The 72,089-nt window shown below is 47.7% G+C and overlaps 2 protein-coding genes across 2 annotated transcripts in view; both read left to right on the top strand.

The window, feature by feature from the left end:
- The window catches only part of LOC309554238 (C-reactive protein-like), a 15,554-nt gene extending 3,229 nt beyond the window's left edge, over window positions 1-12,325 (top strand). The window contains exons 2-3 of the mRNA XM_082255875.1: window positions 423-484; window positions 11,670-12,325. Coding sequence (XP_082112001.1) covers window positions 427-484; window positions 11,670-12,301 — 690 coding nt within the window. The 5' untranslated portion in view covers window positions 423-426 and the 3' untranslated portion in view covers window positions 12,302-12,325. The remainder of the gene's footprint in view (window positions 1-422; window positions 485-11,669) is intronic.
- A 17,476-nt stretch (window positions 12,326-29,801) lies between these two features.
- Window positions 29,802-61,825, top strand: LOC309554237 (C-reactive protein-like). The gene is made up of 3 exons (XM_082255874.1): window positions 29,802-29,893; window positions 45,042-45,103; window positions 61,166-61,825. The coding sequence occupies exons 2-3, from the start codon at window positions 45,046-45,048 to the stop codon at window positions 61,801-61,803; spliced, it is 696 nt and encodes a 231-aa protein (XP_082112000.1). The 5' UTR covers window positions 29,802-29,893; window positions 45,042-45,045; the 3' UTR covers window positions 61,804-61,825.
- The last annotated feature ends 10,264 nt before the right edge of the window (window positions 61,826-72,089 follow it).

Below are 72,089 nucleotides of genomic sequence, written 5' to 3'. Positions count from 1 at the left end.
GAACTTCAATGCAGGGAAGGTAGAAACGCCCTAATAATGGGCAAAGCAGTAGCCCTATATAAATATATATATATATTTTTAATTTAAAGGGTGTGATTGTTTTTCTGGAGAGTATATTTAGGGTAATTTTGGCCCAAGATCAGGTTCAGGAAAGATGAAAGAGGTATATGTAACCCTCAGGAGACATTTAAAGACAATTTTACCCTTAAAAATAAACAGTCTTCATTTCACCTTTCCAATTGGTTTCAATGCAATTTGCCGAAATGGAGACATTTCTTGGAAATAAAGACTCTCAGCTTCGCTGATCCTTTCCCTGGGCCAATGTATTGTACATGACGTTTTTTTTTTGCATCCTGTGTGTAGTGTGAAGATTGGTTTAGTAGAGAAATGATTCCAGCTAATTGTTGCTCTATGTTATTCAGGGAGATGGAGCTGTGTTGGATGATGTTCCTGCTGGTGATCCCAGCGTCTCTAGCACAGGAAGGTAAGTGCTGGAGCCTGAACACACCTATCCAATCAGTGAGTTACAATTTTCTGTCTTCCTGTATTTTACTTCTCTACAGTATCTCTATATAGATAAGGAAATCGGGGGATGTTGCCACTAGTTGGAGGGTCCTTACTACAATTTTAGTGAGCAGCTAGGCTGTAATGAGCCTAAGCTCGGATCATTTTCAGCATTTGTTGTTTTTCCCTTGAGCCGAGGGCATTGTCTACTTCTGCCTGTCGCTTGGCACCGTTCTCCAGTAGATAGAGCAAAAAGGAGCGATTAGGTCTGCCTGTCAGTTTTTCAGCAGGACTCGGTCGGACCACCAATTGCTTTCTATGGAGCGGCAGATATAAATGGACACGTGTCCACTGACACCCACCGACAACCGATCCGATCTTGTCCACTAAAAACAGACGGATGGGGATCTGTTCCCCATTCGTCTGACAGATCGAATCAGATGACAGTCAAATGTGAGGGGAAACAAGAGGGAGTCTTGCAGCACCATTAATAGGGGGTGCCAGGAAATTACTACCCTGGGAGCTGTGCTGGGGTGACCCAACGGGCCCCAAGGATAAGAAGAGAGTGGACTAGGTATCCATAATAGGTTGAATCTATAATTTGAGTACATAGGTGATGGCACATTGGCCAGTGGTAGCATGTCAGGGCCCATAATGTGAAACCACTCCACTATGTCCACCCGCAGGAGAGGGAGTAAAAATGTTATGTCTTGTTTTTACTCCCTTGATTTTTCCTGCTGGTGGACACGGTGGAGTGGTTTCACATTATGGGCCCTGACATACTACCACTGGCCAATGTGCCATCATCACCCATGTACTCAAATTTTGGATTCACGCTATTATAGATACCTGGTCTACCCTCCACTTATCCTCGGGGCCCGTTGGGTCATACTGCCACAGCCCCTAGAGTAGACATTCCCTAGCACCCCCCACTCATGGTGCTGCAAGACTCCCTCTTGTTTCCCTCCCCTCCCTCCTCCTTTTTTTGAGCTGACCTATTTATTTGTGCATCTACTTCTGAAGAAGTGGACATAAATCCACGAAAACACGTAGGATTACAGGATGCCCATAAATGTTTGAATCATTATGCAACTTATAATCATGTATTTTAACATCATAATCATGTAGCTCCAAAAATATTATGTATACTAACACGTATATATATTTTATAAAATTATAGTGTTTATGACTAGGGTTGAGCGAACACCTAGATGTCCGTGTTCGACGGGTTCGGCCGAACTTTAAAAAAAAGTCCGGGTCCGTGTCCCGGACTTTTACCGAACTTTTCCCGGACACCGAACCCCATTGAAGTCAATGGGGACCCGAACTTTAAGGCACTAAAATGGCTCTAAAACACCAAAGGAAAGGGCTAGAGTGCTGCAAATGGCAGCAAAACGTAATTAAGAGCATGGCAAGTGCTCTGCAAACAAATGTGGATAGGGAAATAACTTAAAACAACAAAAAAAAACAGAAAAATAAAACAATGTTCTTCTTCATCTCTGAAGGACGAGGCCCATATGGAGTAGGAGGGAGGTTGAGGTGGTGGTGGATGTGGCGGTGACATAGGCGTGCGCACAGGGTGTGCTGGGTGTGCCTGGGCACACCCTAATCACCTAGGGCACATAGCATTGCCAGTGAGGAGATGGGAAAGATCTCCCTGGGACCTGCTCTGCTCTATTTCTCCTTGCCTACAGGTACATGGCCCCGATACATTACTCTCCCTGCTGGCAAACACATGCATGTGTATTTCAACTTTGGGGTGCACACCTTAATGCAATAGGCTGCGCACACCTATGGGCGGTGTAGGTGGAAGCGGCGGTGGAGGAGGACCAGGGCCGGATTAACAGCATCATGGGCTTGGTGCTGAGGATTTTGAAGGGCCTTAAGGGCCGTGCCTTGCCATGCACCCAGAGGAGGAAGGGTGCAGCCATGCATGCCTAATTCAACATGGGATGCTGTCTCTGAAGCCCATAAACACATCCATGCATCGCCAACTGTCCCTCCTTGTCCGGCCTTCACGCTGTGTGGGGAGGTTCTGAGGGTGCTGCCTGGGGAAGCGAGCATAGAAGCCAGACTTCTGTGTTTACAAGTGACAGAAGAGCGGTAACAGTGAATATGGCCAACCCGGGGCCTATATAAAAGGTAGGGGCCTGGAGCTGCAGCTCCAATAGCCCCTACATTAATCTGGCCCTGAGGAGGAGGACGAGGTAGCCAACACTGCTTCTTTTCAAAAATTTTAAATGAGGGTACACCCCAAAAGAGTGAGAAAGAGCAAAAATGGAACAATGGGTGGGTAAGGTCGGTATCCATTGCTATTCTGCATAAGGTACGGAAAAGTCCCGTGGGATCCATGCCTGGTTCATTTTAATGAACGTGAGCTTGTCCACATTGTCTCTGGACAGGCGGCTGCGCTTGTCTGTTATAACGCCCCCAGCCGTGCTAAATACCCGTTCAGATAATACACTGGCTGCAGGGCACGCCAGCACCTCCAAGGCGTAAAGGGCAAGCTCAGGCCATGTGCCCAATTTGGAGACCCAGAAGTTGAAGGGGGCAGACCCGTCATTCACTACATGTAGGCGTGTGCACACATACTGCTCCACCATGTTGGTAAAATGCTGCCTCCTGCTAAGACGTTCCATCTGAGCTGCTGGTGCTGCTGTTTGTTGTGGCGTGCTGACAAAGCTTTTCCACATTTCGGCCATGCTAACCCTGCCTTCTGAGGTGCTGGCGGTGCCCTGGTTGCGTTGGCGACCTCCTCCTCCTCCTCCTCTGCCTTGTGCTTCCACTGTGGCCCCGCTGTCAGATGGGAATGCCAGCAGCATGGCGTCTACCAGCGTGCGCTTGTACTCGCGCATCTTGCGATCGCGCTCCAGTGAGTGAATTAAGGACGGTACGTTGTCCTTGTAACGGGGATCCAGCAGCGTGGCCACCCAGTAATCAGCACAAGTTAGAATGTGGGCAACTCGGCGGTCGTTGTGGAGACACTGCAGCATGTAATCGCTCATGTGTGCCAGGCTGCCCAGAGGCGACGAAAGGCTGTCCTCTGTGGGAGGTGTATCGTCCGTGTCCTCTGTATCCCCCCAGCCACGCACCAGTGATGGCCATGAGCTGGCCTGGGTGCCACCCTGCTGTGAACATGGTTCCATCTCCTCCTCCAGCTCCTCCTCCTCCTCATCCTCCTCATCCTCCAGAACTGTGCCCCTGCTGGACAATTGCGTCCCTGGCGTTTGCGTGTGCAGGAACCCACCCTCGGAGCCCCTTGCGAATGACTGCCCTGAAAGCCTTGGAAATGTTACCTCTTCATCCTCCTCCTCCTCCTCATCCTGTGCCACATCCTCTTCCATCATCGCCCGAATTGTTTTTTCAAGGAGGCATAGAAGTGGGATAGTTAAGCTGAGAACGGCGTCATTGCCACTGGCCATGTTGGTGGAGTACTCAAAACAGCGCAACAAGGCACACAGGTCTCGCATGGAGGCCCAGTTATTGGTGGTGAAGTGGTGCTGTTCCGCAGAGCGACTCACGCGTGCGTGCTGCAGCTGAAACTCCACTATGGCCTGCTGCTGCTCGCACAGTCTTTCCAGCATGTGCAAGGTGGAGTTCCACCTTGTGGGCACGTCACATATGAGGCGGTGAGCGGGAAGGCCGAAGTTACGCTGCAGCGCTGCCAGGCGAGCAGCAGCAGGGTGAGAACGCCGAAAGTGCGCACAAACGGCCCGCACTTTCTGCAGCAGCTCTGACATATCGGGGTAGTTTTTAAGGAACCTCTGCACCACCAAATTCAGCACATGCGCCAGGCAAGGGATGTGCGTCAAACCGGCTAGGCCCAGAGCTGCTATGAGATTTCGCCCGTTATCACACACCACCAGGCCGGGCTTGAGGCTCGCTGGCAGCAACCACTCATTTGTCTGCTGTTCCATGCTCCTCCACAACTCCTGCGCGGTGTGTGGTTTGTCCCCCAAACAGGCAAGTTGTAAAACTGCCTGCTGTCGTTTACCCCTGGCCGTGCTGAAGTTGGTGGTGAAGGTGTTACGCTGTCCGGATGAGGAGGCGGTAGAGGATGAGGAAGCGGAGTAGGAGGAGTTACGAACAGGAGGCAAACTGAAGCGCCCTGCAATCCTCGGTGGTGGAAGGACATGCGCCAAATTGCTATCCGCCTCAGGCCCATCCGCCACTGCATTTACCCAGTAGGGAGATATAACGCCCCTGACCGTGCTTACTGGTCCACGTATCCGTAGTTAGGTGGACCTTGGCACAGATGGCGTTGCGCAGTGCACACCTGATATTTTCCCCCACTTGGTTGTGCAGGGAAGGGATGGCTTGCCTGGAAAAGTAGTGGCGGCTGGGCACGACGTACTGTGGGACAGCCACCGACATAAGGTTTTTAAAACTGTGCGTCTCCACCAGACGGAATGACAGCATTTCAAAGGCCAATAATTTTGAAATGCTGGCATTCAGGGCCAGGGATCGCGGGTGGGTAGGGGGGTACTTCCTCTTCCTCTCAAGTGTTTGGGAGATGGAAAGCTGAACGCTTCCACGGGACATTGTGGAGATGGTTGTTGGTGACCCAGGTGGTGGTGTTGCTGACAGATCGTCTGTTTGCGGGGTGGCAGGTGCCGGTATCACTACAGATGTGGCTGGAGCGGCCGAGACTGCAGCAGAAGAGGAAGCAGGATGAGCCAGAGACGTTTCTTGGTTTTGAAGGTGTGTACTCCACTGCAGCTCGTGCTTTGCACTTAGATGCCTGATCATGCAGGTTGTGCTCAGGTTGAGAAGGTTCATGCCTCGCTTCAAGCTCTGATTGCACAGGGTGCAAACCACTCGTGTCCTGTCATCAGCACATTTTCTAAAGAACTTCCACGCTAGAGAACTCCTTTGAGCTGACTTTGGTGCGCTCGTTCCCTTGCTGCGTTGGGCAGTAGCGGGCGTAGTGTCTAGGGCACGGCCGCTCCGCTTCTGCACCCTGCTCCCTCTTCTGCTGTGCTGGTGGCTCTGTGCGACCACCGCCTCTTCCTCCAAACTACTCAGGTCACCTGCATGACGTTCATTCCATGTGGGGTCGAGGACCTCATCGTCCTCCACATCATCTTCCACCCAGTCTTCACCCCTGCCCTCCTTGTCGGTCTCCACAATGCTGAACGCCGCAGCAGTTGGCACCTGCGTTTCGTCATCATCGGAGACGTGCTGCGATGATCCTTGCATGTACTCATCTTGAGAAATAAGTGGTTGGGCATCGCTGCACTCAATCTCTTCCACTTCTGGGGCAGGGCTAGGTGGATGGCCCTGGGAAACCCTGCTGACAGAGTCCTCAAAAAGAATAAGAGACTGCTGTATGGCTTGGGGCTCAGACTGCTGGCCTGATTTGCAAGGGGGTGAGGTGAAAGACGGTTGGACATTGGCTGCAGGTGCCAACTCTGACCTTTCTGCAGTAGACTGGGTGGGAGACAATGTGAAGGAACTGGAGGCACTGTCAGCAGCAAACCAATCTACTATCGCCTCAACTTGTTCTGGCCTCATCACTTCTAGGGGCGTTTGATGCCCTACCAAATACTGATGCAGGTTCTGTCGCCTACTCACACTTGAGGAAGGTGTTTCACTTGTGCGTGTAGCTGGCACAGATCGACCATGTCCTCTCCTTGCAATAGGAGCTCTACCAGCAGCACCACGACCCAGGCCACGGCCCTTATTTGACGGTCTCCTCATATTTCTGTAATTTAAGATCTTGCCCTAGAAAGGTTTTTATTGAATAGCGGAATAGAAAATATGATCCAAAAAAAGTGTATGTATATCACACGTACACAACCACACTAGGCCCCAATTACTATTGTTTGTACCCCTAAAAGGCTAGATGAGGAGTAGGGGGAGTATGGAACAGGCAGCACCCTCAAACCTTCAGAAGTATGAGATGAACCCCAACAACTTGGAAAGGTGGATCTCTCTCACACGTACCGACACAGACTATCCCGCAATTCAATTGATCCTCAAAGGTTTTTATTGAATAGCGGAATAGGAAATATGATCAAAAAAAGTGTATGTATCTCGCACGTACACAACCACACTAGGCCCCAATTACTATTGTTTGTACCCCTAAAAGGCTAGATGAGGAGTAGGGGGAGTATGGAACAGGCAGCACCCTCAAACCTTCAGAAGTATGAGATGAACCCCAACAACTTGGAAAGGTGGATCTCTCTCACACGTACCAACACAGACTATCCCCCAATTTAACTGATCCCCAAAGGTTTTTGATTAAATAGCGGAATAGAAAATATGATCCAAAAAAAGTGTATGTATATCACACGTACACAACCACACTAGGCCCCAATTACTATTGTTTGTACCCCTAAAAGGCTAGATGAGGAGTAGGGGGAGTATGGAACAGGCAGCACCCTCAAACCTTCAGAAGTATGAGATGAACCCCAACAACTTGGAAAGGTGGATCTCTCTCACACGTACCGACACAGACTATCCCGCAATTCAATTGATCCTCAAAGGTTTTTATTGAATAGCGGAATAGGAAATATGATCAAAAAAAGTGTATGTATCTCGCACGTACACAACCACACTAGGCCCCAATTACTATTGTTTGTACCCCTAAAAGGCTAGATGAGGAGTAGGGGGAGTATGGAACAGGCAGCACCCTCAAACCTTCAGAAGTATGAGATGAACCCCAACAACTTGGAAAGGTGGATCTCTCTCACACGTACCAACACAGACTATCCCCCAATTTAACTGATCCCCAAAGGTTTTTGATTAAATAGCGGAATAGAAAATATGATCCCAAAAAAGTGTATGTATATCACACGTACACAACCACACTAGGCCCCAATTACTATTGTTTGTACCCCTAAAAGGCTAGATGAGGAGTAGGGGGAGTATGGAACAGGCAGCACCCTCAAACCTTCAGAAGTATGAGATGAACCCCAACAACTTGGAAAGGTGGATCTCTCTCACACGTACCAACACAGACTATCCCCCAATTTAACTGATCCCCAAAGGTTTTTGATTAAATAGCGGAATAGAAAATATGATCCCAAAAAAGTGTATGTATATCACACGTACACAACCACACTAGGCCCCAATTACTATTGTTTGTACCCCTAAAAGGCTAGGAGTAGGGGGAGTATGGAACAGGCAGCACCCTCAAACCTTCAGAAGTATGAGATGAACCCCAACAACTTGGAAAGGTGGATCTCTCTCACACGTACCAACACAGACTATCCCCCAATTTAACTGATCCCCAAAGGTTTTTGATTAAATAGCGGAATAGAAAATATGATCCCAAAAAAGTGTATGTATATCACACGTACACAACCACACTAGGCCCCAATTACTATTGTTTGTACCCCTAAAAGGCTAGATGAGGAGTAGGGGGAGTATGGAACAGGCAGCACCCTCAAACCTTCAGAAGTATGAGATTGTGTTCACTGTACCCCACAAAGATTGAGTTCACTGCACCCCACAATGATTGTGTTCACTGCACCCCACAAAGATTGTGTTCACTGCACCTCACAAAGATTGTGTTCACTGTACCCCCCAAAGATTGTGTTCACTGCACCCCACAAAGATTCTGTTCACTGTACCCCACAAAGATTGTGTTCACTGCACCCCAAAAAGATTGTGTTCACTGCACCCCAAAAAGGATGTTGTTCACTGCACCCCAAAAAGGATGTTGTTCACTCCACCCCAAAAAGATTGTGTTCACTGCACCCCACAAAGATTGTGTTCACTGCACCCCAAAAAGATTGTGTTCACTGCACCCCAAAAATGATTTTGTTCACTGCACCCCAAAAAGGATTTTGTTCACTGCACCCCAAAAAGGATGTTGTTCACTCCACCCCAAAAAGATTGTGTTCACTGCACCCCAAAAAGATTGTGTTCACTGCACCCCACAAAGGATTTTGTTCACTGCACCCCAAAAAGATTGTGTTCACTGCACCCCAAAAAGGATGTTGTTCACTGCACCCCACAAAGGATTTTGTTCACTGCACCCCACAAAGATTGTGTTCACTGCACACCAAAAAGGATTTTGTTCACTGCACCCCAAAAAGATTGTGTTCACTGCACCCCAAAAAGATTTTGTTCACTGCACCCCAAAAAGATTGTGTTCACTGCAGCCCAAAAAGATTGTGTTCACTGCAGCCCAAAAAGATTGTGTTCACTGCAGCCCAAAAAGATTGTGTTCACTGCAGCTCACACACAGAAAAATGGATGTGGATCACTGACACCTGCCTATCTCCAATCCCACACCACACAGCAATATCGATTGTAGTTTGTAGAACACAGTTTCCCTAAAATTCAGCAGACTCTGTCCCTAACAGGATTGAGAAGAGATCGTAGATCAGGATTGAGTGCAGACCCCACCCCCCACACAGCAATATCGATTGTAGTTTGTAGAAGACACTGACCCTATAATTCAGCAGACTCTATCCCTAAAATGCCTACAACTCGCCCTGCCTAAACACTCCGACCTGTCCCTCAATTCTATCCGGACACAAATGGTTTTTTCCTGCCTATCTTTCCCTAATCAGCAGCCAGCACATTGATGTGTGCTCTGTCCCTGAATCTAAGCAGCATAATGACGCCGCTGCGGCTGCCTCGAACTTATAAAGACTTGGTCACATGCTTCAGACGGCCAATCACAGCTACTGAGACATTTGCAGGCATGGCTGGGATGGCTTAAGGCACACCAGTTAAACGATTGTTGATTGGCTGTTGAAAGCCCGCCATGAAAAGAGCGCCAAAGCATGCAAAACCCGGAAATAAAACGACCGAACACGGATTTTTACCCGAACATACAGTAAAGTGTCCGTGTCCGTGTTCGGGTACAAAAAATCCAATTATTCGGTACGAACACGAATAATACAGTCCGTGTTCGCTCAACACTATTTATGACAATTACCCATTATGGATCAGCTCAATGAAATTACTTTTTAATGTGTATTTCATCATGTTTGTAAAATTGTTACTATGAATTTTGCTACTATGCAATAGATTTATAATCATGTGTATTATTAATTTTTGAAGTGATTGGCCTCATTTAAAGTCCCGTTGACTCATGTTTCTCCCTCTTTGTTTACGATATTGGGATAGAGGCTTTTCACTCATGGTGCCATAGACCACATCTATTTCTCTGCATCAGCGGAGTGGACATGGACTTGTCATCCGCCTGCTCAGTGGGGATCAGCAGAGAAATCCCTTGTTGAAAAGGTGGATCTGCTGGCGTACTCTGCCAGTGCGAAAGGGACCTAGGTTCTTTTGGGTTATGAATATTTATTTCACTCTGGCCAATCACTAGGAGGTATTTTGGCAATGATGTTCGCTGGGGAAGGAGCCTTTACAGATAGATCCTTCACCCTGGGCTTTGCCTGGAGAGGATGCCAATGTGAATGATCTGGCCATAGTCTCCCAGGCCTGCTTCTTGGGTTGAAACAAGTCCAGAGGATTGAGAAAGGGGTCTATGTTTGGGCCTAGAAGACAGGAAGGTGGCTGTAAAAAGGAAGGAGCATGTCTAGAGGTGTTGCCGCTTTGTCGAGGATATGTTTCCTTCCCAAAATGATGTCCACCTAGGGCATGCACAATGGTGCTCGGCCCCATCAGACCTGAAATAAATGAGAATTTTAACCAGGTATGGACACCTGCAGCCATTTTTATTTAGGCCTTGCTTTGGCAATACAGTTATTATTCATTTCAATGAATGTGATAAATGATGGAATGCAATAAGGTTTGAGAGATTTGAGGAGTGAGTTAGGGTTTAGGAGGAGAGCAGAGGGGGTTATGAAGGACATTTTGTATACTTTGGGGCTAGAGCTCTGACGGTAGGGGTTTAGGAGAACAGAAGAGGGATATAGAAGACAGTTTGTATACTGTGAGGCTGGTGGTCTGGGAGTTGTGTATTTAGGAAGGAAATGGAGGGGTATGGAGTGGGGATTTAGGAGGACAATGGAGGAAGGTATTGGGGGGCAGTTTGTATACTGCAAGGCTGGTGCTCTGGGAGTGGCAGGGGGAATAGCAGAGCTACATTTGTAGGCAGGCACAGTCTATTTTCTCCACTGCAGGTGGCACTCAACTGCAGCACCACCTGGAATAGTTTTAATGCTGAGGACAGCATCTGTCAAAGAGGGGGAGCGTAGACAGATGCAGTACACTTTCTCCACTGCAGGTGGTGCTCAACTGCAGCAGCAGTGCAGAGGGAGAGGAAGTCAAGAGGAAAATGGTCCCTCTATAGTTTCCTGGGTCACTGGGGCAGTGATCTGGTTGGATACTGACAGCCCATGTGACCAGGGGCGTAACTACAGGGGTTGCAGGGGTTGCAATCGCTACCGGGCCCCATGCTCCAGGGGGCCCGGTAGCAAACCAGTGGGTGAACTTCCAGGATCGCAAAGGTCACACTTGCGACCGGACCCTGGCATTGCACCACTCTGGGGAAGCCCCAAGATTGCAGGAAGTGGGCCCACAAGATTGCAGGAAGGGGGCCCACTGCAGAACTTGTGAAAGAATCCTGCTGCGGGACCGTAATAAAAGGCCATGCAACGAGTGTAAAGAGCCCCAGGATTAGTGGGAAGAGCCCTGGGCTTGAAGGTAAGGGCCCCGGCCAGGGGTCTGGGGGGCCCTTCATGGTTTCTTGCATCAGGGCCCTGAAGGTTCTAGTTACGCCTCTGCATGTGACTCTGGTTGCCATCTTTGGTAGTCAGAGTCTAATTAGGACCATGGCTCCTGTGTTTGGCGTGCATTCAGCGTGTGGGTAGTGTGAGGACAGGTCACCTATCTGTCAGGGGCAGTAATAGCAGTAGGAAAAGGTTCCAGATGAGTAGGGAAAGTGTAGGGATCTGCCACTCTTCCTGGAAACCTCCCTGCTTGGGCTCAGACTGGCCAGACCACATTCCACCTCTCAAGACAGACGATGTCGGGAGCTGGAGTCTGCTCCTCCACAATCTTCTGTTCGTGTATGATTGTTCCCAGTTGGACTGCCTCCCCGGTGGGTTTGTTGTGAACTGTTATACTCTGACTGCAATACAAGTTCTTTCTATTGCATTTGGACTGAGTGTGTGTTATTGCTCCACCCATCCTATTCATTTATTTTTTATAACTATGGGGTAGAAATGTCTTTACATTATATATATACAGCATACCTCTGTAGCAATAATTGTTGTGCGTTTCTTTTTTTCTAGACATGAAGGATAAAGTCTTCCTCTTCCCCAAAGAAACCAACACAGACTACGTGTCTTTAACACCAAATATTACAAAGCCATTGGAGAAAGTCAGCGTCTGTCTACGTTCTTACACCGATTTTCCAGGCACCTACAGTCTCTTCTCTCTAGCTACTCCTGACATGGAAGAAGCTTTTTATATCGCCGATCATTCTCTCTCCTCCTCCATATACATAAACCGTAACTACACTAATTTTATTACAGCCTCGGAGTCTTTGGTCTGGAGACACACCTGTGTGACCTGGGACTCGGACAATGGAGTGGTCCTCCTTTGGATCAATGGAAAGATCTACCTCAGAACAGTCTCCACAAAAGGGTCTTCTATCGCAGCGGAAACCAGCATTGTTCTGGGCCAGAGACAGAACTCTTTTGAGGGACAATCGTTCTCTTTATGGCCATTTGTTGGAGAAATAAGTGATGTCCACATGTGGGATTATGTCCTGACGCCAGATGAAATGCTGCAAGCCCTACATAGCAATTTCCAGGGAAATATCATAAACTGGAATTCTCTTCTCTATGAAATTAAAGGGGGCATTCTTGTCCAGCCCAAATTTCAGTGCAAATATCTCAACCACTATAAACCTTGTAATTAAATCCCAACACCCCCGCCCCCTTTGAGTCCCCTTCATATTATACTGTAGCATGTGGCTTCATTTGGGGGTGGCCTCTGTCCCTTGCTTGTCTTTCTACATATCACTGCTTAAGGAAGAGTCTTTTTCTCGAAAAGAGTGAAGCAGAATTCCTATGGAGCCCCGCAGGAAATAACATCTTTATGCAGGTCGTATGATGCTGTGGGTCCTCTTCCTCTTAGGTCTTCTTTTAGCAGTCGAGGGTTCTGGATACTGCAGAGAGTGGCACCAGTGTGAGTGTAGGCAGGTGTAGTTTAGCCAGGGCCGGTGATAGACTGTTTTACGCCCTAGGCAAGATCAGCTACTTGCGCGACCCCAAAAAAAAATAAATAAAAAAAGGAAGGGGTCAAAAACTGCTCTATGTCATATCCAGTGACCCTGATCTGATGGTTCCTCCATGTAATGCTGTCATACCCAGTGATCCCAATGTTCCTCTATGTCACATCAGGGGTCCCTGATATTCCTCCATGTCACACCCGGAGACCTCAATCCCCCATGGCACACCCAGGGATCCCAATTCCTCATGGCATACCTGGTGACCCCAAACCCCTGTTACACTTGCGACCCCTCTCCCCCATGTCACACCTGGTGACTCAGATTCCCCATGGCATACCTGGTGACCGCAATTCTCTTTCACACCAGGGATACTCCATGTCACACCCAGGGACCATGATTCCCTGTTCTGGGGACACTTACTGGGCGGTATGATCACCATGATCTTGCTTATTCCTTCTCCCAGGACGCTCCTCTCCTGGACCACAGTGCTCACCACAGCTCCAACCGACTCCTGGGGGAGGGAGAAGCAGCAGTCAGAGAGCCCCACACCTCCTTCATCACCAACCTCCTCAGACCATTCCGTTGCCTCGTCGCTTCTGCCCCAGTAAAGGTTCCACCCTCCAGTGCCGAGCTCCGGCTCAGGTTCAGCTCTCCTCCACTCCCTGTTTAATACCGACCCAGGGAAATGAACGGCTGCCCACCAGCTCAGATTCGAGAGTCACTTCCCGCCCAGGGATTAGGCCGCTCAGCTCCAGACGAAGAGGATCATTATGCAGCTAGCACTCCGGTGGGCTCCTTTCCTGCTCCTTGGGGCTCCCCCAACAATGGTGGAAAGCCAGGGCCTGGTAGTTCTGCCACTGCCCCAGACACCTGGCATTGTCCTCTGTCCCTTCTTCCTCCCCCACTGCCGCTCCTTTCCTCAGCTCACAAGGATCATTCATGATGGAGTGTGAATGCTGACTCATGGCTGCATCCCTAGGTGGCAATGCGCCCTAGGCGGTTGCCTAGTTTGCCTAGTGGAAGCACCGGCCCTGAGTTTAGCCTCCTTGTTCAAAGGCCACCATGCAAAGGGAGCCCATGTTCCTCTGAGGCCTCAGTAGGTGTCATTAGGGGGCAGCTGTCTGATTGGACTTTGCTGCCCTGGCTGAGCTTCGTGGTCATCTTTACTGTGAGCAGTACTAATAAATAGCACCCCCCCCCCCCATTCCTTTGGTTGGCATGCACTTAATGAATGGTCAAGTCAGGGACAGAACCCCCACTGGTTAGGGACAGGTTGTTTAGCGAAGGGAGAGATTCCTTTGGAGGAGGGACAGAATAGGGACTGTCACTGTGTCTCAGGCAGCAGCTCTTCTTTATTGAGGCTCCCAGTTGCTGGTCTGCCTACCAACCACCTTCTCTGTTGGATGCTATCGGGTGTCAACAGTGTGCACAGGAATCTTCTGTATGGTTCGCTGGTGATTTGGCCCGCTGATGCTGTGTATGCAGACCTCGTTATACTTTCTCAATACCCACACATTAATATTCTTTCCCAAAGCAACTGGTCTCCGTGTTCTCCTCCCCTGCAGGCATCAAACACTGAGCCCCGCTTACATGAGAACCTCAACTTCACGGTTTGCATCATTATAGTGTTAGTGCAAGGCACTGAGATCACCCATCCCCCAGGGTCTGGGTCTATGACATTGTGCACTCACAGTATGTCCTCATTCTTCAGGTTCAATGATGCTTGGTGTCATTCCACCCAGAAGACTGAGAACACCTTGTGGTGGAAAAGTGGTACTGCAGGGGACAACACCAATGAGGTGAGTATTGCAAAATACTAACCTCTTGCTGATCACATAATGCATTTGTGTGGGGGCAGAGATTCAACACCCACATGCTGCAGATATGCATCCATGGGGACTGAGGTATCTGTACTGAGAGTGTGTTCATTGCTGCCTTCTTTTTTATTTTTATTTCCCAACTGCAAAGGCAATCCTACTTTGTTTTTCAGCCAGATACCTATAATGGTACAGCGCATGTTGTAACACAAACAAGACCTCTACACAAAATAAAATACAAATAAATGGCATCAGACTGTGGCTAATCCAAGATGGCGGATGATCTTTGTATTAGCCTGAGCTTTGTGACTTGCCCCATTGATAGGGAAAGTTCTGAAACCCCTTTTGCCATAGCTCAGCCAGGTTAATCACAAAATTAGAAATTCAGAAATGTTGGCCTGTCTAAAATGTAACATTTGTGAGCTTCCAATTTTTTTTTCTGAAATCTTTTGAATATAAAGAGTTGCCCACCCTTTGCAGCTATAACAGCTTCAACTCTTCTGGGAAGGCTGTCCACAAGGTTTAGGAGTGTCTATGGGAATGTTTCACCATTCTTCCAGAAGTGAATTTGTGAGGTCAGGCACTGATGTTGGATAAGAAGGCCTGGCTCCACTCTAATTCTTCCCAAAGGTGTTCTATCGGGTTGAGGTCAGGACTCTGTGCATGACAGTCAAGTTCCTCCACCCCAAACACGCTCATCCATGTCTTTATGGACCTTGCTTTGTGCACTGGTCCAAATCATTTGGTGGAGGGGGGATTATAGTGTGGGGGTGTTTTTCAGGGGTTGGGCTTGGCCCCTTAGTTCCAGTGAAGGGAACTCTTAAGGCATCAGCATACCAAGACATTTTGGACAATTTCATGCTCCCAACTTTGTGAAAACAGTTTGGGTAAGGCCCCTTCCTGTTCCCACATGAATGCACACCAGTGCACAAAGCAAGGTCCATAAAGACATGGATGAGCGAGTTTGGGGTGGAGGAACTTGATTGGCCTGCACAGAGTCCTGACCTCAACCCAATAGAACACCTTTGGGATGAATTAGAGAGGAGACTGTGAGCCAGGCCTTCTCGTTCAACATCAGTGCCTGACCTCCCAAATGTGCTTCTGGAAGAATGGTCAAACTTGTGGACAGCCTTCCCAGAAGAGTTGAAGCTGTTACAGCTGCAAAGGATGGGCCAACTCAATATTGAACCCCCCAGACTAAGACTGGGATGCCATTAAAGTTCATACGCATGTAAAGGCATGTGTCCCAATACTTTTGACAAAATAGCGTACGTGTGAGCCTTACCTAACAAAATCAGCAAATTATTTTGGTATATGATATGTGATGAGCTTTCAGATTACACACATGCAATGTGACTCCCTGAGGAAGCCCGCTTCTACTCTCCTAGCAGTCAGTCATACACAGGATGGCTCAAAGCATGCAGGCAGCGCAAAGCATTCCTAGTTTGAAGGTTTGGTGCCTCAGGCCAAGAATGGGTGGGACTTTAAAGGCGAGTGACAAGGATTTTTGTAAAATATCACAATTTATTAAGTAAATAAAACAAAGCGCAAGAGCAAAACATAAGTGGAGTTCAATATTGTTGTATTGGGTTAAAGACCCATTGGTGAAAGTGAGTAAGTACTGAAAGTTTGTGACAAGGTGATATGGTGACTTAATTGAATATTGTTCTCTGCTGTTCCATGCGTGTAGTTCAGCCTGGAATTTTGCAGAGAAGAAATATCCTAGAAAACCCAACGCGTTTCGGCTGGTTATGGTAGTATGCCTTTATCAAGGATTGTTCACCATATATTTTCAGTGTTTGCCTGATCCATGCTGAAAAAGATTTTTGCTGATCCTCAAATTGCAACGAGAACTGTATGAGTGCTGCTTAAGCTGCAGAATGTTCACAGCTGTACTAGTGGGGTCCACGTATTTCCCAGTAGAAACACGTAAACCCCACTAGTACAGCTGCGAACATTCTGCAGCTTAAAGCGGAGTTCCGGCCTCAAAATCGAAAAAATCGATTTTGGGCCATCCGCTTGCTGAAGGTCACCTGAAAAAGAAATGGATGCTCCTGAATTTTTTTTTTGTTCACTTACCTCGTTTTTGAAGAAAATATACTCACCTTCCTTCCACTTCCTCTTTCTGTGGCCGTCACTTCCGGCTTGCGATGACTCCTGGGAGCTGAACGTCATCACTCCCAGGAGTCAATGCGCCTGCACTGGCCCTGCTCCTCACTTCCGGTGCAGGTGCGGCATTCCCTGCTAAACAGCTTCTGGGCATGCCCAGAAGCTGTGCAGGGATGACGCACCTGCACCAGAAGTGACGAGCGGGGCCGGTGCAGGGCATTCTGGGACTCTGACATCACCGAAGAAGAGGCCGAAGAGGACGCGCTGGCTTCAGCTGCCCACACCTGAGATGGCAGCGCTGGAGAATACATTTTCAAGGTAAGTATTTCTTCTAAAAGGTAAGTGCCACCCGGGACAGTACAGAGGTTATCCATTATGGAAAGTACTAGCCCTGACTGTCCCGGGGGTATTTTTACCTAAAATTCACCCCCGAGGCCGGAACTCCGCTTTAACCACTTGCCGACCGCTCATGTTGAGCATACTGCAACAAAGTGGCTCGTTATCGTCCAGCGACGTAGACCTACGTCGCTGGACTCCTCCCCTTGTGGGCGGCGCGCTCCCACTGTATTCAATCACAGCGGGAGTCGGGCCAGGGGAGGAGAGGCGGTGATCACCGCTGCTCTTCCCCGATCGTCGGGGATTGAGTGAGGAAATCCGCCCGCTTGTCTAAACAAAGCGGGTGGATCTCCTCTGTGACAGATTACAGGATTCAGCATAGCTGAACCTGCGATCTGTGCCTGTGTCACACAGTCCCCTCCCCCCACACATGTCAGTAAGCACCAGGCATACATTAACCCCTAGATCACCAATAAAGTTAACCCCTTCCCTGCCAGTGTCATTATTACAGTAACATTGCATATGTTTAGCACTGATTACTGTAGTAATGTCATTGGTACCCCCAAAAGTGTCAAAAATGTCAGTCAGGGGTCCGATCTGTCCGCCGCAATGTCGCAGTCCCGCGAAAAAAAAAATCGCAGATCGCCGCCATTACTAGTAAAAAAAAAAAAAACAATAAAAATGACATAAATTTCCCGTAGTTAGTAAACGCAATAACTTTTGCGCAAACCAATAAAAATACGCTTATTGCGATTTTTTTTTTACCAAACGTATGTAGCAGAAAACAAATTGGCCTAAAATGTTAAAAAAATTCGATTTTTACATTTTTTTGGGGGAATTTCATATAAAAAAAATGTGAAAAATATTCTTATTTTTTCAAAATTGTCGCTCTTTTTTTGTTTATAGCGCAAAAAATAAAAATCGAACAGGTGATCAAATATCACCAAAAGAAATCTCTATTTGTGAGGAAAAAAAGACATAAATTTAATTTGGGTACCGCGTCGCACGACTGCGCAATTGTCCGTTAAACTAACGCAGTGCCGAATCGCAAAATATGGCCTGGTCAGGAATGGGGTAAAATCTTCCGGTCTTAAAGCGGTTAAAAATACGCTCATTGAGAATTGTTTTTGTCAAAGACATGTAGCTAAATACATTTTGGCCTAAATATATGACAAAAATTGAATATATTAGATATTTTTTAACTGTCAAAGTAGAAAAATATTGTTATTTTTTCAAAGTTGTCGCTTTTTTATTTATATCGCAAAAAATGAAAATCGCACAGGTGATCAAATACCACCAAAAGAAAGCTCTGTTTGTGGGAAAAAAAGGACGTAAATTTAGTTTGGGTACGGCGTTGCATGACCGCGCAATTGTCAGTTAAATTTGCACAATGCCGAATCGCAATAAGTGGCCTGGACGTTAAGTAGGAAAATCCTACGGTGGTAAAGTGGTTAAGCAGCACTCATACAGTTCTCGTTGCAATTTGAGGATCAGCAAAAGTCTTTTTCAGCATGGATCAGGCAAACACTGAAAATATATGGTGAACAATCCTTGATAAAGGCATACTACCATAACCAGCCGAAACGCGTTGGGTTTTCTAGGATATTTCTTCTCTGCAAAATTCCAGGCTGAACTACACGCATGGAACAGCAGAGAACATTATTCAATTAAGTCACCATATCACCTTGTCACAAACTTTCAGTACTTACTCACTCTCACCAATGGGTCTAACCCAATACACAATATTGAACTCTACTTATTTTTTGCTCTTGCGCTTTGTTTTATTTACTTAATAAATTGTTATATGTTACAAAAATCTTTGTCACTCGCCTTTAAAGTCCCACCCATTCTTGGCATAAACCTTCAAACTATCCTATACCCAAGGGATGTTGGCAAAATCAACTACATTGGGGTTCTATTAGAGAATCGCAACCCTTTATGCGCAAAGCATTCCTAGTCTTGGACACCTTGCATTATAAATGTATGTTTTGTTTTTTTTTTTTATTGCAAAAATGTTAAATATATGAAACATCAGTTTATAAACCAAATAATTACACGGTGATCAGCTTTGGGTTTTTTACAAAATAGTTATGCAACTACCATTAAACTATCACAGTGTATATTGACTTACAGTATTTCTGCTTAAAATAACATTGAATGTCTTTGGTATGATCTGTATTTCAGATATGCAATTGTATGCTGTTCCTGTTTATAACATGCTTGTAAGATGATACATAGTCAATAAAGCTTTTATTAGAAACAAAATACATAAGAGTGAAGCTGAGTGAGGATATAGAGGTGATCTGAGTGGGAGAAAAGAGAGACCAATGGAGGGCATCATTGGGGAAGACAAATGCATTGAATTTGGAATCACAGTCTATATGGTCATACATTGAGGTGTATGATGGGATTTGATGAGACTACTGCGGTGTATGATTGGATGGGCTACAGGGTATCAAGGTGTATGATGGGGTGTGATGAGAGTACTGAGGTGTATTATGGGATGTGATGAGAGTACTGAGGTGTATGATGGGATGTGCTGAGATTATTGAGGTGTATAAGAAGATGTAATGAGAGTACTGAGGTGTATAATGGGGTGTGCTGAGAGTACTGAGGTGTATGATGGGGTGTGCTGAGAGTACTGAGGTATATGATGGGGTGTGATGAGAGTACTGAGGTGTATGATTGGGTGTGCTGAGAGTACTGAGGTATATGATGGGGTGTGATGAGAGTACTGAGGTGTATGATGGAATGTGATGAGAGTACTGAGGTGTATGATGGGGTGTGCTGAGAGTACTGAGGTGTATGATTGGGTGTGCTGAGAGTACTGAGGTATATGATGGGGTGTGATGAGAGTACTGAGGTGTATGATGGAATGTGATGAGAGTACTGAGGTGTATGATGGGGTGTGATGAGAGTACTGAGGTGTATGATGGGGTGTGATGAGAGTACTGAGGTGTATGATGGGGTGTGATGTGATGAGAGTACTGAGGTGTATGATTGGGTGTGATGAGAGTACTGAGGTGTATTATGGGATGTGATGAGAGTACTGAGGTGTATGATGGGATGTGATGAGAGTACTGAGGTGTATAATGGGATGTGATGAGAGTACTGAGGTGTATAATGGGGTGTGATGAGAGTACTGAGTTGTATGATGGAATGTGATGAGAGTACTGAGGTGTATGATTGTGTGTGCTGAGAGTACTGAGGTGTATTATGGGGTGTGATGTGATGAGAGTACTGAGGTGTATGATTGGGTGTGATGAGAGTACTGAGGTATATGATGGGATGCGATGAGAATACTGAGGTATATGATGGGATGTGATGAGAGTACTGAGGTGTATGATTGGGTGTGATGAGAGTACTGAGGTATATGATGGGGTGCGATGAGAGTACTGAGGTGTATGATGGGATGTGATGAGAGTACTGAGGTGTATGATGGGATATGATGAGAGTACTGAGGTATATGATGGGGTGCGATGAGAGTACGGAGGTGTATGATGGGATGTGATGAGAGTACTGAGGTGTATGATTGGGTGTGCTGAGAGTACTGAGGTATATGATGGGGTGCGATGAGAGTACTGAGGTATATGATGGGATGTGATGAGAGTACTGAGGTGTATGATGGGGTGTGATGAGAGTACTGATGTATATGATGGGGAGTGATGAGAGTACTGAGGTGTATGATGGGGTGTGATGAGAGTACTGATGTATATGATGGGGTGTGATGAGAGTACTGAGGTGTATGATGAGATGTGCTGAGAGTACTGATGTATATGATGAGGTGTGATGAGAGTACTGAGGTGTATGATGGGATGTGATGAGAGTACTGATGTATATGATGAGGTGTGATGAGAGTACTGATGTATATGATGGGGTGTGATGAGAGTACTGAGGTGTATGATGAGATGTGATGAGAGTACTGAGGTGTATTATAGGATGTGATGAGAGTACTGAGGTGTATGATGGGATGTGATGAGAGTACTGAGGTGTATGATGGGGTGTGATGAGAGTACTGAGGTGTATGATGAGATGTGCTGAGAGTACTGAGGTGTATGATGAGGTGTGATGAGAGTACTGATGTATATGATGGGGAGTGATGAGAGTACTGAGGTGTATGATGAGATGTGATGAGAGTACTGAGGTGTATTATAGGATGTGATGAGAGTACTGAGGTGTATTATAGGATGTGATGAGAGTACTGAGGTGTATGATGAGATGTGCTGAGAGTACTGAGGTGTATGATGAGATGTGATGAGAGTACTGATGTATATGATGGGGAGTGATGAGAGTACTGATGTATATGATGGGGAGTGATGAGAGTACTGAGGAGTATGATGAGATGTGATGAGAGTACTGATGTATATGATGGGGAGTGATGAGCATACTGAGGAGTATGATGAGATGTGATGAGAGTACTGATGTATATGATGAGGTGTGATGAGAGTACTGAGGTGTATGATGGGATGTGATGAGAGTACTGAGGTGTATGATGCGGTGTGATGAGAGTACTGAGGTGTATGATGGGGTGTGCTGAGCATACTGAGGTGTATGATGGGATGTGATGAGAGTACTGATGTATATGATGCGGTGTGATGAAAGTACTGATGTATATGATGGGGTGTGCTGAGCATACTGAGGCGTATGATGGGGTGTGCTGAGCATACTGAGGTGTATGATGGGATGTGATGAGAGTACTGATGTATATGATGCGGTGTGATGAGAGTACTGATGTATATGATGGGGTGTGCTGAGGGTATTGAGGCGTATGATGGGGTGTGCTGAGCATACTGAGGCGTATGATGGGGTGTGCTGAGCATACTGAGGCGTATGATGGGGTGTGCTGAGCATACTGAGGTGTATGATGGGGTGTGATGAGAGTACTGAGGCGTATGATGGGGTGTGATGAGAGTATTGAGATGCATGGTGGTTGTGTTTTTGTTTGGATACCCTGCTTTTTTGTACCACCTTGGTTCATAGCCAGCCAGAAGGACCCCCTCTCCATAGATGGTCAGAAGGATATGCTCTACATAGTTAGACTAAAGGGCCCCTTCTCCATAGGTAGCCTAAAAGACCCCCTTTGCATAGTTGGCCCAAAGATCCCCAAGATCCAGAGCTGGCAAGAAGGACCCAATCTCTCTATGACCCATGTAGCACAGCCATTTCATAGTGGGTCTGAAAGACCTCTTGCCTTAGCAGCAAAAAAGACCCCCTATCTATAGAAAGCTTGAAGGACTTCTTTTCCACAGCTGGCTTAATGGAGGTCCTTTCTATAACAGTCTTAAAGGACTCCTCTTCATGGCCATCTTGGAAGACCCTTCTCCACCGCTTGAAGGGCCCCTTTCTATAATAGGTATGAAGAACCCCCCTGCAATGGCTATCATTTGCTATAGACCATACATGAAAAAAAGTTGTATAAAGCCCCTCCCCCACAAAAATCCATACCAGACCCTTTGAGTCTGGTAATGATTTTAAGTGGAGTAGGTCACACACACAAAAAAAAAAAAAGGTGAGGTACACCAGAAAATCCATACCAGACCCTTCCATTTTGACACAGATTTTAAAATGGACCCCACGCAGGAAAAAATTTGCATGGTTGTCCCCCTAAAAATCCATACCAGACCGTTAATCTGTTCATGCAGCCTGTTTAGCAATGGAACTTGGGAGACAAACGTACAGCCCCCCCTCGGGAACCATACCAGGTCATACGCCCTCAATATGGAGAGAGACCCCCCCCCCCTTTATAAAGCACCTTTTCGCCATGTTGATGAGGACAAGGGCCTCTTTCCCACAACCCTGGCCCAGTTGTTATGGGGGTCTGTGGGCAGGGAACTCAACAGAATTTGGAAGCCCCCTTCTAATAATAATGGAGCCCCTGGATACTTCCCCTCTGCATGAATGTGTATGAGTGTACCCCTATTCATTCATTAAAAAAGCCATCACCTAGAAATAAAGACACTCAAACACTTGACTCCTTTATTAAACAAATTTAAATCCCCCAAAAATGTCCCTTGTTGTAAAGCCATCATCAATCACGTTGTCTAGCAGTGCAGATCCACATCATCTGCTGTGTGTTAGCTGGAATCTAGTGCCTGCAATTGCTACCAGCAACTCACTATGTTTATTATATCACCAAATACAAGACTTCATATAACATCTAACAGACCAGAGGGAGAAGACCAGAGGAAGAAGACCATAGGGAGAAGACCAGAAGAAGAAGACCAGAAGGAGAAGACCAGAGGGAGAAGACCAGAGGAAGAAGACCAGAAGGAGAAGACCAGAGGAAGAAGACCAGAAGGAGAAGACCAGAGGGAGAAGCTCAGAGGAAGATTTTTAATAAAGGACTTCTCAAAACCATCTCTTGTCATTATTTACACTGCACTATCTTTTTTGGGGTGAATGGGTAGGGTACAATGTACCCCATACTCATTCACATAGGGAGGGGGTCTGGAATCTGGGCTCCCCTTTGTTACAGGGGGCGTCCAGATTCCGATAAGCCCCCTGCCCACAGACCCCCCCAACCACCGCCCAGGGTTGTTGGGAAGAGGCCCTTGTCTTCATCAACATGGGGACATGGTGCTTTTGGGTGGGGGGGGGGGGTGCAGAGCCCCCCCCCCACTCCAAAGCACCCACCCACGCTCACTCGTCCCCTCCCCCTTCCTGACCTGCTGGGCTGAATGCTCGGATAAGGGTCTGGTATGGATTTTGGTGGGGGCCCCACTCTGTTTTTTTTTTTTGCCTGGGGCTTCCCTCAAAATCCATACCAGACCCTAAGGGCCTGGTTTGGAACCTGGGAGGGACCCCCATGCCATTTTTTTTCCCATTTTGGTTTGGAAGTCCCCCTCAAGATCCTCAGAGCGCAAGTCGCACCACAAGTTTGATCATCCTTATCCGACTTGGATGCGACTTGCATTCAAATCAATGGGCTGAAAGCCGTATAAAAGACGGCTCATAGGCAACCATTGGTTTTTAAAGGAGGCAGAAAAACGCTGCTAAAAGCCAATGTGGCCAAACATGCAATAAGGCCAATGGAAAAAGCTACTAAAAGCACGTTTTTACAGCTGCTTTTTCTTGGCGTTAGCAGTGGCTCTGCAGCTAGTTTTTTCTAACGCACTGTGGGCATGGGGCATAACCAATCAGCTTCCAGTTTTTTTTTGTCAAAGCTTAACTGAAGTTAGCAGCTGATTGAATACCATGCAAAGCTGCACCAGATTTTGCACCCTCCAGTTTTAGTAATTCAACCCTATTGTCCTAGGCATATGGAGATGCTAGTGAGTCTAGTGATCATATGGGACATTAGCAGGGCTGTCGATAAAGGGTTACAGCTGGGCCTCCAGTACAGGGCTCATCAGGGGGGGCTAGGCAGGAGGTGGAATATGATCATAGATGGGGGGGGGGGGTGATTTATGCGGCGGGGGGGGGGCAATTACAGGAACTGATCCCCTGTGCAGCTCTCCCTAACGCCGAGGAGGAGAAGCCGTACTGATCATCTCCAGTCCATGATCCTATTTCCCTTGCTTTTTCTATCCCCCTGTGTGCCCCTTTCCCCTGCAGCCCTGCTACCTTCCCCCTCTCCATTCCACAAGCTTCTGCAGGCACACAGAGGGATTGATTCAGCATGGAGAGCAGGGGGGGCTATAAATATGTCCTATTTGCCAGCCCCTTTCTTTTCTGAATGAACACAGTGAGTGATCGTACTGATCACTTACTGTGTTCATTCAGAAATGAAGCATAGTAAACATTGTTTACTATAACTTCAATTTATGGATGAACAGGGAGCCTCTGTACAGAGGCTGCAATGAAAGGATTGAAGATCTATGTCCTCAATTCCTTTCTCTGTCTCAACAGTGAGTCTCAGTCTGTTTGAACCCCTGAAATTTCCCCGAAGCCCCCTCAACAGTATCCATAGTACAGGGCCCTGTGATTTATAACAGCAGCCCTGGACATAAGTAAGGATGGGTGAACGGTTCTGCCCGAGCATAAGCTGGAGCCAAACATTTGCCTGTTCGTCCATTCGTCGAACACCCAAATTTGCAGGGTGTTTGCCCCGATGAACACCCTGCAATGCACTTGCCTCACAGTGCTCCACAGTGCATACTGCGTCCTGTTTGGTCAAAGTTTAGCCCAATCAGGGCCCAGTGTAAGCTGGTTGTTAAGGAGCCGGGCCGGGAAGCCAGCCACAGCGTCCTTAACAACTGATGAATTATCAGCTGCCAAAAGGTTTCCCCTGCTAACAGCTGAATGAAACAAAAAAAAAAGTGCTGGTAAAAAAAAAATAAAGAAAAAAATGGCATAGGGTCCCCCCAAGTCCATACCAGGCCCTTCGGGTCTGGTATGGATTTAAGCCCGCCAAGAAACCCACGCAAAAATTGAAAAAAAAAACTGGTGTGGGGCCCCCCCCCCCAAATTCATAACAGACCCCTATCCGAGCATGCAGCTCTGCAGGACAGGATATAGGAGGGGACAAAAGAGCCCCCCCCCCCCACTGAACCATACCAGGCAACATGCCCTTAACGTAGGTGGGGTGCTTTGGGGTGGGGGGGCAGAGTCATGACCCACCCCAAAGCACCAATGTTGATGGGGACAAGGGCCTCTTCTTGACAACCCTGGGCTGTGGTTTTAACCCCCGAAATGCATTGCCATAGTAAGCATGATGTAGAAATAGTAAACTCCCCTTTGAGGAGCTTCCAAGCAACATTGGACACTTCTTGTTGAACATCACTGTGTGGAGGACTGCTGGCCTCCCTGCAGAGGCTAAGAGTCAGTTGGACTATCACCTCTCCCCAATACCTCTCCATAAACCTTATGCTGCCTGCCAACACATTGCACTCCTCTCCCCAACACTTCACTATAGACCCTCTACTGCCTGCCCACATATTGCACCCCTCTCCCCAACACCTCTCTGTAGACCCTCTGCTGCTCTCTATAGATCCTCTGCTGCTTGCCCACACATTGCACCCCTCTCCCCAACACCTCTCTATAGACCCTCTGCTGCCTGTCCACACATTGCACCCCTCTTCCCAACACCTCACTATAGACCCTCTGCTGCCTGCCTACACATTGCACTCCTCTCCCCAACACCTCACTATAGACCCTCTACTGCCTGTCCACACATTGCACCCCTCTCCCCAACACCTCACTATAGACCCTCTACTGCCTGTCCACACATTGCACCCCTCTTCCCAACACCTCACTATAGACCCTCTACTGCCTGTCCACACATTGCACCCCTCTCCCCAACACCTCACTATAGACCCTCTACTGCCTGTCCACACATTGCACCCCTCTTCCCAACACCTCACTATAGACCCTCTACTGCCTGTCCACACATTGCACCCCTCTCCCCAACACCTCTCTATAGACCCTCTACTGCCTGTCCACACATTGCACCCCTCTCCCCAACACCTCTCTATAGACCCTCTGCTGCCTGTCCACACATTGCACCCCTCTCCCCAACACCTCTCTATAGACCCTCTACTGCCTGCCCACACATTGCACCCCTCTCCCCAACACCTCTCTATAGACCATCTACTGCCTGTCCACACATTGCACCCCTCTCCCCAACACCTCTCTATAGACCCTCTACTGCCTGTCCACACATTGCACCCCTCTCCCCAACACCTCTCTATAGACCCTCTGCTGCCTGTCCACACATTGCACCCCTCTTCCCAACACCTCACTATAGACCCTCTGCTGCCTGCCTACACATTGCACTCCTCTCCCCAACACCTCACTATAGACCCTCTACTGCCTGTCCACACATTGCACCCCTCTCCCCAACACCTCACTATAGACCCTCTACTGCCTGTCCACACATTGCACCCCTCTTCCCAACACCTCACTATAGACCCTCTACTGCCTGTCCACACATTGCACCCCTCTCCCCAACACCTCTCTATAGACCCTCTACTGCCTGTCCACACATTGCACCCCTCTCCCCAACACCTCACTATAGACCCTCTACTGCCTGTCCACACATTGCACTCCTCTCCCCAACACCTCACTATAGACCCTCTACTGCCTGTCCACACATTGCACCCCTCTTCCCAACACCTCACTATAGACCCTCTACTGCCTGTCCACACATTGCACCCCTCTCCCCAACACCTCTCTATAGACCCTCTACTGCCTGTCCACACATTGCACCCCTCTCCCCAACACCTCTCTATAGACCCTCTGCTGCCTGTCCACACATTGCACCCCTCTCCCCAACACCTCTCTATAGACCCTCTACTGCCTGCCCACACATTGCACCCCTCTCCCCAACACCTCTCTATAGACCCTCTACTGCCTGTCCACACATTGCACCCCTCTCCCCAACACCTCTCTATAGACCCTCTACTGCCTGTCCACACATTGCACCCCTCTCCCCAACACCTCTCTATAGACCCTCTACTGCCTGTCCACACATTGCACCCCTCTCCCCAACACCTCTCTATAGACCCTCTACTGCCTGTCCACACATTGCACCCCTCTCCCCAACACCTCTCTATAGACCCTCTGCTGCCTGTCCACACATTGCACCCCTCTCCCCAACACCTCTCTATAGACCCTCTACTGCCTGCCCACACATTGCACCCCTCTCCCCAACACCTCTCTATAGACCATCTACTGCCTGTCCACACATTGCACCCCTCTTCCCAACACCTCACTATAGACCCTCTACTGCCTGTCCACACATTGCACCCCTCTCCCCAACACCTCTCTATAGACCCTCTACTGCCTGTCCACACATTGCACCCCTCTCCCCAACACCTCTCTATAGACCCTCTGCTGCCTGTCCACACATTGCACCCCTCTCCCCAACACCTCTCTATAGACCCTCTACTGCCTGCCCACACATTGCACCCCTCTCCCCAACACCTCTCTATAGACCATCTACTGCCTGTCCACACATTGCACCCCTCTCCCCAACACCTCTCTATAGACCCTCTGCTGCCTGTCCACACATTGCACCCCTCTCCCCAACACCTCTCTATAGACCCTCTACTGCCTGCCCACACATTGCACCCCTCTCCCCAACACCTCTCTATAGACCATCTACTGCCTGTCCACACATTGCACCCCTCTTCCCAACACCTCACTATAGACCCTCTGCTGCCTGCCTACACATTGCACTCCTCTCCCCAACACCTCACTATAGACCCTCTACTGCCTGTCCACACATTGCACCCCTCTCCCCAACACCTCACTATAGACCCTCTACTGCCTGTCCACACATTGCACCCCTCTTCCCAACACCTCACTATAGACCCTCTACTGCCTGTCCACACATTGCACCCCTCTCCCCAACACCTCTCTATAGACCCTCTACTGCCTGTCCACACATTGCACCCCTCTCCCCAACACCTCACTATAGACCCTCTACTGCCTGTCCACACATTGCACTCCTCTCCCCAACACCTCACTATAGACCCTCTACTGCCTGTCCACACATTGCACCCCTCTTCCCAACACCTCACTATAGACCCTCTACTGCCTGTCCACACATTGCACCCCTCTCCCCAACACCTCTCTATAGACCCTCTACTGCCTGTCCACACATTGCACCCCTCTCCCCAACACCTCTCTATAGACCCTCTGCTGCCTGTCCACACATTGCACCCCTCTCCCCAACACCTCTCTATAGACCCTCTGCTGCCTGCCCACACATTGCACCCCTCTCCCCAACACCTCTCTATAGACCATCTACTGCCTGTCCACACATTGCACCCCTCTCCCCAACACCTCTCTATAGACCCTCTACTGCCTGTCCACACATTGCACCCCTCTCCCCAACACCTCTCTATAGACCCTCTACTGCCTGTCCACACATTGCACCCCTCTCCCCAACACCTCTCTATAGACCCTCTGCTGCCTGTCCACACATTGCACCCCTCTCCCCAACACCTCTCTATAGACCCTCTACTGCCTGCCCACACATTGCACCCCTCTCCCCAACACCTCTCTATAGACCATCTACTGCCTGTCCACACATTGCACCCCTCTTCCCAACACCTCACTATAGACCCTCTACTGCCTGTCCACACATTGCACCCCTCTCCCCAACACCTCTCTATAGACCCTCTACTGCCTGTCCACACATTGCACCCCTCTCCCCAACACCTCTCTATAGACCCTCTGCTGCCTGTCCACACATTGCACCCCTCTCCCCAACACCTCTCTATAGACCCTCTGCTGCCTGTCCACACATTGCACCCCTCTCCCCAACACCTCTCTATAGACCCTCTACTGCCTGCCCACACATTGCACCCCTCTCCCCAACACCTCTCTATAGACCATCTACTGCCTGTCCACACATTGCACCCCTCTCCCCAACACCTCTCTATAGACCCTCTGCTGCCTGTCCACACATTGCACCCCTCTCCCCAACACCTCACTATAGACCCTCTGCTGCCTGTCCACACATTGCACCCCTCTCCCCAACACCTCACTATAGACCCTCTGCTGCCTGTCCACACATTGCACCCCTCTCCCCAACACCTCTCTATAGACCCTCTACTGCCTGTCCACACATTGCACCCCTCTCCCCAACACCTCTCTATAGACCCTCTACTGCCTGTCCACATATTGCACCCCTCTCCCCAACACCTCTCTATAGACCCTCTGCTGCCTGTCCACACATTACAAACATCTCCTAAGAACCTCTCCATAGACCCTCTGCCATCCTTCACAAACTGCAATTGCTGGGATTGTACTGTGTGCTGTGAGGAATCTTTGGCAGTGTGTGTGCCCCTCCACTAGGGGGATTCCTTCCTCGGGGGTTGGGAAGGTCATTGTTCATATATCCTGTTATTGATTAAAGGGAATCAATTAATCATTTCATCAGGAAAGGTGCACAGTGACCTTACAGGCCTCCTCCCTCTGAGAGTTAGGGCCAGGACTGTATTCCATAGATAGGGCGTTCCTTCCCAGGAGGAGCCTTCCATTGTAACCCTTTAGAAGTAGATGTGTATTGGATCTTCTCTCTGCACTCCTTCACTTCTGGCTGCTCTGAGTTCCAGGTGGAGATCTCTGGGTAAGAATTTACTTTACACTCCTTTTTCATGTTGTATTCACATTCTATCCATGTATAGGTATTTTATTTTCAGTTTTTTATTATTATTATTATTATTATTATTATTATTATATCAATGTATTATTTTTAATTTCTTGAAATGTTTTGGTAACTAATATTATTCTGCATTCTAAGTGGCAGTCTACTATGATTGAAGGGTCAGTTCACTGATTCGTGACATATTAGTCATAGGTGGAGTCTAGTGAACTGATTAATCCCCTAATCTTACATAATTCACATACTCCATGTTATAAATTTTGAACCAGCTCCATTCTACTTAGGAATGTTGGGTGTTTTTGCCTATATTTCTGTGTTCAAGTTCTTCCTGTTATAATTTCCTTAAAAAAAAAAAAAGAAAGATCCAGCAAGGGGAGATGAGAACCCCTCATAACGGGCACAGCAGGTGTACAGACCCCAGAACTCAGCACAAGGAAAGTGGGAACCCCTCATAATCGGCACAGCAGGTGTACAGACCTGAGAACTCAGCACAGGGATGGTGGGAAACTGCCATTCCACTCCCTGACAGCGAGGTGTGAGGTTGCTGGTTCCTTAGCTGGTGTGCTTCCAGAAGCCAGGGGCTAGAGTTGCTTCTCTGCCCCAGGAGGGATGCTGGATCCTGGGGAGGACCCCGGCGGGGGCCCCCTGGATAGGCCTGAGACTAGGCCTCAGTCTATGGAAGACATGGAGCTTGGCCCAAGGAGGGGTGAATCCCTGTCTACCTTTAGACGGAGGATTGTGGACAAGCTGACACGGATTGAGAAAGAGGAGGAGAAATTGGCATCTTTAAAAGCTGAATTTAAAAAGAAAAAGCTGTTTTGTGCCAAACTCTACAGCAAGAAGAGACCGGCTCTGAGGCCTGAATTGAAGGACTTGGAGCAAGCTTTGAAGAAGCAGAAAGAGTTGGTGAGCTCTCTGAAGGAAAGTAGCGGAGCATTTAAGGAGAAATACAGGAATGAGGAGCGTTTCAGCCGTATGAGGAGAGGAGTCGTTTCCAGCATGGAGAGTGACCCAGCCAGTGAAGAGATGCAGGTACCGACAGAGTCAGCAGAGAGTGAGAAAGTGGGCACGGAGGATGAGCCCAGTTCTTTAACACCTCAGACATCTGCTGAGCCCCCAATGGTGGAGGCCTCTGTCTCCCTCCCTCTGCAGCAGCAATGTGGAACATCTGAGCAGGAGGTTGAGGGGGGTACTGGGATGCTGGAGTTCATCGCTGAGCTGGAAACCCCTCTGGATGGAAGAAAGTTTCATTTTTCTGCGGTTTCCTCAGATGAGGAGATGGATACCGTTCCTCGCCCTATGAAAGAGAGACCTGTGGAGAAAGGAAGATTCACCATAAAGTCTAAAAAAACCAGGAGGAAGTTTGATCCCGCCATCAGCCATCATAAAGCAGAGGTAACAACGCAGCAAGCAGGTACAGTGTGTGTGCAAAGTGGTGATGTGAACTTTAATGATGACAATGGGCTTGCTGAGGGTTGTAGTGCTATGGGCTGTCAGCCCACACCCATAGACATTGTGCAGCATGCAGTGCAACCTGATGCACCTGCTGAAAAAACTTTAAATATAATTGGTGGGAAAACTGAAAATAACATTAAGCTTCTGGTTGAAGAGTCTGCAAAGAAAAGCACCATGGACAATGCAGAGGCTTTGCCTGGACCTGATACAGTGGCTGTTCCTGAGAATGGTGGAGGAGGTGCTGGTAGCAGTAGTGCTACAACTGTTTTGGATTCTGCAGTAGACACAACTGTGATTGAACCCAGGAAAGCAGCTGAGTGCTCAGAGCAGGGGGAGGGGGTGGGTGTTGTCTCTGCTGCTCCAAAGACTGCAAGGGATGTTTCAGGCTCCTTGTCATCAGGTGTGGCTGTGTCTAAAGACAATGCTGTAATTACTGGTGGTATGTCTGGGAGGAAAACTTATGCTGGTGCTGCTACAGGATCTGGTAGGGGGGAACATGGAAATGGTTTATCTTCCTCACTTTTTAAAAGGAGGAATGTGGTTCAGCTCAGATGGGAAGGCGAAGGTATTCCCCCATATAGGAGAGCTGTGGTGGATAAGATTTTGCAGATGGGGTTTAGACCCGAAGATATCTTCGCCCTGATCAGTCCGACCGGCTCCTATGAGTATGATTTGTCCTTTATCCGTCCGGAGTCTTTGGACATATTTTGGGAGAAATATGAGCATGTGTGTAGGAGCCGGCCAGACTGGAGAGGGCTCATCCCCAAAGTTGTGTCACGTCAGCCACTCATTAAAATGGTGACGATTCTTGTGCGCAATGAGTCCATACCACAAGGGGATTTATCTGTATGGCTGAGGAGATATGGAGACATCCTGAGCCCCTTACACAAAATTATGGATGATCGAGGAATATGGACGGGGGGATGGTCTGTGCAGCTAAAACTGAGGGTTATTGATAATGTCATCCAGCATCTGCCATCCTCAGCTTTCCTGGGGAGGGACAGGCTGACCATATTCTATCCAGGCCAGCCAAAGCTGTGTAATAAATGTGGGGATAAAGGGCACTTTGCATCCTCCTGTCCAGTAATGAAATGCTCTCTGTGTCAGGATTTAGGACATTTGGCAAAAGATTGCAACATTATAAGGTGCAACTTGTGCAATGCGGTTGGGCATCCTTATAGCCAGTGTCCTGAGGCAATGCATAACCAGCCCGAACTCATGAGAGAGTTCTTCCGCCTGGACATGGAGGATGCTCAGAGCTCAGCAGCTAGGGTGCCTGCGATTCCCTCTGAGTCTGTGCCAATGCCCAGTGTGCCTGTGTCTTCCCAGTCTGTGCATTTGCCTAGTGTGCCTGTGTCTTCCCAGTCTGTGCGTTTGCCTAATGTGCCTGTGTCTTCCCAGTCTGTGGTGCCCCCGTCTGTGCGTTTGCCTAGTGTGCCTGTGTCTTCCCAGTCTGTGGTGCCCCAGTCTGAGCCAATTCCCAGTGTGTCAGTGTCTTCCAAATCTGTGGCGCCCCAGTCTGTGCGTTTGCATGTATCAGTTACCGAGAATGTGTCCAATCCTTCTGTGTCTATGTCCTCCAAAATTGCAGAGGCCGCAAGAGGTGCTGATGCAGGGGCATCAAGTGCAGTGCCAGTCCCACCCCCTCAACATTTCAGGGCTTCTATTGGGGACCAGGGGATGCAGAGGAGTGGGGAAAATGGTGAAGAGGCTGGCCTGGTGGCAGATAAGGTAAGGGAGAGTGGGGGTGAAGCGGAAGGTAAGAGTGGGGAAACTGTAATTTGTAGTTTGTCCAAGGATGATGTGGAATGGTTGGAGGAGAAAAGGAAGAAGGGCAAAAGAAAAAAAAAAAGGTGTTCAGTTGCCCAAAGTCCTAAGGTTTTGCCTTTGACAAATAAGTTTGAGGTCTTGTCAGATGATGAGGATGAATGGGACTCGTTGAGTACAGAATCTTCCATGGATGATGAGTCCCAGGGTGCATTGAAGCGCACTGGTTCTCCAGGGAGAGAGAGTAGTCAGGCTAAGAAACGGCTGCCTCAATTATCCTAATGGCAGTTCCCACTCCGTTAAAAGTGGCAACCATTAATGTTGCCAGCTTAAAATCAGTGAGTGCTCGTCATATGGCCTTATTTTTGCTCAGCGAGTTTGATGCTGACATTTTGTTTTTGCAAGAGACCCATCTCAGTAATCTAGCTGATATACATCTGGCAAAGAAGGAGTGGAAGCGTGGTCCCTCCTTTTGGTCTCTTGCGGCCGAGCCTTACAGCGGGGTTGCGGTCCTTTTTTCCGGTATGGTAACGTGCCGACGGGTAATTGAGGTAGAGATTGGGAGATGCATGATTTTGGATGTCTCTGTGAGGGGGCAGGACCTGCGCCTGATTAACATCTATGGTCCCCAGACAAAATGGGACAGGAAATGCCTCTTTACAAAGATAAAGCCTTTTCTTTTTACGGCTCAGCAGGTTATCTTTGGAGGTGACTTCAACACCATTACTAGGCCTAAAGACAGGAGAGGTTTCAGAGATAAGCTGGGCTATGACAGCCTTTTCCTGAATGCAATGGTTAGGGAAGCAGGTCTGGTAGATGCGCACATTAAGCGCTGCCCAGACAGCACGGGGTTCACTTTTCAGCGAGGTAATAGTCAGAGTAGGATAGATAGGTTTTTTTTAAAGGAGGACTCTTCTTTTTCGGCACCTGTGTGTCGGGCAGTGGAGTTTTCCGATCACTGTATTCTTTCTGTGACTCTGAATGCCTCAGGCGTGCCACCTAGGGGGAGGGGTATCTGGAGATTGAATTCAGCCCTCCTGGATGACGAGGAAGTAAGACAATCCTTTGAGGAATTTTTTCAGGCACAGGTAACTATCCTAGACTTTTGCAACAGTAAGTCAGAATGGTGGGAGCTTATAAAACAGCGGACTGTTAGGCTTTTCAAGGCCATAGGGAGAAAGAGACAGCAAGATAAGTATATCACCTACCAGCGTTTGCGGAGGAAACTGGACCGCCTTGTTTCGAATGGAGGAGATTCTGGGGCGATCTCTGAGGTGAAGCTCCTCCTGAGGAGATATCAATATGACCGGCACGCCTCTTTGGTTCAGGAAAGGGACTATGGGAAATACCATTCGCCTGACCCTTACCAGAATTGTAAACAGAGCGTAGCAGTTAAGACGGTCAATGGCCTGAAGGACAGTACGGGCTCTCTGACGAAGTCTAGGTCAGGGATCCTGGAGGTCGTCAGGTCATACTATGCTGATCTCCTGGGAGGAAAGAACCTTGATCGGACAGGGATGTTGAGTTTTTTGGACTCTACACCAGGTCTGGAAAATATTGTTCCTTTGATGAATTTGACAGAGGAAATCACTGCAGATGAGGTGATCCAGGCTATTGATAAACTAGCCATCAGGAAAACGCCAGGGCCAGATGGTTTGACAGCCGAATTTTATAAATGTTTTAAGACGATCCTGGCTTCACACCTTGCGGAGGTTTTTAATGGCTGTTTGCATGAGGGTTCTCTCCCTCCTTCCATGAGGCAATCTGCAGTGGTTCTTCTGTCAAAGGGCAAAGATCCTTCGATGATTGAGAATTGGCGCCCCATTAGCCTTCTTAATGTCGATAGAAAGATACTGGCAAAGATTTTTTTCTGGCGATTATCATCAGTGGCAGGCGATTTGTTATCCCATCACCAGCACTGCTCGGTCCAGGGTAGAAGCACTTTCTCAGCTGTGTTAGCTGTCCGGGAGGCCTTGGAGCGTTGTAGGGCTGCTGGTTGGGGTAAATATCTGCTGACATTGGATCAGGCTAAGGCCTTTGATAGGGTTAATCATGAGTACCTATGGCTCCTTCTTGGCAAGTATGGCCTGGAGGGGGGTTTCATTGATTGGCTCAAGATTTTGTACAAAGGGGCTGAAAGCTTTCCTCTGGTTAATGGTTGGGTTGGGCAGCCCTTTGTGGTTGGCTCAGGTGTGCGTCAGGGGTGTCCTTTGAGTCCTCTGCTATATGCGTTTGCAATCGACCCCTTCATTAGAAGGCTAGAGAGTGGACCATTGTGTGGGGTACCTTTGGGCATCGCTGGTGAGCCTCCTTTGAAGGTTGTGGCTTATGCTGATGACGTTTCTGTTTTTGTCTCTGGGACTGGGGAAGCGCAGGAGGTGGTCTCAGTGACAAGGCTGTATGCGGAAGCATCAGGTTCTAAGGTCAACCAGGACAAGTGTGAAGCTTTCTGGATGGGCGTGGAAGGTGAGAGCTTTGTTCTCCCGGATGACTTCCCGGAGCCCCAACAAAAAATTAGAGTTCTAGGCATTGAATTTGGCCCAGGTGACTATGGTCATGCAAATTGGGTGAGCAGGCTGGAGAATGCCAATGCCAAGGTGGCGAGCTGGAAAAGTTGGCGGTTTTCCTTAAGGGAAAAGGTTGATCTGATCAAAGGTTACCTGATTCCAATTTTTCTGTATGTCAGTTTTGTCTGCGTTTTGCCAGTGTCTCTCTATACCAGGATCTATAGTTGTTTCTTCCAGCTGTTATGGGGGAACAGAATAAACCTTGTCAAAAGGAGTGTGACTTATCTTCCTAGGCGGGAGGGTGGTCTAGGAATGATCAACCCTGTAGTCTTTTTCTCTCTGATGTTTGTAAAGTACAACCTTGGTAACATGTTGGCAGAGAGACCGCCTGGGTGGGTGGGTATTTTCCAGTCCTGGTTTAGGCCCTTTCTGCGAAACTGGGAAAATGGTGGGCCAGTGAAAAGCCTGAGGGTCAAGCATGATAAGCTCCCGACTTATGTTGCCCCGTGTTTGAAAATACTTCGGCAGTGGCAAGTAACAGCAGGGGAGATCAGATCTCTTCCAAGGAAACTTCTTGAGAAGCGGATCATGAGCTCTGTTTTTTGTGAACCACTGGCCTTAAGGGATTGCCCAAGCCTGGTTTTGAGGGAGGGCTTGCGTTTGATTAATTTGGAGAGAATCCCAATGAAGTTTAGGGATCAGGCTTGGCTCGCTTTCCATGGAAAACTATATGTGAAGGGCAACCTGAAGTTTCTTTCTGTGAGTGATCGGGGCTGCCCGAGAGTAGAGTGTGGAGGAGCGGTGGAGTCCATGGATCATTTTCTGCTTCAGTGCCCTTTTAATATAGAGGTGTACAAGAGGGTAGGGAGGGCTCTGAGTGTACCCTTCCTCCCCCATATGAGTTATGCAGAGTGGGTGTATGGGGCATTCCAGACTCACCGGGATTATGATTTGGAAACACTTTTTTTAGTTAGTCTAGTAGTCCGTTATTTCACGTGGAGTGCACGGTGCCAGGTATCCTTAAGGAGTAAAATCCTCCCTGTTGAGGTGGTGGTGCAGAACATTCTGGGTGAGGTTGGGAAGATTCGGGGTCTTGAGAAAGACAGGTGGCAGCAGGAGGCCTGGATAAAGGCGTGGAGGAATATCGGGACTCTGTAGCTGCTGCCTGTTGATCTCGGGGTGTGCGGCTTTTCTTTCTGTCCTTGCTTCACTCCCCTAGATTTTCAGATAAAATATATTTTTGATAAAAGGCTACATGCATGGTGACGGTGAAGTTCCTTAGTCTGGCTCTCTCGTAGGGTTTATGCTGTGCGCAATTTGGTTTATATATTATGTTCTTGCTTGGTTTTTGGTTTTGTATAGTTATATTTAATTATTTTGTAAATATGTTATTTATTTATTTATTATGGTTTTATTGTATATAAGTTGTTGTTTGTAAGATTTTTCAATAAACAAAATTAACCCCTCATAATGGGCACAGCAGGTGTACAGACCTGAAAACTCAGCACAAGGGTGGTGGGAACCCCTCATAATGGGCACAGCAGGTGTACAGACCCCAGAACTCAGCACAAGGAAAGTGGGAACCCCTCATAATCGGCACAGCAGGTGTACAGACCTGAGATCTCAGCACAAGGATGGTGGGAACCCCTCATAATGGGCACAGCAGGTGTACAGACCCGGGAACTCAGCACAGGGATGGTGGGAACCCCTCATAATGGGCACAGCAGGTATACAGACCCCAGAACTCAGCACAAGGAAAGTGGGAACCCCTCATAATTGGCACAGCAGGTGTACAGACCTGAGAACTCAGCACAAGGATGGTGGGAACCCCTCATAAAGGGCACAGCAGGTGTACAGACCTGAGAACTCAGCACAGGGATGGTGGGAAACTGCCATTCCACTCCCTGACAGCGAGGTGTGAGGTTGCTGATTCCTTAGCTCGTGTGCTTCCAGAAGCCTGGGGCTAGAGTTGTTTCTCTGCCCCAGGAGGGATGCTGGATCCTGGGGAGGACCCCGGCGGGGGCCCCCTGGATAGGCCTGAGACTAGGCCTCAGCCTATGGAAGACATGGAGCTCGGCCCAAGGAGGGGTGAATCCCTATCTACCTTTAGACGGAGGATTGTGGACAAGCTGACAAGGATTGAGAAAGAGGAGGAGAAATTGGCAGCTTTAAAAACTGAATTTAAAAAGAAAAAGTTGTATTGTGCCAAACTGTACAGTAAGAAGAGACCGGCTCTGAGGCCTGAATTAAAGGACTTGGAGCAAGCTTTGAGGAAGCAGAAAGAGTTGGTGAGCTCTCTGAAGGAAAGTAGCGGAGCTTTTAAGGAAAAATACAGGAATGAGGAACGTTTCAGCCGTATGAGGAGAGGAACCGTTTCCAGCATGGAGAGTGACCCAGCCAGTGAAGAGATGCAGGTACCGACAGAGTCAGCAGAGAGTGAGAAAGTGGGCCCGGAGGATGAGCCCAGCTCTTCAACACCTCAGACATCTGCTGAGCCCCCAATGGCGGAGGCCTCTGTCTCCCTCCCTCTGCAGCAGCAATGTGGAACATCTGAGCAGGAGGTTGAGGGGGGTACTGGCATGTTGGAGTTCATCGCTGAGCTGGAAACCCCTCTGGATGGAAGAAAGTTACATTTTTCTGCGGATTCCTCAGATGAGGATATGGATACCGTTCCTCGCCCTATGAAAGAGAGACCTGTGGAGAGAGGAACATTCACCATGAAGCCTGCAACAACCAGGAGGAAGTTTGATCCCACCATCAGCCATGACACTGCAGAGGTAACAACACAGCAAGCAGGTACAGTGTGTGTGCAAGGTGGTGATGTGAACTTTAATGACAATGTGCTTGCTGAGGGTTGTAGTGCTATGGGCTGTCAGCCCACACCCATAGACAATGTGCAGCATGCAGTGCAACCTGATGCACCTGCTAAAAAAACTTTAAATGCGATTGGTGGGAAAACTGAAAATAACTTTGAGCTTTTGGTTGAAGTGTCTGCAGAGAGGAGCACCACGGACATTGCAAAGGCTTTTCCTGACCCAGATAAAGCTGTTGTTCCTGAAAATGGTGCAGGAGATGCTGGGAGCAGTAGTGCTACAACTGTTGGGGATTCTGCAGTAAAAAAAACTGTGATTGAACCCAGGAAAGCAGCTGAGTGCTTAGAGAAGGGGGAGGGGGTGGGTCTTGTCTCTGCTGCTCCAAAGACTGCAAGGGTTGATTCAGGCTCCTTGTCAGCAGGTGTGATTGTGTCTAAGGACAATGCTGTAATTACTGGTATGTCTGGGAGGAAAACCTATGCTGGTGCTGCTACAGGATCTGGTAGGGGGGAGCATGGAAATGGTTTATCTTCCTCACTATTTAAAAGGAGGAATGTGGTTCAGCTCAGATGGGAAGGCGAAGGTATTCCCCCATATAGGAGAGCTGTGGTTGATAAGATTCTGCAGATGGGGTTTAGACCCGAAGATATCTTCGCCCTGATCAGTCCGACCGGCTCCTATGAGTACGATTTGTCCTTTATCCGTCCGGAGTCTTTGGACATATTTTGGGAGAAATATGAGCATGTGTGTAGGAGCCTGCCGGACTGGAGAGGGCTAATCCCCAAAGTTGTGTCACGTCAGCCACTTATTAAAATGGTGACGATTCTTGTGCGCAATGAGTCCATACCACAAGGGGATTTATCTGTATGGCTGAGGAGATATGGAGACATCCTGAGCCCCTTACACAAAATTATGGATGACCGAGGAATATGGACGGGGGGATGGTCTGTGCAGCTAAAACTAAAAGTCATGGATAATGTCATCCAGCATCTGCCATCCTCAGCTTTCCTGGGAAGGGACAGGCTGACCATCTTTTATCCAGGCCAGCCAAAACTGTGTAATAAATGTGGGGATAAAGGGCACTTTGCATCCTCCTGTCCAGTGATGAAATGCTCTCTGTGTCAGGATTTAGGGCATTTGGCAAAGGATTGCAACATTATAAGGTGCAACTTGTGCAATTCGGTTGGGCATCCTTATAGCCAGTGTCCCGAGGCAATGCATAACCAGCCTGAGCTCATGAGAGAGTTCTTCCGCCTGGACATGGAGGATGCTCAGAGCTCAGCAGCTAGGGTGCCTGCGATTCCCTCTGAGTCTGTGCCAATGCCCAGTGTGCATGTGTCTTCCCAGTCTGTGCGTTTGCCTAGTGTGCCTGTGTCTTCCCAGTCTGTGCGTTTGCCTAGTGTGCCTGTGTCTTCCCAGTCTGTGATTTCCCAGTCTGTGCCAATTCCCAGTGTGTCAGTGTCTTCCAAATCTGTGGTGCCCCAGTCTGTGCGTTTGCATGTATCAGTTACCGAGAATGTGTCCAATCCTTCTGTGTCTATGTCCTCCAAAATTGCAGAGGCCGCAAGAGGTGCTGATGCAGGGGCATCAAGTGCAGTGCCAGTCCCACCCCCTCGACATTTCAGGGCTTCTATTGGGGACCAGGGGATGCAGAGGAGTGGGGAAAATGGTGAAGAGGCTGGCCTGGTGGCAGATAAGGTAAGGGAGAGTGGGGGTGAAGGGGAGGCTAAGAGTGGGGAGACTGTAATTTGCAGTTTGTCCAAGGATGATGTGGAATGGTTGGAGGAGAAAAGGAAGAAGGGCAAAAGAAAAAAAAAAAGGTGTTCAGTTGCCCAAAGTCCTAAGGTTTTGCCCTTGAAAAATAAGTTTGGGGTCCTGTCAGATGATGACGATGAATGGGACTCGTTGAGTACGGCGTCTTCTATGGATGATGAGTCCCAGGGTGCATTGAAGCGCACTGGTTCTCCAGGAAGAGAGAGTAGTCAGGCTAAGAAACGGCTGCCTCAATTATCCTAATGGCAGTTCCCACTCCGTTAAAAGTGGCAACCATTAATGTTGCCAGCTTAAAATCAGTGAGTGCTCGTCATATGGCCTTATTTTTGCTCAGCGAGTTTGATGCTGACATTTTGTTTTTGCAAGAGACCCATCTCAGTAATCTGGCTGATATACATCTGGCAAAGAAGGAGTGGAAGCGTGGTCCCTCCTTTTGGTCTCTTGCGGCCGAGCCTTACAGCGGGGTTGCGGTCCTTTTTTCTGGTATGGTAACATGCCGACGGGTAATTGAGGTAGAGATTGGGAGATGCATGATTTTGGATGTCTCTGTGAGGGGGCAGGACCTGCGCCTGATTAACATCTATGGTCCCCAGACAAAATGGGACAGGAAATGCCTCTTTACAAAGATTAAGCCTTTTCTTTTTACGGCTCAGCAGGTTATCTTTGGAGGTGACTTCAACACCATTACTAGGCCTAAAGACAGGAGAGGTTTCAGAGATAAGCTGGGCTATGACAGCCTTTTCCTGAATGCAATGGTTAGGGAAGCAGGTCTGGTAGATGTGCACATTAAGCGCTGCCCAGACAGCACGGGGTTCACTTTTCAGCGAGGTAATAGTCAGAGTAGGATAGATAGGTTTTTTTTAAAGGAGGACTCTGCTTTTTCGGCACCTGTTTGTCGGGCAGTGGAGTTTTCTGATCACTGTATTCTATATTTGACTCTGAATGCCTCAGGCGTGCCACCTAGGGGGAGGGGTATCTGGAGATTGAATTCGGCCCTCCTGGATGACGAGGAAGTAAGACAATCCTTTGAGGAATTTTTTCAGGCACAGGTAACTATCCTAGACTTTTGCAACAGTAAGTCAGAATGGTGGGAGCTTATAAAACAGCGGACTGTTAGGCTTTTCAAGGCCATAGGGAGAAAGAGACAGCAAGATAAGTATATCACCTACCAGCGTTTGCGGAGGAAACTTGACCGCCTTGTATCGAATGGAGGAGATTCTGGGGCGATCTCTGAGGTGAAGCTCCTCCTGAGGACCCATCAATATGACCGGCACGCCTCTTTGGTTCAGGAAAGGGACTATGGGAAATACCATTCGCCTGACCCTTACCAGAATTGTAAACAGAGCGTAGCAGTTAAGACGGTCAATGGCCTGAAGGACAGTACGGGCTCTCTGACGAAGTCTAGGTCAGGGATCCTGGAGGTCGTCAGGTCATACTATGCTGATCTCCTGGGAGGAAAGAACCTTGATCGGACAGGGATGTTGAGTTTTTTGGACTCTACGCCAGGTCTGGAAAATATTGTTCCTTTGATGAATTTGACAGATGAAATCACTGCAGATGAGGTGATCCAGGCTATTGATAAACTAGCCATCAGGAAAACGCCAGGGCCAGATGGTTTGACAGCCGAATTTTATAAATGTTTTAAGAAGATCCTGGCTTCACACCTTGCGGAGGTTTTTAATGGCTGTTTGCATGAGGGTTCTCTCCCTCCTTCCATGAGGCAATCTGCAGTGGTTCTTCTGTCAAAGGGCAAAGATCCTTCGATGATTGAGAATTGGCGCCCCATTAGCCTTCTTAATGTCGATAGAAAGATACTGGCAAAGATTTTTTTCTGGCGATTATCATCAGTGGCAGGCGATTTGTTATCCCATCACCAGCACTGCGCAATCCAGGGTAGAAGCACTTTCTCAGCTGTGTTAGCTGTCCGGGAGGCCTTGGAGCGTTGTAGGGCTGCTGGTTGGGGTAAATATCTGCTGACATTGGATCAGGCTAAGGCCTTTGATAGGGTTAATCATGAGTACCTATGGCTCCTTCTTGGCAAGTATGGCCTGGAGGGGGGTTTCATTGATTGGCTCAAGATTTTGTACAAAGGGGCTGAAAGCTTTCCTCTGGTTAATGGTTGGGTTGGGCAGCCCTTTGTGGTTGGCTCAGGTGTGCGTCAGGGGTGTCCTTTGAGTCCTCTGCTATATGCGTTTGCAATCGACCCCTTCATTAGAAGGCTAGAGAGTGGACCATTGTGTGGGGTACCTTTGGGCATCGCTGGTGAGCCTGCTTTGAAGGTTGTGGCTTATGCTGATGACGTTTCTGTTTTTGTCTCTGGGACTGGGGAAGCGCAGGAGGTGGTCTCAGTGACAAGGCAGTATGCGGAAGCATCAGGTTCAAAGGTCAACCAGGACAAGTGTGAAGCTTTCTGGATGGGCGTGGAAGGTGAGAGCTTTGTTCTCCCGGATGACTTCCCGGAGCCCCAACAAAAAATTAGAGTTCTAGGCATTGAATTTGGCCCAGGTGACTATGGTCATGCAAATTGGGTGAGCAGGCTGGAGAATGCCAATGCCAAGGTGGCGAGCTGGAAAAGTTGGCGGTTTTCCTTAAGGGAAAAGGTTGATCTGATCAAAGGTTACCTGATTCCAATTTTTCTGTATGTCAGTTTTGTCTGCATTTTGCCAGTGTCTCTCTATACCAGGATCTATAGTTGTTTCTTCCAGCTGTTATGGGGAAACAGAATAAACCTTGTCAAAAGGAGTGTGACTTATCTTCCTAGGCGGGAGGGTGGTCTAGGAATGATCAACCCTGTAGTCTTTTTCTCTCTGATGTTTGTAAAGTACAACCTTGGTAACATGTTGGCAGAGAGACCGCCTGGGTGGGTTGGTATTTTCCAGTCCTGGTTTAGGCCCTTTCTGCGAAACTGGGAAAATGGTGGGCCAGTGAAAAGCCTGAGGGTCAAGCATGATAAGCTCCCGACTTATGTTGCCCCGTGTTTGAAAATACTTCGGCAGTGGCAAGTAACGGCAGGGGAGATCAGATCTCTTCCAAGGAAACTTCTTGAGAAGCGGATCATGAGCTCTGTTTTTTGCGAACCACTGGCCTTAAGGGATTGCCCAAGCCTAGTTTTGGGGGAGGGTTTGCGTTTGATTAATTTGGAGAGAATCCCAATGAAGTTTAGGGATCAGGCTTGGCTCGCTTTCCATGGAAAACTATATGTGAAGGGCAACCTGAAGTTTCTCTCTGTGAGTGATCGTGGCTGCCCGAGAGTAGAGTGTGGAGGTGCGGTGGAGTCCATGGATCATTTTTTGCTTCAGTGCCCTTTTAATATAGAGGTGTACAAGAGGGTAGGGAGGGCTCTGAGTGTACCCTTCCTCCCCCATATGAGTTATGCAGAGTGGGTGTATGGGGCATTCCAGACTCGCCGGGATTATGATTTGGAAACACTTTTTTTAGTTAGTGTAGTAGTCCGTTATTTCACGTGGAGTGCACGGTGCCAGGTATCCTTACGGAGTAAAATCCTCCCTGTTGAGGTGGTGGTGCAGAACATTCTGGGTGAGGTTGGGAAGATTCGGGGTCTTGAGAAAGACAGGTGGCAGCAGGAGGCCTGGATAAAGGCGTGGAGGAATATCAGGACTCTGTAGCTGCTGCCTGTTGATCTCGGGGTGTGCGGCTTTTCTTTCTGTCCTTGCTTCACTCCCCTAGATTTTCAGATAAAATATATTTTTGATAAAAGGCTACATGCATGGTGACGGTGATGTTCCTTAGTCTGGCTCTCTCGTAGGGTTTATGCTGTGCGCAATTTGGTTTATTTATTATGTTCTTGTTTGGTTTTTGGTTTTGTATAGTTATATTTAATTATTTTGTAAATATGTTATTTATTAATTTATTTATTATGGTTTTATTGTATATAAGTTGTTGTTTGTAAGATTTTTCAATAAACAAAATTAACCCCTCATAATGGGCACAGCAAGTGTATAGACACAGGAACCCAGCACAAGGATGGCGGGCACCCCTCATAATGGACATAGCAGGTGTACAGACCCAGGAACTTAACATAGGGATGGTGGGAACCCCTCATAATAGACACAGTAGGTGCACAAACCCAGGAACTCAGCACAAGGATAGTGAGAACCCCTCATAATGGGCACATCAGGTGTACAAACCTGGAAACTCAGCACAGGGATGATGGGAACCCCTCATAATGGGTACAGTAGGTGTACAGCCCCGGGAACTCAGCACAGGAATAGTGGGAAGTTGGAACCCCTCATAATGGGCACAGCAGGTGTACAGACCCAGGAACTCAGCACAAGGATGGTGGGAACCTCTCATAATGGACACATCAGGTGTACAGACCCCGAAACCCAGCACAGGGTTGGTGGGGACCCCTCATAATGGGCACAGCCAGTGTACAGTTGCTGAAAACAGGTACAATGGTAGGAGGTCAGGTGTGCAGTAAAGAAAAGCATCTCCACCCAAAACCCCAGCTCAGTTCAGTCATTCACTGGGCTCTACTGGCCTTATCCATTGCACCCGTGGCAGAGCAGAATCTTCTAATTTCATTTATAAGCTCCAGAACCCTTTAAAGCTTATTGTACCCTTAAAAGCCACCTGTATTTTACTGGCGTCATTGGTTTCATTGAATTTTGCCCAAATGGAGACAATTCTTTGTAATAAAGACTGTTATCCCTCTTGCTTATCCCTTCCCCGGGGCCAATGTACCTGACTGTTCTCTGCATCCTCTGTGTGTAGTCTGAAGATTGGTTTAGTAGCGATATGAAGGATTTCATCTAATGGTTGGTTTGTGTTATCCAGGGAGATGGAGCTGTATTGGATGATGTTCCTGCTGGTGATCCCGGCGTCTCTGGCACAGGAAGGTAAGTGATGGAGCCGGCACACACCTACCCAAATAGTAAATTACAATCTTCTGTCTTCTGGATTTTACCTAAATACTTCTTCTCGCCAAGAATGAATCATCCAGATACAAATTTATTTCATTATAAAACCTGATAAAAGACTTTGTCACAGAGCCAACGTGTTTTAGAGGCCAGAAACCAACACCGTCATCAGGGCATGGGGAGGAGAAACAGTAATACTGAACTGGATGTGACCAAACAAGCCAATGGTGAGCTCTGTGTTTTATCATTGGTTTGGTCAAAATACCGCACACTTTGTATTGTCAAATAGTCCAGTTCAGTACTTACTGTATCTGTTATCATACTTCCAGAATTCCTGCTAGGACTTCCAGAATTCCTGCCAATACTTCCAATGGTACTCACAGAATCCCTGCCAGGAATTCCAAAATTCCAATATTTGCCAATACTTCCACACTTGCCAATACTTCCATACTTGCCAATACTCTGAATGGTACTCCCAGAATCACTGCAAGGACTTCCAATGGTAGTCATAGAATCCCTGCCAGGAATTCCAAAATTCCAATATTTGCCAATACTTCCACACTTGCCAATACTTCCATACTTGCCAATACTCTAAATGGTACTCCCAGAATCACTGGCAGGACTTCCAATGGTAGTCATAGAATCCCTGCCAGGACTTCCAATAGTACTCAAAAAATTCATTTCAGTATTTCCAGAATTCCAATACTTGCCAATACCTCCATACTTGCCAATACTTCCAAAGGTATTCCCTGAATCCCTGCCAGGACTTCCAATGGTACTCCCAGAATCTTTGCCAGGACTTCCAATGGTACTTCCAGAATCCTTGCCAGCAAGGCCGGTGCTAGACTATTTTACGCCCTAGGCAAGACCAGCTACTTGCGCCCTCCCCCCCCCTCCCAAAAAAAAGGGAAGGGGTTAAAAACTCCTCTATGTCATACCCAGTGACCCTGATCTGATGGTTCCTCCATGTTATGCTTTCATACCCAGTGACCCCCCATATTCCTCCATGTCACACCCGGGACCCTAATGTCCCTCCGTGTCACACCCAGTGACTTTGATGTTTTTCCATGTCACACCCTTGGACCCCAATATTCCTCCATGTTGTGCTGTCATACCCACTGACCCTGATGCTCCTCCATGTAACACCCAGGGACCCCCGTGTTCCTCCATGTCATGCTGTCATACTCAGTGACCCCAATGTTCCTCTATGTCAGACCCTGATGTTTTTCCATGTCACAGTTGGGAACCCTGATGTGTCACACCTCCGTGTCACACTTCGGGGCCCCAATCCCCCATGGCACACCCATGGACCCCAATTCCTCATGGCACACCTGGTGACCCCGAACTCCTGTTACACCCGGTGACCCCTATCCTCCATGTCACACCTGGTGACCCCGATTCCCTTTCATACCAGGGATGCTCCATGTAACACCCAGGGACCCCAATCCCCTGTTCTAGGGACACTAACTGGGTAGTATGAAGAGAGTGGCCCACACTCTGCCCTCCTTCACTGTGATCCTGCAGATTCCTTCTCCCAGGACGATCCTCTCCTGGACCACAGTGCTCACCACAGCTCCAACCGGCTCCTGGTGGATGGAAAAGCAGCAGTCAGAGAGCTCCGCATGTCCTTCATCACCAACCTCCTCAGGCCATTCCGGTGCCTCGTCGCTTCTGCCCCAGTAAAGGTTCCACCCTCCAGTGCCGAGCTCCGGCTCAGGTTCAGCTCTCCTCCGCTCCCTGCTTAATACCGACCCAGGGAAATGAACGGCTGCCCACCAGCTCAGTGCAGAGAGTCACTTCCTGCCCGGGGTTAAGACCATTCAGCTCCAGCTGAAGAGGATCATCATGCAGGCAGCACTCTGGTGGGCTCCTTTCCTGCCTCTTGGGGCCCCTCCAACAGTGGTGGAAAGCCAGGGCCTGATAGTTCCGCCACTGCCCAAGACACCTGGCATCTTTCTCTGTCCCTTCTTCCTCCCCTACCATCACCTCTCCCCTCAGCTCACAATAATCATTCATGATGGAGAGAGAGTGCCGACTCCTGGCTGCGCCCCTAGGTGCCAATGTGCCATAGGCAGCTGCCTAGTTTGCCTAGTGAAAACACTGGCCCTGCTTGCCAGTACTTGCAATGGTATTCATAGAATCCCTATCAGCGCTTCCATTGGGACACAAATAATCCCTTTTCGTACTTCCCTGTCAGTACTTCCAGAATCCCTGCCAGGACTTCCAACGGTTCTCATAGAATCACTGCCAGTACTTCTAGAATCTTCATAATTTCCTGCTAGTACTTTCAATGGTACTCCTAGAATCACTGCCAGTACTTCCAATGGTACGCACATAATCCCTGCCAGAGCTCCCTGAAATGACTCTGGGCATATCCTCTGACCTAAGGAGTATTTAAGCTCCTGCCTTTGAAGTGGCCAGTGAGTGTCTTCTCACTATCTACCCCTTGTTACAAAGAGCCTTAATACTTACCTGCAAGATTGCCTGACTTTTACTGACCTGAATTCTCTGTTGTTTGCTGCCTGACAGGACTCCTGCCTACACCTAAATAATCTCCTGCCTGCCTCCTAGTGGACAATCTCCACCCTATACCTGTTTTTTTTCCTGCTTGGAGAGGCAATCCTGAGGGTATTCAGTCCATCTCCACCTTCGGGAACTCTGCTGAAGACCAACTATTGCTTAGACTCCGCTTCTTAGGTTAGCCCGTGTCATCTGCCAGGGGGAACCATAACAGTTTCATATCCCCAAGTCCCAATGAAGGGGGCAGTCTCTGGACCCCAAAATGAGTTGGCTCTGTGAGATTTTAAATTTGTAATAGGACAACTAACTTTGGGTGCTGTGCCCTATTCTCAGATTCATTTAATTACAATCCAACATACTATGGAAATCCTTTTGCGTGGAAAAGCTGCCTACCCAGAATCCAAATACTCTTCCCAAATACCACAACTCTTATATCAATAGGACTACCCTAGGGTTCCAGAGCTACCTTCCGATCGCTCTCAAGTCTATATTTAACCACTTAAGCCCCGGAAGATTTTACCCCCTTCCTAAACAGGGCCTATTTTGCGATTCGGCACTGCGTGATTTTAACGGACAATTGCGCGGTCGTGCGACGCTGTACCTAAACGAATTTGACGTCCTTTTTTTCCCACAAACAGAGCTTTCTTTTGGTGGTATTTGATCACCTCTGCAATTTTTTGATCATGCGCTATAAACAAAAAAAGAGCGTCAATTTTGCAAAAATAACAATATTTTTCACATTTTTTTATATGAAATTCCCCCCAAAAAAATGTAAAAATCTAAATTTTTTAACATTTTAGGCCAATTTGTTTTATGCTACATATTTTTGGTAAAAAAAAAAAAAAATCGCAAAATGCGTATTTTGATTGGTTTGCGCAAAAGTTATTGCGTTTACTAACTAAGGGAAAGATTTTTGTCATTTTTGTTGTTTTTTTTTTTAACGAGTAATGGCGGCGATCTGCGTTTTTTTGTTTGCGGGACTGCAACATTGCAGCGGACAGATCGGACCCTTGACTGACATTTTTGACACTTTTGGGGGTACCAGTGACATTACTACAGTAATCAGTGCTATACATATGCACTGTTACTGTAAAATTACACTGGCAGTGAAGGGGTTAACTTTTTTTGAGAGGGAGGGGTTATGTGTGTCCCTAGGGGCGTGCTTCTAACTGTGATTGGCTGTGGTTTGAGGTGTAAGAACAGAGATCAACGGTCCTACATAGTAGAACCGTGTGATCTCCATTCTTACACAGGGGAGAATGACAGGCGGCTTTGTTTACATTACCCGCCTGCCTTTCTCCCGGTGTAACGGACGATCGCGAGTGCCCGGCGGACATCGGCGGTCAGCGGGGGGGTCCGTAACCAAGCGGGAGCGCGCATCCAGCGGCGCGCGCTCGCTCCCCAGAGCCTCACAGGCTAGCAACGTAGACCTACGTCACTTTGCCTGTGAGGGGCTGACCGCCCCACGTATATAGTCGGGCGGCAGTCGGCAAGTGGTTAAAAAGCTCCCCAAGAGTCCAAGTCATAGTTCTAGTTAATCTAAATTTCCACCAATAATTGTCATATTTTTACCTTTTTATCATCTTTTGCCCAATTCAGTGCTGCTTAGTTCCTCCAGCCTCTTTTAGCCACTTCCTGTCTTTATGCGCTTACTCCAGTGTTGGCTCTGCACCATTGCTCTGGACCGGCTTCCTGATAGTGACAACCATAAATATCGGCACAACTGCTTGTATTAATTGATGCTGAAACCAGCGCTTGCTATGGTAGTGAAAAATGTGTTAATGATGTAGCACCCTCCAGGTAGGTGCTAGGTAAATGCATAGTGGGCCTTGTCTGCCTAACAGCAGGGCCAGGATTTCTTTTTGTCAGGGTGTCATGGCTTCCAGGTGTGTCTTCTGAGAGGGGAGTCTCTGCACTGGCCCTGTGAGAGGCTTCTCATAGGGCAGTGGAGGAAACCCAGAAGGCAGATTCTGCCGCAAGGGATTCTGGGAGTGGGTATAAGTTTGAGGGGAGTGCATGAGTCAGCGTCTTTGGCGGGAGCAGAGTCCCAGGAGGGAGAGAACGGCTGTCTCTCCTCCTGTCTGAGGAAGCGGATGTCTCGGGGTGCTGCCTGAGAATCCAGAGAGTGCTGAGTTGAGCTGAAGGGGATCCGGTGTGCCGAGAACCAGCGGGGAGTTGGAGGAGTCCAGTCCCAGGAAAGCCTACACAGGTCGTGAGTCCTGAGGATTGCCCCTGGGGGTCTGCCTAGAGTCAGTGGGGGACCACTCCGGAAGAGGTTCTGGGATCCAAGTATCAGCTAGTTGTAAAGGGGGTACCTAGGTTGAGGACCCTGAAGTGACAAAGGGGGTACATAGTCAGGGAACCCTGAAGAGTTAAAGGGGGCACCTGCAGTTTGGGCCCTGAAGTGTACAGAGCATCAGTTAACCACTTGCCGACTGCCTAACGACGATTTACGTTGGCAGTCAGCCCCTCACAGGCAAAGTGACGTAGATCTACGTCGCTAGCCTGTGAGGGTCTAGGGAGCGAGCGCGCACCCCCGGAGCACGCTCCCGCTCCCGCATGGTCACGGACTCCCCCCCCCCCCCCCCCGCATGTGTGACCGGTGGACCGATGTCCGCCGGTCACTCGGCGATCGTCGATGCAGAGGGAGAAAGTCAGGCGGCTAGTGTAAACAAGCCGCCTGTCATTCTCCCTTGTGTAGAAACAACAATCACACGGTTCTACTATGTAGGACCGTTGATCATTGTTCCTACAGCCCAAGCCACAGCCAATCACAGTTAGAATCACGCCCCTAGGGACACACACAGCCCCTCCCTCTCAAATAAAGTTAACCCCTTCAGTACCAGTGTTATTTTACAGTAACAGTGCATATGTATAGCACTGATTACTGTAGAAATGTCACTGGTAACCCCAAAAGTGTCAAAAATGTCAGTCAAGGGTCCGATCTGTCCGCCGCAATGTCTCAGTCCCGCAAAAAAAAAATCACAGATCACCGCCATTACGCGTTAAAAAAAAAACAACAAAAATTACAAAAATCTTTCCCTTTGTTAGTAAATGTGATAACTTTTGCGCAAACCAATCAAAATACGCTTTTTGCGATTTTTTTTTTACCAAACATATGTAGCATAAAACAAATTGGCCAAAAATGTTAACAAATTTAGATTTTTACATTTTTTTGGGGGGAATTTCATATAAAAAATGTGAAAAATATTGTTATTTTTGCAAAATTGATGCTCTTTTTTTGTTTATAGCGCATGATCAAAAAATTGCACAGGTGATCAAATACCACCAAAAGAAAGCTCTGTTTGTGGGAAAAAAAGGACGTCAAATTCGTTTAGGTACAGCGTCGCACAACCGCGCAATTCTCCGTTAAAGTCACGCAGTGCCGAATAGCAAAATAGGCCCTGGTCAGGAAGGGGGTAAAATCTTCCGGGGCTTAAGTGGTTAAGAGTTGCATGCATACAGGAATTCACAACAAGCTACCTCAAGCCAGCGTCAGGCTGGAGGGAGCTGTCTAAGAGACTTTTGAGTGCAAAGCATTGTCAGAATTTCAGTATTCTACAGTCCTGGATCTTCTGGACTTAAGTCGGGGTCCCAGCACCATGTTCAGAGTTACATTGTGTTTAGAGCGTCAGTGAGCGTTGGCTGGCGTCGGCTGGCGTCAAAGCAGCGCTAACAGACATTTTTCTGGAAAAAGTCCCAAAGTTGTACCTAGTTGAGCCTAAGGAGTATCCCACTCATTCCCTTCTCCCATCCCCTAAAATACAATAAAACAACCAAACAAAGATGCCGGAGTTGTCAATGTCTCAGTTCTCACACCCAGGGTCGCAGCTCTCATGGGCTGGAGAGGTTACCGGTAACAATGGAAGAACCCACCTCAGGCTCAATGCCTGGAAAACCTGGTACAATAACATGTGCTATAGCAATATTCAATCTTCTAATATACAATGTAACATGAAAACAATATTGTGCAAATTAGATAGTACCAAAGACCTCAGTTAAAAAGCAAAAAGTGACAAGTGTCAAATAGTAATAAACAAAGATAAAACAAAATTCATATTACAATGTCCATAAGTGTCCAATAGAAAAAGTCCCAATAGGTGTAACACCATATAATCCATATGTTCCAAAGGATAAAGAGGATGCGTGTTTGTTTCAACTGCAAGATGATAGTTCTTCCCAATATATAGCACTCACACCATGATGGAATGACACCCCAAGTGAACAGGATATATACAAAGTTGCCACTCACCAGATGCTGTTGATCCTCCTTGCCATACGGCAATAGGATCAAGAAGGCTTGGTAGGTCCTTCGACCCAAGACGTATACTCCGATCAATCCTGCGATCCCTCTCACTGACCGACTCAGATACTCCAGATAAGATGATTCATGCAGAAAAAAGGAATAGAGAACTGACTCCACATAGCAAATGTAGCTCCCCTCCTAGGTAGGTGCTAGTGAGAGAGTATAGTTTTGAGCTCTGTCTTCTAACCAGAGGGGCTGCAGGTAAATCTATATTGCTCTCTGCCTATCAGGGAGCAGGATCTGTTAGTGAGGTCTTCTCATTGTGCTCAGTATGCGATTCATTCAGCCTGGATAGTGTTTCATGCTGGTCCAATAGGGATGCATGTTGGACACTGGGAGGAAACCTGACAAATGGGTGTATAGGCTTTTGATACAGTCCTTATGATTGGCAGAGGGCAGGTCACCTCGGTGCATGCTGGGGTACTGTATAAAAAGCCGGGAGCACATGTACTGAGGGGACTTCGGTTGGAGAGCAGGAGTCCCAGAGGGAGGGGGTGGCTGCCTCCTCCTCTATAGAGGTGCCATGCGGTCGCAGAAGGTCATCCTGAGGGCCAGAGGAGAGAATGAGAGGAGCTGAACCCAGACATCCAGGGTAGCTGACTGAGAGAGGAGCCCCTTTAGACTCTAAGGCTGCTGTATCGTGAGTACAGGGACTCGTGTCAAGGGGCCTGACCTCAGAGGGCCACCCCTGCTCATAGGATAGTCAGTGGATGGTTGTCAGCAGAGAGAGGGAGGATACTAGGGAGAGTGTCCTGAAGATAAGAGATTGTCCACCAAGCCGTCTTGAAGGAACCAATAGACTTAATCCTTATTCATCCAAAGTGGCAGGATGAATTAACAGCCTGGCTGTTCCATATCTAAAATCTAAGTATAGAAGATAGAAGTCCTCAAATACTGTGAATAGTTAATTGGAGTATCCCACTATTCCCTTCTCCTATCCCCATTATAAAATAAACAACAAAACAACCAAATACCCCTGGACTGATTACTGAAGTGTGAGCCAGGAGGAAATAAAAAAATTGCATTTGCTTATAGCCGTGTGCTGGTAACCAGGGGGACCCGCAGAGTGGATATCTGGCAGTCCTTACGGGGGCAGTGCTACATATAAAAATATAAAGGCCTATTGAAAGCCCATAACAAGGGCTATACTTAGGGCAAACAAATAAATAAATAAAACAAGAACAATTATAGCAGCAGTGGACAAAAATAACTCCCATGCGTCTTCCTGCACTAGTGTAGGGAGCCATGCAAGGTACAGCGCACTGGATTCCTCGCTTGTGTTCCACTTGCAGCGTGTGACCTCTCCACGTGCATTCCAACTTTACACGTTTCGTCATTGGTTTGACGTCTTCAGAAGGTCCTGAAGAATTAGGCGCGCTGTACCTTGCACGGCTATCTGAAGTCCGTTCTCCATTCCTTTTTTCTGCATGAATCATCTTACCTGGAGTATCTGAGTCGGTCAGTGAGAGGGATCGCAGGATTGATCGGAGTATACGTCTTGGGTCAAAGGACCTACCAAGCCTTCTTGATCCTATTGCCGTATGGCAAGGAAGATCAACAGCATCTGGTGAGTGGCAACTTTATATATATCCTGTTCACTTGGGGTGTCATTCTATCCTGGTGTGAGTGCTATATATTGGGAAGAACTTTCATCTTACAGTTGAAACAAACACGGATCCACTTTATCCTTTGGAACATATGGATTATATGGTGTTACACCTATTGGGACTTTTTCTATTGGACACTTATGCACATTGTAATATGAATTTTGTTTTATTTTTGTTTATTACTATTTGGCACTTGTCACTTTTTGCTTTTTAACTGAGGTCTTTGGTACTATCTAATTTGAACAATATTTTTTTTAATGTTATATTGTATATTGATGTAGCACCCTCCTAGATAGGTGCTAGGCAGGGAGAATAGTTTGCTCTGCCTGCTCAACAGGGGAGTAGGAGGTAAATCACAGTCTGCTCCATCTGCTTATCATGGGAGCCTGATCAGTAGTTAGGCCTGTTACATGGGCTCGGGATGTGATTAATCTGGACTGAGGGAGTGTCCCCACTGTATTCAATAGGGGAGCCTGTTGGACAGTGTAGGAAACCCAGCCAGTGACTCACAGGCTTTTATGACTATCCCAGTTGGTTAGCACAAACAGTGGTGCATCCTGGGATATGTTATTAAAGCCAAGGGCACATGTAACAGGGTGTCTATGGGCGGGAAGCCAGGTCCCAGGAGGAGGGTGATGGCTGTCTCTCCTCCTGTCTGTTGTGGAAGGTGGTCAGTCACAGGCGGTCGGCCTAGTGAGCCAAGAGTGTGGTGCTGAGCCAGGAGGTCCAGGAAGCTGACAAGTGGAGTTGGAGGCAGAGCAACCTTGGGAAAAACAGTGTCTGTGAGTACCGGGGAGCTTACCAGGGGTCTGCCCAGGAAAGGGGACCGCTCCAGTGGAGAATTCAGGGGACAGGTGTCAGTGCACACAGCAAGTGATAAAGGGGGTGCCAAGTTAGAACCCTGAAGAATAACTCAAACAGGATCACATTATCTATCTTCACTTCTGTGCAAGGTGAAGCAGCGGCCTTGCCGCACACTACAGCTAGTTGTCCTCAAGATTGTGCATAGTTGGAGAATCCCACTCATCCTTTCTCCTATCCCAGTTCTAAATAAAAACACAAAAAAAAAAACAACATCCCCTGGATTGATTATTGACTGAGCCAAGGACATTTAATGTCTGCTATCAGTTGCTAAGGGTAACCCAGGGGAATCCAGAAAGTGCAATTCTCAGAAGTCCTCTAGGGGGCAGTGCTACATCAAGAAGATTGAATATTGCTATTGCACATATTATTACCACATTTTTCACTACCATAGCAAGCGTTGGTGTCAGCATGTATTATTCCATCCAAGCTGTGTGTTTATACTGTTTTTAGCTTTTTGAGCTTACCCCAACAGCTGCTTCTTATTGTCCTGATACATTTATCTTACTTTGTAGTGATTTTTTTTATACTATTACACTAACCTTTCGGCGCGAGTGAAATTATACTATTTTATTTACAACTGCTTGTAGTCTCCACCAGTGGTGCATGTAAGGTGGCTTGTAAATTGCCATTGTTGGCGCCAACTGGTACAAGTCCCCGCCCCATTTCTTCTTAGTTACATAGTTAGTGAGGTTGAAAAAAGACATCAGTCCATCCAGTTCAACCTTTGATGTGCGTGTGTTTGCTGTTAACCGTACATTGTATACTCCTGTATGTTGTGGTCTCTAAGGTGCCCATCTAATAGTTTTTTGAAACTATCGATGCTCCCTGCTGATGCGACTGCTTGTGGAAGAGAATTCCACATCCTTACTGCTCTTACAGTGAAGAACCCCTTACGCACTTTAAGGTTAACCCGCCTTTCCTCTAGTTTTAGTGAGTGGCCACGTGTCTTATTGTATTTCCTTTCTCTGAATAGTTTGTTCCTTATGCTAGGGTCGCCAGTACAGTATTTATACATTGATATCATATCCCCCCTCAATCGTCTCTTCTCCAGAGAGAATAAGTCCAGTGCTTGTAGTCTTTCCTCATAGCTGATGTCCTCCATTCCCCTAATTATTTTTGTTGCCCCTCTCTGGACTCTTTCCAGTTCCAGCACATCCTTCCTGAGGACCGGTGCCCAGAACTGGACAGCATACTCCAGATGTGGCAGGACCAGAGTCTTGTAGAGTGGGAGAATAATCTCTTTATTTCTGGAGTGAATCCCCTTTTTTATACAGTATTCTGTTGGCTTTGCTTGCAGCGGCTTGGCATTGCATACCACTGCCAAGCCTGTTGTCTACCAGTACCCCCAAGTCCTTTTCCATCCTAGACTCACCCAGAGGTCCCCCCCCCCCCAGTGAGTAGCTTGCTTTCTGGTTTCTGGCACCCAAGTGCATTACTTTACATTTTTCGACATTAAACCTCATCTGCCATGTAGTTGCCCACCCCATTATTTTGTTCAGGTCCGCTTGTAAGGTTTCCACATCCCGCATAGAAGATATTGGCATGCTTAGTTTAGTATCATCCGCAAATACTGAGATTGTACTAGATATCCCCTCCTCTAGATCATTTATGAATAAATTAAACAGGATAGGTCCCAGGACCGAACCCTGGGGGACCCCACTTTCCACACCCGCCCAATCCGAGTACTCCCCATTAATCATCACCCTCTGGACTCTCCCCTGGAGCCAGTTCTCTATCCAGGTACTCACCTTATGGTCCATACCTACCTTCCTTAGTTTGTACAGTAAGCGTTTGTGGGGAACGGTGTCAAAGGCCTTTGCAAAGTCCAGATACACCACATCCACAGGCTTACCTTTATCTAGGTGGCAGCTCACTTCATCGTAGAAGGTTAATAGATTGGTTTGGCAAGAACGATTTTTCATGAATCCATGCTGATTACTACTAATAATACCGTTTTCATTGCTAAAGTCTTGTATGTGGTCCCTTAACATCCCCTCCAAAATCTTGCAGACTACTGATGTTAGGCTGACCGGCCTATAGTTACCCGGGATATATCTCAGCCCCTTTTTAAATATTGGTACCACGTTGGCTTTTTTCCAATCAGCTGGCACCATACCCGTCTGTAAACTATCCTTAAAGATCAAGAATAATGGTCTGGCTAGAGCAACACCCCCACCCGCTTGAAACCTTAAACCTCCTGCGATCTAGTGCCCAACTCTTTGCCAGAGGCCTTTCCATGACACAATTAGCCTTTATATTCTGAAGAAAGGAATGTCCACACAAAAGAAATACTATTGATACACTTTACTGGTGTTACTTCAGAAGATGGCAATTACTGTCACATCACACAGACATACTATCACTTGACAGCAGTGGCGCATCTATGTGTCTGGCCCCCTCATCTACATGCAGGGCCCAGGACGCATTTAGTTCAATAGGGTTTTTTTTTTTGAAGCACGTGATTAGAGCCAGAGGCTCTAATAGGCTTCAAAAAAGGGTTGGCTCGGGGCGCAGAGCACTGCGTCCAGAGCCCACCCAGTTGTGTGACAATAGCGAATGAATATTCGCTATTGCCAAACTGATTCTCCTCCTGGCCAATCAGGAAGCGGGTCCTGAGACCCGTTTCCCGATTGGCTGAAAGGAGAGGCCATGCTATTGGCCAAGGGGGAGAAGGAGGGAGGAGACTGAGGGGGAAGCCCGCCACCGCTGCCGCAGACTGAGGGGGAAGCCACCACTGCAGACTGAGGAGAAAGCCACCGCCTGCCCAGGGTGAGTGAGCCGGCGACTGGGGTGGTGTGGTGGGGGTGGTATGATGAGGTCTGTCTGCCGCCCCCCCGGCCCATGGAGCACCAGCCGCCACTGCTTGACAGTACTTTGTCAATCATATATATAGTGGACTATCCGCAGAAAGCAGCACACAACACTTCAGCCATCTTCCCTTTTACAGTCTCTCACCTTCCCAGGGTCATTAGTACTCACTCAGAGGGCTCTGGCTTACCTTAGGCTATCTGTGTTCAATTCCCGACTCTCTGCTTGTCGTTTGAGAGACAGGAACACTGCCACTGAACCTCTAGCTTCAGTGCACTTCTCCCAGGTCCTCTATGGTAATAGGCTCACTTAAGATAAGTCATTGCCTGGCCTAAAGGGTCTTGGGCAACTTGTTCTAGTCTCCACCACCATATAAGACAGGATGACTACAGCCGGTTTTTCTGGGTGCAGAGCTATCACTCCCGGTGCTCCAGGCCTGACAAGGACCCCTGCACTAGGTTACTACATCTGTACACTGTGGGGTATATAGCTCCCATGCCCCAACTGTTCTAAGGCTCCACCCTACCTGGCTTATATTTGGGCACTGATTCACCCATGATACACTACAGAAAGGCTCTAACCAAAAGGGACCTAACAACTGATTACACAATTCTCTGTCACCACACATTATTCCAGCGCCACCTAGTGGTAGACTAGCTAACTGCACCCACTAACACGCATGTGACACAATGGCACATCAAAAGAACAATTATAACAGAAAGTGCCCGAACAAGGTCATAACTGGCAGGATTGCCAAGTTTATATTATAAGTTGCAACCTTGATGGTAAGATGACCACCTCTCCTACTAGAAAATACTGGCTTTATGATTTATTTTCTACTAATAAAATTGGTGGCAAGTCCCATTTCTACTGGTCAGGCCAGTGAAATACTCCAAAAACCCTAAGTTATTGGTGAATTGTGCTGTTAGATTGGAGGTCAGTGGTGATGTGTGCCATAATTTTGGCAGTTGATGTAGACATTTCCCATTAAATTAACGATGGTTAACTGTGCTGCGAAAAAAAAAAAAACTATGTTTTGGTCTTCAACAAAATGGTGGCTGTGGAGGATATCCTTATTAATAAGGACTATTGCACATGTCCCCTGTGGCAAAACGGGAGAAAAGAGCATTGCAGTCTTAAAAACAAAGTTGTTGTGGGGTTTCTCAAAGCAGTTCCTATTGCCTGCAACTGGAGGTACTGCCATTTGGTAGAGGAAATATACCTTTCCACCCAGAGCATGTGCAATGGCTCTTGGCCACATTAGGTTTGAAAATTTAAACTGTACATGGAGCCAGATGAACTGGTATCTTTTTTCAACCTGAATAACTATGTAACATGAGCATCCACAGACCTTGCTTTGAAAATATAATTCCAATAAATGTGATAAATTATAGAGCAGGGGTAAGATTAGAAAGATTTGGAGGTTGAGTTGAGGAGTAGAGTAGGGAGGGGGGTATGGAAGACAGTCTGTATACTGTGAGGCTGGAATTCTGGGGGTAGGAGTTTAGGAGAAGAATGGGGGGGGGGTTACGGAGGACAGTTTGTATACTGTAAAGCTGAAGCTCTATGAGTATTTAGGAGAATATAATACTGTGAGGCTGGTGCTCTATTAGAAGGTTTATGAGACGAATGTAAGGAGGAGGTATGGAGGACAGTTTGTATAATGTGAGGCTGGAGCTCTGAGGGTGGGGGGTTAGGAGGAGAATGGAGGGGGGTATGGAGGACACATTTGTATACTGTGAGGCTGGTGCTATGGGGGTGGAGGTTTAGAAGGAGAAGGAAAGGGGGTATGGAGGACAGTTTGTATACTGTGAGGCCGGAGCTTTGGAGGTGGGTGCTTGGGTGGAGAGCAGATGTGGGTATGGAGGACATTCTATATACTGTGAGGTTGGATCTTTGGGAGTGGAGGTTTAGAAGGAGAAGGAAAGGGGGTATGGAGGACAGTTTGTATACTGTAAGGCTGGTGCTCTGGAGGTGGAGGTTTAGGAGGAGAATGGAGGAGGGTATGGAGGACAGTTTGTATACTGTGAGCCTGGTGCTCTGGGAATGGAGGTTTAGGAGAAAAACTGAGGAGGGTATGGAGGACAGATTGTATAATATGAGGTTGGTTCTTTGGGAGTTGAGGTTTAGGAGGAGAATGGAGGAGGGTATGGAGGACAGTTTGTATAATGTGAGGCTGGAGCTCTGGCGGTGGGGACTTGGGTGGAGAGCAAAGACTGGCGCTCTATGATTGGGGGTTTAGGATGAGAACCAGTGGCGTAGCATGGGTTGTCAGCACCCGGGGCAAGGCAAGTAACCCGCGGGATTTTAGCACTCGAGTCTCTTCCACTAGATTAGTTAAAGAAACCCTTACCTCCTAAGCACATGTATTGTTTGTTATGAAAATACTGATGTAATTAAAGTAAAATGCATCTAAATACAAGTTTGAATGACCACCTTTCAATGCAGAGAGACCAGCGTGCCCCCTTTCAATGCAGAATGACCAGCATGCCCCCATTCAATGCAGAATGACCAGCATGCCCCCATTCAATGCAGAATGACCAGCGTGCCCCCTTTCAGTGCAGAATGACCAGCGTGCCCTCTTTCAATGCAGAATGAACAGCGTGCCCCCTTTCAATGCAGAATAACCAGCATGCCCCCTTTCAATGCAGACATCATCGTGCCCCCTTTCAATGCAGACAGACCAGCGTGCCCCCCTTCAATGCAGAGAGACCAGCGTGCCCCCTTTCATTACAGAGAGACTTACCTGCAGCGGTGGCTTCTCCTCAGTTCCCCACATCTTCTTGAGTCCTCCCTCCTCCTCCTCGGCCAATGGCATGAGTTCGCCTTTCGGCCAATTAGGAAGCGGGCCTCGGACCCGCTTCCTGATTGGCCAGGAGGAGGATCCCTGTGACAATTGCGAATTTTCATTCGCTATTGTCACACAATGGGTTCACTGCTCTGCACCCCGGGTCCACCCTTTTTTGAAGCCTATTAGAGCCTCTGGCTCTAATCAGGCGATTAAAAAAAAAAAACCCACTCTGTGACAGCGCCAGGCTGCTGACTCACTCGCTGCTAAACTGACTGAGCAGTGAGGAGAGGGGGCATAGGTGGGGTTTGGCTTGCAACGCCACCCCACCCTACACCAATGGATAGGTGAGGCACAGTCCAGCCCTGTCCCAACCTGCCATTTTCATCCATAGGGCGGCCGCGCTGGACATCTCCCAGCCTAAAGATGGAGGCAGCCGCAGACAGTGTGTGAACTTTGTATGTCAGAGTCAGACAGACAGAGTGACACTGCGGATGCGCCCCCCCAGATGTTGCGCCCGGTGCGGCTGGCCCCCCTTGCACCCCCCACGCTACGCCACTGATGAGAACGGAGGGTGGTGGGGAATGGAGAATGGTCTTTATACTGGGAGGCTGCTGCTCTGTGAGTACGGATTTAGGAGGAAAATGTAGAGGTGTATGGAGGACAGTTTGTATAATATGAGGTTGGTTCTTTGGGAGTTGAGGTTTAGGAGGAGAAGGGAGGAGGGTACGGAGGACAGTTTGTATATGGTGAGGCTGGTGCTCTGGCGGTGGAGGTTTAGGAGGAGAATGGAGGAGGGTATGGAGGACAGTTTGTATAATGTGAGGCTGGAACTCTGGCGGTGGGGACTTGGGTGGAGAGCAAAGGCTGGCGCTCTATGATTGGGGGTTTAGGATGAGAACGGAGGGTGGTGGGGAATGGAGAATGGTCTTTATACTGTGAGGCTGCTGCTCTGTGAGTACGGATTTAGGAGGAAAATGTAGAGGTGTATGGAGGACAGTTTGCATACTGTGAGGCTGAAGGTCTGGGAATGAGGATTCAGGAGGAGAATGGAGGTGGGATTTGGACGACAGGCTGTATATTGTGAGGTGATGGGATAGATATATACTATTGAATTATATATAAAGTATTTTTTTCTTATTTTCTAGACATGAAGGGTAAAGTCTTCCTGTTCCCTAAACAAACCTACACAGACTATGTGTCTTTAACACCGAATATTACGAAGCCATTGGAGAAAGTCAGCGTCTGTCTACGTTCTTTCACCGACCTTCTTCACACTTACAGTCTCTTCTCTCTAGCTACTCCCGGAGTGGGCAGCGCTTTCTATTTTCACGAATCCTTATCCTTATCCGGCAGCTCTGTATATATAAACCAGGATTCCACCTCTATTTTGACAGGCGGGGGACCCTTCGACTGGAGGCACACCTGTGTGACCTGGGACTCGGACAATGGAGTGGTCCAACTTTGGGTCAATGGAATGATCTACCCCAGAAAGGTCTGCATGAAAGGGTCTTCTATTGCGGCTGAAACCAGCATTGTTCTAGGACAGAAACAGGATTATTTTGAGGGACAGTCTTTCTCTTTATGGCCATTTGTTGGAGAAATAAGTGATGTCCACATGTGGGATTATGTCCTGACACCAGATGAAATGCTGCAAGCCTTGTATGGCAATGTCCATGGAAATGTCATCAACTGGAACTCCCTTCTCTATGAAGTTAAAGGGGACATTCCTGTCCAGCCCATGTATCGGTGCACATATTACAACTCCTACAAATCTTGTAGTTAAATCCCAACAACGCCCCCCCCCCCCCCCCCCCCCCACCCATTCCCACCTTCCCATATTCAATGTTCTGGCTGAGGGAAGAAGGTTCTTATCCAAGATTTTGCAATACATCATACATTGCAATACAATACAATGCCTCGTCCATTGGCCCCTCAATGTGGCAAAATTGGCCCCAAAACATCATCTTTCCACCTCCGTGCTTGACTGTAGGGATGGTGTTCTTATGGTGTTCTTAGGGTCATAGTCAGCATTTTCCTTCCTCCAAACATGGCGAGTCAAGTTAATGCCAAAGAGTTCAATTTTGGACCATAGCACTTACTCCCAATGTTCAATGGCATGACTGTACATGTGCCTTCTTGAGGAGGGGGACTCATCATGTTTGGCAGAAGAAAAATGCTGATTTTGACCCTAAAAACCCCATCCCTACAGTCAAGCACGGAGGTGGAAACATTATGCTTTGGGGGCTGTTTCTCTGCTAAAGGTACAGATTGACTTTGCCACATTGAGGGGCCAATGGACGGGGCCATGTATTGTAAAATCTTGGATGAGAACCTTCTTCTCTTAGCCAGAACACTGAAGATGGGTCCTGGATGGGTCTTTCAGCATGACAATGACCCAAAACATACCGCCAAGGCAACAAAAGAGTGGTTTAACCACATAAGCCCCGGAAGATTTTACCCCCTTCCTGACCAGGGCCTATTTTGCGATTCGGCACTGCGTGAATTTAACGGACAATTGCATGGTCGTGCAACGCTGTACCTAAACGAATTTGACGTCCTTTTGTTCGAACAAACAGAGCTTTCTTTTGGTGGTATTTGATCACCTGTGCGATCTTTTGATCATGCGCTATAAACAAAAAAAGAGCGTAAATTTTTCAAAAATAACAATATTTTTCACATTTTTTTATATGAAATTCCCCCCAAAAAAATGTAAAAATCAAAATTTGTTAACATTTTAGTCCAATTTGTTTTATGCTACCTATGTTTGGTAAAAAAAAATCGCAAAAAGCATATATTTTGATTGGTTTGCGCAAAAGTTATTGCGTTTACTAACTAAGGGAAAGATTTTGTTCATTTTTGTTGTTGTTTTTTTAACGAGTAATTGCGGCGATCTGCTATTTCTTTTGCGGGACCACGACATTGCGGCGGACAGATCGGACCCTTGAATGACATTTTTGACACTTTTGGGGTTACCAGTGACATTACTGCAGTAATCAGTGCTATACATATGCACTGTTACTGTAAAAATGACACTGGCAGTGAAGGAGTTAACTTTATTGGAGAGGGAGGGGTTAACTGTGTCCCTAGGGGCGTGTTTCTAACTGTGATTGGCTGTGGCTACTAGTGTAAGAACAGAGATCAACGGTCCTACATAGTAGAACCGTGTGATCTCCATTCTTACACAGGGGAGAATGACAGGCGGCTTGTTTACATTAGCCGCCTGCCTTTCTTCCGGTGTAATGGACGATCGCGAGTGCCTGGCGGACATCGGGTCCACCGGGCACATGCGCGGGGGGGTCCGTGACCGCGCGGGAGTGCGCCTCCTGCAGCACGCGCTCGCTCCCTAGAGCCTCACAGGCTAGCGACCTAGCCCTACGTCGCTTTGCCTGTGAGGGGCTGACCGCCGCCGTAAATAGTCGTGCGGCGGTCGGCAAGCGGTTAAGAAGAAGCACATTAAGGTCATGGAGTGGCCTAGTCAGAATCATTAGATCTTAATCCTATAGAAAATTTATTGAGGGAGCTGAAACTTAATTTACCAAGAGACAGCCAAGAAACCTTAAGGACTGAAAGAAGATCTGTTAAGAAGAGTGGACCAAAATCCCTAATGAGATGTGTGCAAACCTTGTCACCAACTACAAGAAACGTCTGACCTCTGTGCTTGCCGACAAGTGTTTCTCCACCAACTACTAAGTCATGTTTTCCTTGGGGATCAAATACTTATTTTACTCACTAGACTGCAACTCCATTTATAACATTTGTATCATGTGTTGTTTTCTGGATTTTTGGTTGATATTTGATATGATATTCTGTCTCTATCATATAAAACACAGCTATGATAAAAATCACAGACCCTTCATTTTTTTGTAAGTGGGCAAACTTACACAATCTGCAGGGGATCAAATAATTATTTTTCCCACTGTATTTTTTTTTTAAATTAAAGATAAGGATCATGCCAGAAGAAAGTAAAAGAGAGTCTCACAGAGCATAAAACCTTTGTGATGCAGTAGGTCCTCTTCCTCTTGGGTCTTCTCCCAGCAGTAGGTGGTCCTGGATATTGCAGAGAGGAGCACAGCACCGTTCTCTGGATCATTACACTAAGTGCAGGGTGCTTGGGGGATGCCCATCAGGGGCTGGAACTATGACACCCTGCACTTATAGTCTTCAGGTTAAATGATGGTGGGTGTCATTCCACCCAGAAGACACCGGTGCTACAGCATGTGCTAGTACACAAACAAGGCAGCGACACATAATAAGATACATTCCCATAACCTGCAAGGTGTCCTTATTTTCTCCTCTACATCGGCTAGAAACTGGATCAGATGTCTAAATCAGCACAAGAGAAATGAGCGCTGAAATCTGATTGGTTGTTATATACAACTTATTCATGTCCTGTTATACACCTATACATATGTAGGAATGTCTTCCCGAAGGTCTGATGAATGTGCACTTGTTTTTTGGTTTTGCTGTAGTGCAGGGAGTCCTGTGTTGTATCTTCTGCCTGACTCTTTTGGATGATCCAGAGCAATGGTCTCCAAACTGTGGTTTGAGAGCTGGCCATTAACTGGCCCGTGAGGCACTACCCCTCCCATTGACACCAATGATGGGGAACTATTTCTCCCAATGACACCAGTAATGGGGCACTATTCCTTCAACAGACACCATCAATGGGGTATTTTTCCTTGACACCATAGTTGGGACACCATTCTTCCCACTGGCACTAACAATATAGTACTATTCCTTCCACTGACACCAACCATGGAGTGCTATTCTTCCCACAGACACCAACAATGGGGCTCTATTTCTCTCACTGATACCAATGATAGAGCATTATTCCTCCCACTCACACCAATGATGGGGCACTATTCCTCCCACTGATACTAATGATGGGACACTATTCCTCCCACTGATAACAATGATGGGGCACTATTCCTCCCACTGACACCAATAATGGGGCACTATTCCTCCCACTGATACTAATGATGGGACACTATTCCTCCCACTGATACTAATGATGGGACACTATTCCTCCCACTGATAACAATGATGGGGCACTATTCCTCTCACTGATACCAATGATGGGGCACTATTCCTCTCACTGACACCAATGATGGGGCACTATTCCTCTCACTGACACCAATGATGGGGCACTATTCCTCTCACTGACACCAATAATGGGGCACTATTCTTCCCACTGACACCAATAATGGGGCACTATTCCTCTCACTGACACCAATGATGGGGCACTATTCCTCCCACTGACACCAATAATGGGGCACTATTCTTCCCACTGACACCAATGATGGGGCACTATTCCTCTCACTGACACCAATGATGGGGCACTATTCCTCTCACTGATACCAATGATGGGGCACTATTCCTCTCACTGACACCAATAATGGGGCACTATTCTTCCCACTGACACCAATAATGGGACACTATTCCTCTCACTGACACCAATGATGAGGCACTATTCCTCTCACTGACACCAATGATGGAGCACTATTCCTCCCACGGACACCAATGATGGAGCACTATTCCTTCCACTGACACAAATAATCGGGGACTATTTGTCTTAGTTCCTGTTTCAGCCATGGGTTGCAATTCCTTCCACTGGCACCAATGATGGGGCACTATTCCTCACACCAACACATTTCTGATGGGGAAAATACTTCTCACTGACACCATCAGTAAAGCATTATTCCCCCCACTGACACCAATGATGGGGCACAATTCCTCCCATTGACACTAATGATGAGGTATTAGTCCTCCCACTGACACCAATGGTGGGAAACTATTTCTCTCACTCACCTATTCCTTCTATTTATGTCAGTCATTATTATTATTATTATACAGGGTTTATATAGTGCCAACAGTTTGCGCAGCGCTTTACAGTGTGAGGGAAGACAATACAGTTACAATACAGTTCAAAACAGGAGGAACTAGAGGGCCCTGCTCTTTAGAGCTTACAATCTAGAAGTCATGGGGCACTATTTCTTCCACTGACACCAATGATGGGGCATTATTCTTCCCACTGACACCAATGATGGGGCATTATTCTTCCCACTGACACCAATGATGGGGCATTATTCTTCCCACAGACTGCAACGATGGAGCACTATTCCTCCCTCTGACACCAGAGACATAGGAGTACTATTCTTCCCACAGACACCAACAATGAGGGATCTTTCCTCCCACTGATATCAATGATGGGAGCACTATACCCCTTATTGACACCACTGATGGGGTAATATATCTCTCACTGACACCATCAATGGGGCACCTGCCACTGACACCAACGAAAGAGCAATATTCATTTCACTGAAACCAACAATGGGGCACTATTCTTCCCACTGATACCAATGATGGCACACTATTCTCCCCACTAACACCAATGATGGGGCACTATTCCTCCCACTGACACCAATGATGGGGCACTATTCCTCCCACTGATACCAATGATGGGACACTATTCCTCCCACTGATACCAATGATGGGGCACTATTCCTTCCACCTAAACCAATGATGGGACACTATTGATCTTTTATTAAAAAGAATCAAGCAACAAATTTTATACAAAAGTAAAAAAACAGAACTATAGTAGAATATTCCAACCGAAAACAAAGGAATACACATCCATGTGCAGAATATATACAATCTATACATAATCCACTTCCAACATTTTAAGAAAACTATTTACATAAAGCAGCAGAGAGGGCCTAAGAGGCACAACCCATCACCTATGTATGCAGCCATTTATCAAAAACTGAGCATTAAGAAAAAATCTAGGGTGATAAGAGACAGAAAGCCACACCCGGGAAAGAGACTCCTGGCAGTCAGGGAGGCTTGAAACCCCCCCACGCCTTCAACCAAGCCCTCTGACCCCACTTGTCTCTCTCAAGAGCCCGAATCTTCCCCACCTCATGCAGAATGTCACACACCACCACCTGAACAGGAAGGATTTTACGCCGAAGGGTGACCTGACACTGTGCGTTCCAGGTGTAATAACGGACTACTAAACTAACTAAAAAAAGTGTATTCAAACAAAAGCAACGAAGCAGAAAATGGTCCATAGTCTCCTCCTCACCTGCACATTCCTCCCGAGGACAACCGCGGTCCATCCCACTGCGGAATTTCAAACTGCCCCGAACATAGAGCCTCCCGTGGAAGCACAACCAGGCCAGATCCCTGAATTTAAGGGGTACTCTAGCCAAATTATTCAATCTTAACCCTTCCCTCAAAATTGGGCCTGGGCAATCCCTTAAGGCCAGTGGGTCATGAAAGACTTCGCTCAAGACTCGGCTCATAAGGACTTTCCTCGGAGCAGATCTGAGATCTTCAGCCGACAGTCGCCACTGCCGCAGCAACTTCAGACACGGAGCAACATAGGCTGGAAGCTGACCACAATGACCCCTGAGATTCTTCATTTGGCCACCTTCTTCCCAAAGTTGCAGAAAAGGCCTAAACCAAGATCTAAACATACCTGCCCATCCAGGAGGTTCCACTGCAAGCATACTACCAATGTTAAACTTGAGAAATAGCAGTGAAAAGAACGGGGTTAACCATACCTAAGCCACCCTCCCTCCTGGATAGATAGGTGACATTCCTCTTGATGGGGTTCAGTCTGTTCCCCCACAGCATCTGGAAGAACACACTATAGATCCTAGCATAGAGAGACACTGGCAAGATGCAGACAGGGCTGACATACAAGAAGATCGGTATCAGGTAAGTCTTAATCAGATCAACCCTTTCCCTCAGAGATAACTTCCATCTCTTCCAGCTGACCACCTTAGTATTGGCAACTTCCAGCCTGCCTTCCCAGTTTTTGAGGCCATAATCGCCAGGTCCAAATTCAATGCCTAATATCTTAATTTTTTCCTGGGGCACTGGAAAGGTGTCCGGGAGATCAAACCCCTCACCTTCTTTTCCCATCCAAAAAACGTCACTCTTTTCCTGATTGATCTTGGAGCCTGATGCTTCAGAGTACCGTGATGTCAGAGAGACCACCAACTCCGCTTCATCTGTCCCAGTGACAATCACTGACACATCATCCGCATAGGCAACAACCCTCAAAGGCGGCTCACCCAGGATTCCCACTGGTACCCCACCCAACATGCTGCTCTCTAGCCTCCTGATGAAGGGGTCAATTGCAAACACATAGAGCAGGGGACTCAGGGGACAACCCTGGCGCACCCCAGAGCCAACCTCAAAGGACTGTCCAACCCAACCATTAACAAGAGGGAAGCTTTCTGCCCCCTTATACAAGACTTTTAACCAATCGACAAAACCACCCGGCAGACCGTACTTACTAAAGAGCAACCACAGGTACTCATGATTGACACGATCGAAAGCCTTTGCATGATCCAATGCCAGCAGATACTTTCCCCAGCCTGCAGCCCTGCACTGCTCCAAGGCCTCCCGGACAGCTAAAACCGCTGTGAAGGTGCTCCTACCCTGGATCGAGCAGTGCTGATGGTGAGAAAGCAAAGACTCTGCTACTGCCGATAGGCACCAGAAAAGTATCTTCGCCAGCACTTTTCTATCGACATTGAGAAGGCTGATGGGGCGCCAATTCTCAATCATCAAAGGATCTTTACCTTTTGAAAGAAGAATCACAGCTGAGTGTCTCATGGAAGGGGGAAGCACCCCCTCAGCAATACAACTGTTTAAAACCTCTACCAAATGTGGGGCCAGAATAGACTTAAAGGCTTTGTAAAACTCGGCCGTCAGACCATCCGGTCCAGGTGACTTTTTGATGGCAAGCTGTTCAATTGCCCTCATCACCTCTTCAACTGTGATCTCTTCTGTCAAATTCATCAAAGGGACATCTCCACCATTTAGACCTGGAGTAGAGTCCAAAAAGCTTTCCATCTTGTCTCGGTCAAGCTCTTTCCTCCCAAGAAGTTCAGCATAAAAAGACCTCACGACCTCCAGGATCCCTGACCTGGACTTTGTCAAGGAACCTGTACTATCCTTAAGGCCAATGACCATCTTAACAGCTACACCCTGTTTGCAGTTCTGGTAAGGGTCAGGCGAGTGGTATTTCCCATAGTCCCGCTCCAGAACCAAAGAGATATCCTGGTCATATTGACACTTCCCGAGGAGGATTTTCACTACAGAGATTGCCCCAGGATCTCCTCCTCTCGAGACAAGAATATCCAGCTTCCTCCGCAAACGTTGGTAGGTCATGTATCTATTAAATTTTATTGGCTAGGCCCCTGAAGAATCCAGCAATCCTCTTTTTGGTCAGCTTCCACCACTCAGCCTTGCTGCTACACAAGTCCAGGATGGTCACCTGTGCCTGAAAGAATTCCTCAAAGGATTGTCTAAGACCTATCTATCCTACTCTGACTATTACCTCGATGAAAGGTGAACCCTGTGTCATCCGGAAGGTGCTTAATGTGCACATCCACAAGACCAGCATCCCTAACCATACTATTTAAAAAAACGCCATCATATCCCAGCCTGTCATTGAAGTCCTTCCTGTCCTTGGGCCTAATCACAGTATTAAAGTCACCTCCAAAAACCACTTGCCGGGATGTAAAAGAAATGGCTTGATCCTTGTAAAAAGGCATTTCCTGTCCCACTTTGTGTGTGGCCCATAAATATTAATTAGGCGCAGGTCCTGCCCTCCCACAAAAACGTATAAGACCATACAACTCCCAATCTCCACCTCAATAACCCGCCGGACAGTTACCATGCCGGTTTTAAACAACACCGCCACCCCGCCGTAAGGCTCGGCCGCAAGAGACCCGTAAGATGGACCATACCTCCACTCTCTCTTGGCCATATGAATATCTGCCAAGGAGGTGAGCCTAGTCTCCTCCAAAAATAAAATTTCAGCATCTAATTGGCTGAACAAAAAGAAGGCCATAGAACGAGCTCTTACCGACTTAATGCTGGCGACATTTATTGTCACCACTTTTAACGGAGGGGGAACCACCATTTGGGTTATTGGGTGGATTGCTTCTTAGCTCCCCTCTGCTGCTCATCACCAGAAGCCTCTCTCTTTCTTGAGGCCTCCTCCAATTCCATTTCTGAATCAGAATTTTGCTCAGAAAAAGCTCCAGATGAGGAGATATCCCATGCAGAAGCCCTATACCGGTTGGGGACAGACACTGGGGCTTCCTGTCCCTGTTCCGTCCTCACCGACTGTCTCTTCCGCCTCACAACCTTCCTTCTCTCCTCCAGGTACTGCAGGTCAGATACAGAGATGTTGTCTCTTGTTTTCTTCTTCTTTGAAGTCTTCACAGAAGACTTCTTTACAGAGGAAGCCGCAGCACCCTTTTTGGTACCTTCTACCACTCCTGGTGGGGGGACCTTCCCTTAAGTCAGACCTAGGAGGGGAAGACTCATGGGGCAAGACTGACTCGGGGGGCACAGACATAGAAGGTTCTGACACAAGAGGAGCGGGTACAGTAGGCTGGGGGGACACAGAGACAGCCACAGAAGGAATACCTACAGACACAGGAGGGTTGGCCACAGAAACTGGGGAGGTATCCTGAACAGGACCAGGGGGGTCCGTCACCGCAGAGGAGGATGGTACACCAGGGGCCTCATCCTCCATCCTGTCCAGCCTCAACAGTTCATCTACTACCTCCTTCTCCATATTGTGCCAGGCTTCCGGACATCGGCTGTAGGGGTGGCCAAGGCGCAGGCACAGGTTGCACCTTATCGCCTGGGTGCAGTCCCTGGCCACATGACCCTGTCCCCGACATACTGAACATATTAAGGCTGAACAGGAGGAGCTAAAATGACCCTTTTCTCCACAACGGTGACATAGCTTTGGCTGACCAGGATAAAAAATAGTCATCCTATCCCTCCCTATGAAAGCCGAGGAGGGCAGGTGACGGACAACATTCCCATCCCTGGCCAATCTGACCGTTACCGACCAACCCCCGGTCCAGATGTCACGTTCATCAAGGATTTTTTCTAGCCTTGTCAAAATCTCACCATAGTTCCTTAACCAGACCTCTAGGTCCCGAGCAGGAACACTCTCATTATTGAGGATGATGGTTATTTTTTTAACCGTTGATCTCTGCGAAACAGCAACTGGTGCCAGATCTTCCCATTCGGGTCTTGACCTGCACCGAGCCTCATATCGTTCCCAGAACAGGTCAAGAGCCTCCGGCCTGGTGAAGCTGATTGTGTACTCCCGGCTCCCAGCTACGTGTATTAGGGCATAAAGGTCATTCGCCCCAAAGCCCATCTCCAAAATCATATCCACCACCACACGCCGTGCTGGAGAGACTGCACCACCTTCCCATTTAAGTATAACGACATTACGTCTTGGACCCCCAGCAGAAGCCAGAGACCCAAGACCGGAACCAGGGGTGCTCAAAGTGGCAGTTTGTGGTGTAAATCTCTGCCTGGAAGCAGGGTTCCTCATTGGCTGCAGCCCTGGCTTAATAATATTACCAGGAGCAGAGCGTACCACCTGAGCAAAAGAAGGCTTATCAGGGCCAAGACCCCACACCGATGTAACTTTAGCCGGTACATTATTATTATTATCCTTATTATTAACTTCTTGTACTGAGCCAGCAGGATTGTCTATTACACACATATTAGTAGGATTATTCAGAACAGCTGTGTTGGAAGAAATGCCACAATCAGTATTCACTATCACAGTTTCTGCTGTAGTACCACAGGTGGCCTGATGCTGCAGTATAGAGTCCTGAACAGCAGCTGTGACTGGACAAACAGCCTTTGACTCAGCAAAAGGGGGGTTAATGGGTTGCTCTGGCTCTTGTAGTTCCTTTGCTGCAATGTCATTTTTTAAACGCAATTTTTCCTCAGTGGAAACATCAGCAGCCAAAGTATTGCTGGATATAATATTACCAGCCTGGGTGTCATTGGGCAAAACATCTGTATTAGCCAAGGTGTTAAATGGCACAAAAATAGTTTTATCAGTCACTTGGGACTTGCTAGGTTTTACCTTATCAGGCACATTGCCAGGAAAGTTCTCCTCACCAAACACCAGCTGATCCGCCTGTAATGGTGACTCCACTGCCTGGATCAATTTCAGCATGCCTCCTGAACACCCTGAGAAGGCAATGGGTTGCTTACCTCACC

The sequence above is a fragment of the Pelophylax lessonae genome (genome assembly GCF_965119305.1).
Source record: "Pelophylax lessonae genome assembly, chromosome: 4".
Lineage (NCBI taxonomy): Eukaryota > Metazoa > Chordata > Amphibia > Anura > Ranidae > Pelophylax > Pelophylax lessonae.
This window is presented reverse-complemented; position numbering and strand designations above follow the sequence as displayed.

Excerpts from the sequence above, each read along its gene's own strand:
- LOC309554237 (XM_082255874.1), top strand. The coding sequence starts at position 45,046 with ATGGAGCTGTATTGGATGATGTTCCTGCTGGTGATCCCGGCGTCTCTG. Across the intron at positions 45,104-61,165 it reads GGCGTCTCTGGCACAGGAAG|ACATGAAGGGTAAAGTCTTC; the intron begins GTAAGTGATGGA and ends CTTATTTTCTAG.